Raw genomic sequence first — 70,017 nt, forward strand, 5'->3', positions numbered from 1 at the left:
TGTTTAACCTTGGTATTTCAACACTTATGTATAATATAGAATTAAACTCAATTACATTCGCTTAATTCAGATTTAATAAAGGATGTTTTATGAATTTTAATTAATAATAATCTATCTTCGATTGGCACGAATTATCTACCTACCTACTTCTAACTAATGATGTAGTATAACTCGCATTCCCTATGCATAGACTATGAAAATATTCATTAATGAAAAACATTTGAACACTGTTGCATGATCTCTATTCTTATTGTCCGAGAAGCCCTTAGTCGCCAATCTCATATACTAAGAATAGGTTGAATATAATTAATGAACAATTAAATCTAAGACAAGGTACTAATCATTCAAAAATCGTGTACTTCATTAAAAACCAATTGATCTAAGTCAATTACCCACAATTATGCAATCAAAATACATAAAAAGTTAAATTCCCAAATTATAGAACAATCAAACCATAGTATTCGGATTCAGATTACATCAATGCCCTAAGAGGAGATTTAGCTACTCATGACGACATAAGATATCATCTGTATTATTGTGGTCTTCATCATCATGGACTGCACTTCTCTTTTGAGGATTTTCACCTTCAATGCTTCAGAACAACTAAAAGCCGCTATATAATGAAAACTAAAACTAGAGAACAAAATAGATTTTTTGTGGCCTCATGCATCCTTTTATATAAGCAACTGACTTCTAACAAGGATTGGATCTGAGACGAATTAGGACTTAATTATAATTAATCCTACAACTTTAAAGTCTGACTTAACAGCAAAGGCTCGAGCTTTTTGGCATCTGCTCGAGCCTTCTGACTTGTGCTTGAGCAGGAACTCCATACTTAGCCAATATTCTTCAAGTAATTTTCGAAACGTCTTTTTCACCAACACATAGAATATTTTGGGATAATTTCTTCACGATGCTCAATCACCTTGAGTTGGTGCTCGAGCCTTGGGACTTCTACTCGAGCGTTTTGAATTATGCTCGAGCCTTTTGGTCTCTGCTGGAGGTCTGGCAACATGGATCTTCTGAAGCATTTTTTCATATTCCGATGGAGTTCGTGCTCGATCCCTTTTGCAAAGGCTCGAGCACCTTGAACCTCTGCTCGAACCTTTTGGACTTTGTTGCTTTTCTTGCTTCAGTTGACTTTGTGCTCAAGTTTTGGCACTTGAACTTCTTCAAAATCACCATTTTGACTCCAAACTTGATTCAGATGATCGGTGACAACTCTATAAGCTTCGATATCAGTCTTTTCATCATAAAATCTAGGTTTTGTCCATTTATTTGGGAAAGTACCTACAAAAGCAAAGTAAACTCAAATCAGTCTAAAACTAGATAGAAGTACTACTTAAGGTCTTAACATACGCACGTTTAGGGGCTTAAATATGCAATATTCAGTGCTCTTCACTTCCTTTTGAATTTTGGTGTTGTCGTTATAGGGGAAAAGCTCGTGGACTCCATTGCTGACATAACCTTCCATTTTATTTTGGATTTAAAACATCTTTATTTTTGGATTTTCTAGGTTGCTGTCTTAGAGTGAGGTGGAGGGTGTAGTATAACTTTAAACTAGTGTTTTTTTTTTTTTTTAGTATTTTATATGTTGTGATTGTATAGTTTGAGTTGTGAGAGTTTTCATCATATTTTGTTATAATTAATATATACTTTAATGTTCTAAATCACGAATAGAAGTAACTTTATAAATGGTATACTCATCGATGTATCTTTGTGGTTATGAGATGAAATGTGTTTTTGGAATACTTGACATTTATACCTCCATCTATATATCTTATTTCATGAGATTAGTATATGGTTTATATTTAATCTTATGAAAGTGTTGTTTAATCTTGGGGTATGAATTCATATATGTGAATAGATGACTGTTTAAGTTGTAGTAGGTTGTAAATAATAAAATGTTAATATGAATAAGTTTTATTAGTCTTTATATCATGTATGTTCATTGATGCCATTTGTACCTATTTCCATGCCATTTTAGTACTGGGGACTATAGGGGTATTACGTGTGATGCCCTCAAATTTCCACGTGTAGGTTGGACATGCTCACACCCGAAAATTCGGGGATATAAAAAAACAATTGGTAATTAACAAGCACATAATACAAGATAAAATAATAAAATAAATAATAACGTCGAAATAAAACTAACTGATGAATAATAAATCTCTGATACCAGTAGTTAATAAGTCTCCAAAATACAACTTGGGAACCCATCTCATGGACCACTGATGAAATGCCATAACTGAAATATAAATGTCTCAAGACTACTAAATAACCTACAAAAGATAATATCCTACGTCAATGACTCCGGAAGAATGAAGATGAATGCTCTCTGATCAGCACGAATCACCTCTAAGACTGAAACTGATAAACACCTAAAAAATAAGTATGGGTTAGACACATGAACAAGTTATTTTCGCTGCATCCTTAATAGAGAACCGATAAACGATATATCCCTAATCAAACTCATGTTATAGCTACATAGTCGATACATATATATACACAATAAGATGTTCACTGCAATACGGGACAGTCTCAACCAGATAGTGGATATCTCATGAAAAATCGCACACTGGGTGGTTAAGAGTCCCCCTCTTCAGCTACTCATCTTTTCGGCAATATACACCTCAGTCCTAACCACTGATCCCGAGGCCACGAATCAACTCGTATCAGGGCATATACAAAAATATATATAACATCATCAATAAGTAAAGCCATATCTAACAATGACACAAGTAGCGTGTCTTGACTTATTAGCCAGTCCACCTATAAATCGAATCATCAAAGGCATGTCTAACAATGGCATAAAATATCATGGTGCCTAATTTATTAACTATTAAGGGACGAAACCAGTATATGAACGGGAGGCACGTGCCCCCCCCCTCCTGGATTTTTTCTTTCCCTTATTATATATATATAGATATATGTTGTAAAAATGCCCCCCTGAAATTTCTCCTTCATTTATATACTATATATGTTTCCTTAAATGTTTTTTTTTAAATTGTTTCATTATATTATATATATATGTAATTTATTAATTTATCTCATCCCAAAAATATCAATCTTTATATACATCCATCTATGTCTCTTTATGTATATATACTCCATAAATACTAATTTATATGTATTTAGTGTATAATGTGCCCTCTGTCCCTGTAGCTATCTCAATGATTCTGTCATATATAAGCCATATCTAACAATGAGTCTAGCTTATTAGTTATCTCAATGATCACATCACATACATCCATTAATCTCATCTACAAGGTATAATTTAGATATATAATGAATAATACAACCATAAATAATGTTTATAGATCACAAAGATATCAACACATATAATTAAACCATAAATTAGATTATGAAATTAATTGCACAATTAATGTATTAGCACAAAATAATTTGGAACTTATTACTTAATTTAACCATTTATTAATACTAATTACGTGTAACAATATATAGCGCGTATTTTTCACTAAAGTGGTAAAAATTGACCAACCACTACCGTATTGTACAAAAAAAAGTTACAACAAATATCTAAATAACACATTACATGTTATATAACTATCTAGAATTATTCACCCAACACCTAACCAACACAACATTATCCAAATTGGTTATAACAATTGGGATAATATATATAACTAACACGTTATTTAATGCATGATGTAGTTTAACCAATACATAACCAATGCAACGTTTTCCAAAAGGCGAATATCCACTTAAAGTGGTAAAACAATTTGGACACAATTAAATATGGATTTAGGGTTCCTTGTTTTACAGGATTCCGGAGTTGTATGTTTGGAGATTTAAACATTTATCGATTTTATGGATGGTTGAAGATTATTATCATGTATTATAATTTCTTTTTGCTTTTAATTTTTTTTTTTTTATTTATCATTTTGTACTCCGTGCTTGCGTATTATCTATTGCCTCTGATATCACTCGATTTTTTTGTATAAGTCTGATCAACTTATGTGTGAAAATTGGGGGTATCATAATTAAGGTGAGTAAGAATCTTTGCGTTGTTGAACAATATTGTGTGTGTGTCTATATATATATATATATGATAAATTACACTGACCTCCCCTGATGTTTGAACAAATTACAATTATGAAGAATATTTCAGCGTTTATTACTTTAGTCTCCCTTAAACTCGTTCACGGGTGGCCAAAAAGTGTGAAAGTCAGTAATGCCCTTATATTATAATATAGGACGAATTACATTGACCTCCTCGAAATTTACCATAATTACACGAATCTCCCCTACCATTTTTGAAATTACTTGAGCATCCCCTAAAAACTAAACCTTGTAACACACACCACCCTTGCAACAAATATTTTTTTTTCTTTCTTTTCTATAATTTCAACTTCATAAGTCACCTCATTACAGACAACACCCATTATTTATGATTAATTATAACATTGTGTTGTAAGGTGGCAATATGGTGTTGGAGCAGGTATACTTGAATTTTAAGAGGTGATTTACATAGGTATATGGATGTATGTATAGATTAGGAGTGAGATAGAATTCAAAATGTTTGAAAGCAAATTGAATTTTCGTCATGGACTAGTGGTGATTGTTAAAAAGGGAGGCCCATGTCACAAGATTTGTTTTTAGGGGGTTAAAGTAGTTTTTAAAATTTAAGGAAGGTTCGGTAATTATGACAAACTTTAAGAAAAATTAATATAATTTTTATTTTATAGAAGAAAAGGAAAAAATTATTTTTTTATAAAATCTGGTATCGAAAACAAAACAATATAAGTGTCTTTGAGCACAATATGAGGGAGTGGTAAAAGGAATAAATGCCAAATGGTCTTTCCAGAACCCAAGGGAAGTCTGTGTAATTTGCCCATATGTATATATATACTAGTGTAATCCACGTGCGATGCACGTGATAAAATAAACATTTTATATTATAAATGAATTTTAGATAATTTTTTTTAAAAATAATAAAAAAATTAATTTGGATAATTCACAATATGTATATGTATCTGTATATTAACTCTATGAATCACAAGTAAATATTAACTTCATAAATCTAGAGAAAATATGTTAAGTAATAAATAAAAAACTAGAAGAAAAAAAAAGAGTTGGAAAGAAAGAAAGAAACAAACACCTCAAAATATACCATTTATATTCTTGGTTGCTCTTAGCTCAAGATTAAGCATATATTCATTTGATTGGATTGGATGTAGATGATTTCCAAATCAAAAGAAGACATTTTGAGATAGAAGTACACACTTTCTCAATTATAATTTATAGCAAGAAATGACATTTAACAAAAATATATTTAAATGATGAGAAAATATATGTATGCAATCATATGTGGAAAAGAGCTGGTATAACAAGTTCATTATACTTTAGAACTAGAATAAAGAGATAGGAATTAAAAGTTTGATCTCAAAATTCCCACAAAATAGAAAAAATCTACAATGAAACAAACAAAAAACAAATAAAAATATTGAATTTGAAAACAAGAAATTTAGAATTATAATTACCTGATAAACTAAAGATGTTAAAAGGAAAGAAGCGATCGTGATAGAAAGAAAGTTGATTAGAACAAAGATTGAAGAATAAATTACAAGTCTTGAGTTTCAAGTTAAAACATATAAACTCCATTTTTATGGTTTTCCTTTGCATGTTTAATATACTCATTTCAATGATATTCAAATGGCTATTTATAACTTTATTAAGTGCGTATTCCAAAAGCTTAAACTCAACTAATGAAATTATAACATATTTATAATTCATTAAAATTTTATTTTTGTATTTAAAAATAAAATAAAATAGTATATATATATATATATGCACACACACGATATGGTAATAGATTAATAGGAACCAATATCTCATCGTTTCTCCATAAAAAAAAAAAAGGGTTAATTACAATGACACCCCCTGAGATTTGCCTTAATTACAGCCATATACAAGTTAACCTCTTTTTGAACAATGAGACCCCTTCAGATTTCATAAACTTAACAAAGACACTCCTGCCAGGTCTGACACAAGTTAAAATGACGTTATTACCCTTTAGCTTTTGAATTACCCTAATTTTTTAATTAAAATAAGAAAATGTATCAAAAGGCCATTTTAGGACAAAAATACCCTCATCTTCCCTATCTCTCTCCACCCACAATCCAAAATCAATATCCAATCAGTCCCTTTACAACTTTCATTGAATTTGAATTTATCTTCATTGATTCAAGACTCATCATTTCAGATACTAAATTCACCGGAACTGTCCTTGCCGAGCTCGGTGACTTACATTCACTCACTCTAAACAATTCATCCATATCAAACGATTAGTTAATAAAGTCTAAACTCTATCATTTCAATGAGAAACCCATATACTTCTGCAACTCTCTCTCTCTCGGGCTCCAGCAACTGTGACGATGCTCTGGCAACATTGAGTAGCAGTGGTGTTGGCATGATGGTGAAGCGATTTTGACGTCGACCAGATCTTGTTTGGCGACTAGCAGCGACGTGTGGTGATGCAATTCCAACGTAGACAAGGCGACGAGATCCTGGCGACACAGAACAGACATGGTGGTGAGAATCCTATGATGGCGACGATCAAGGAAGATTCTCCCATTCTCTTTTTTTGCATTTTCTTGCTTTAGATCCTTATGCTAAATGCTCTCCACACATAAATTATACCTCTATGATCACATATTTATCTCAATAAACCCACTTCAGCTTTCACCTCTCTAGAACCCCAACCATTACCTCCATTATAAACACAAGATTCGCATAACAAGTAACAATTGAATCCAAAATTGCCGAAACGGGCTTATCGCTTTCAATCATTCACTCAATAACTTAATTTGTATGCGTAAATAAATACAAATTGTAGAGTAAAATCGCAAGAATTAAGGGATACCCATTTAGAGACGAGACCAATCGAAGAAACCCATGAGGCATTTGGGGTCACACACCTAGTTTTGGTGAAGAACGTATCAAACCAAACTTGGGTTTAACTTGCTAGGCAGGTTTGTTAATTCTACGAAGAATTCCTAATTGTCGTACTTGAGAATTCCCCTACTGCGACTTCCTTCTCATTGGAGTTCTATGAGCTAGCTGTGGAATGATTTCGCAAAAACATGCCTTGATCTTGAGAAAATGCATCCAACGAGATGACAGGAGAGGTTCATCGAGAGCTCGAGGAGACCACCAATGCGGGCAATTGGGATGATCGTTTTCATCAGATCAACGACCATGATCTCTTCAACACCAAAGCCATGATCACCTTGGCCAAGACGTCAAGATCATCGCTGCCAATTTGATCGTCGACGATGGTCGGTGGTGCTGGTCGTCGTCGTAAGTCGGTCGGATTTCGAGAGGGTTTGTCATGATCTAAGGGTAAGGGTATAAAGAGATTCTGTCGGTTGAAAATAAGGCTAGGGTTACATAAGAGAGGTGAGATCTGCAAGGGTTAAGAGAGTGATGACAAAGGAGTTGAAAGGTTAGAGAGAGAAACGATAGAGAGAGTTGTGGTGGTTGGGTTTTCTAAGATGGGCATTTTAGTCATTTTACGATTCTAATATTTTCTCATCATATATTAATTAAATATTGAAGGGCAATGTAGACATTTCATTACCAAAATTTGATATAAAACTAAGAAGGGGTGTCATTGTTCAAAAAAACACTAAGTTATATATGGCTGTAATTAAGGCAAATCTCGGGGGGTGTCATTGTAATTAACCCAAAAAAAAAAAAAAAAAAAAGGGTAAAGTACATTGACACCCCCTGAGGTTTGAGGAAAGGACAAGCAGAGGAAAGTTAGCCTGTTTTTGGACAATGACACCCCTTCAAGTTTGAAAAATGGACAAAGAGACCCTGAAGATGGTGAATTGACCTTATTACCCTTTCAAATAAAATTAACATTTTAATTGACTTAAATACCCTTTGATTGAACCCAAACCCAAACCCAAACCCAAACCCAAACCCGAACCCGCCTTATACAGTTCACCAGAGGAGAGAGAAGGGAGATCAGATGGATGGTGGTTGTGGCTGCGGTTGTAGTGGTGGGTGTAGAGAGAGGGGGAAGAGAGGGGCGGCCTTAGTTGAAGAGATGAGGTGAAAAGGAGAGAGAGGAAGAAGACAGGAGAGAGATTGTGGTGATGGCTGCGACAGTGGGGGTGGCGGCGGCGATGACTGCGACAGTGGCGGCGAAACCCAGAAGCATCGGCGAAAGAAATTGCCGGCGAAACCCAGAAGCATCTGTATGTGTATATACACACACTGCATATACTGCCACTGCCATCAACATCACCCCTCCGCCGTCGCCAACATCACACCTCAAACTCCGCCACCGCCGCCACATCATCACACCTCAGCCGTCGGGGTTCACCCTTCACGCTCATCATCATCACACCTTCACGCGCTCCTTCTTCAGCGATGTTTTTTCGAAGCTCACCATCTGTCGCTGGGGTTTACCACCTCCTTCATGAAACCCTTGTAAGTTACAGACGAGGTTGTGGTGCTCACCATCAGCCGCCGGTGCTAACCACCTCAATTTCTCGGCCTTAGAAACCGACCGAAGCCACATTTGCTAACCCTTGCTCCAGCTTCACCTCCTACCAACAACGGCCACATCTACAAGCTTTCTCTCACATACAGAGCTCACAGCAACCCTTATCGGTGGCGAAACCACCGATTTCATCCTCAACTGTCCATATCATCCAGATCTAAAGATGACGGAACCAATTGTAGAGTCGAGCCAAACGCCCCTCATTCAGCAATCACTCCATACTCAAAGCTTCGCTCTACACTCAAACATCAACTCTCTGCCGCCGTCAAGAATCAAAGACGCCGGCGTAGGGAATATGTCTCTGTCAATCCTTGATCTGTCCGCTTCACGCCAGAAACTTGCGGCGGCGGCTGAGGAGTTATTTGAGGGGTTCTTGGAGGATGAAGGTGTCGGTGAAAGGAGTAACCAACATGTGAATGAAGGAGATGGTGAACCACTCGTCGACCGGTGGTTGGAAGGTGTGGAAGTGGTGTCATGGCCGGGTCTGGGTTTGATAGGTTTACAATATACATATAGATATATAAATATACATATAGATATATAATATATATATATATATATATATATATATATATATATATGTATTGGTGTAATAAATGTATAAGGGTAAAAGAGTCATTTAAATTTTTTGATATTTTATAATTTAAATTAATAAAATATTAAAGGGCAATCTTGACTTTTTACAAAATTTAAGGAGCGGTTTGGATCAAGTTTTTGACCGGGGGGTGTGATTGTCCAAAAATAGACTAACTTGTATCTATTTGTCTTTGTGTACTTTACCCAAAAAAAAAAAAAAAAAAAAAAAAAAAAAAAAAATTCTAATCGCTTCATAGTACAGCCGTTCTAGAGATTACCAAAAACCCTCACTCTCTCGTCCCTCACGGCCTGCCACCGAAGCCGGCTTCGTCAACCTCACCGACCACCCACTGGTTTTACGGCCTACGGTCAGTTCTCTCTCTTTTTCTTTTTTTCTTCAAAGTTAAAGATCCATTGCTGTTCGTGGTATACCCAAAGTACAACTTAGTGAACTTGCTGCGTGTGGTATACATAACGTAAAACTTAGTGAACTTACTCTGTGGGTGGACAGTGGCTGTCTATATATTATATGTCTAATGTGCGCATAGATTTACACCATTTTATTACTTGAAAAATGGGTAAATCTTTATTTTACATTACAGATGGTGATATTTGTGTTTGATTATGATTTAAGGGTTCAATTCGAACAGAATATACATCCGATCTTATGAAATTTCTGTATCTTTTACACAGATCTAATGATTCTGATCTCATAAAATTACTTTAACAGAACACATATAATTTTTTATTTTTACAGTAGTTCATTTATCATTTAAGCTCACAGAACGCATACTTGATCATTCATTTTGATTATATGTTAGTGTCTCAGTAAATTGATGATCATTCATTTTGATTATATGTTAGTGTATCAGTAAATTGAAAATTAAATGGGGCGGGGCAGTGAAACTTAAATGGGACGGTGAGGGGGGTTTTGCTAAACAGTTTTTGGTGGGGAGACTTAAACCGGAGGGGGAAGGTACTCATGCCCCCTTTGCCATCCCTATGTACGTTGTAATTAATCAAGAAGAAGAAAGGTAGTAGTAAGAGCACTCTCTCTATTAGTTTCACTTGGTAATAACCAACTAATTACCCATCAAATATCGAAATTTCAGTGAGGTCACTTAGCTTTCCATAGTAAATATAGCTAGGGGTGCAAATTGGGTGGGCCCAATTCGGACAAACTCGAGCCTAGTTCCAAAGTTTTTGGGCGGGCTGTTTAACTTGCAATTTGGTTCGAGCTTGGTTTGAAAAGTAACAACCCCATTTCATTTTGATTGGAGCTCGAGTTACTGTGTGGATCAATTCGAAGCCTAACCTGAGGCGGTCCTGAACTATATTTAAACCCGACTTATCAACCCCAACAATGAATCAGATATATACTGTAAAGCTGACCTCCCCGCCTTGAAGGGGACGATTTCTCCCCCAAATTTTTTTGTTGGAAAAAATAACCTCATTAGAGCATGTCAGCTCATAAAAGGTGGCTATTTATGTTATTTCAAAACTTACATCCCCAGCTTCTATTTCACGTGCCTCTCCCCCAAGAGCGATCGACCTTGTGCACCAGGTGGGTTTCTTTGCTCCCACTACACCACAACCACCAGATCGAACCTAGTCCCCCACACCCATATCGGTGTCCCCTTTGGTCTCTGATATCTCTTCGTTGGGCAGTATTCTTTATTTTTTTCCCAAAATTATATGATTGTTGTGCTGAAATTTTATGAGCACCACTGCCACTAGATCGAAACTAGTCCGCCACACCCATATCGGCGTTCCTTTGGTCTCTGATATCTCTTCGTTGGCCTATATTTGTTTCAATTTTTTTTCCGAAATTGTATGATTATTGTGCAGAAGTTTTATGCCCTTGACTATATTGGAACAATTTGCATTTCATCTCTGTTGGAAATATTTGTGCTTTTGGATTCAGATATTCTCTACCTAGTTTGATTTGGCATAGATCTGATTCTAGCAAATACATAGCGTCGGCTTATGTAGCCTTAACAGGCGCGAGTAGTAGGGATTAAGTTTGTCTTGTTTCGTATGTTTTGTTTTGTTTTTTTTTTTTTTTTTTTTTTTTCCTTCGCAAACTAGGTGGAGTGGGGATTTGAACTCGGGCATACCTGCTCGAGGAGCTGGGTGCTCTATCAACTAGGCCAGTAATGCCCTCTTGTTTCGTATGCGAGCTTTTATGTTTTTTATACACAAGTGCATAAACCATTTTGTGTATCCGATGAATGTTGGGATTCCATTCTCAAGTAGTTATTTTGCACTATAAACTAAATTGAAGTACGGTATATAATTATTTGATTGCCTCTCCATTGTGATTTAGTTGTTTATTTGAAAAACTTTCAATCAATTATGTTTTTTTTTCCTTCTGAAGGTTATTCTTATATTGGAGCGCCTTTTAAGGAGGTCAGAATTCAGAGCAGATACTGTAATTGGGGCAAGGATGTCTGAGGTGTCTACTTAAACTTGAATACATTCACATTCCCTTTTCATGCACTTGGATCCTCACCTATAATATCCTTTGCTGTGCTGATGGTTTTTCAACGTATTACATCTGCTTTTCAACTGTGATTTTTCAACTTATTACATCTGTTTCTCAACGCAATAAAAATAAGTAGATGTAAATATGTTGAAAACAGGTGTAATTGTGTTGAAAAACCCTATGGCACCACTACAGCAAGGGAGATTACAGCAGAAGATCGGGGCTCCCTTTTTCGTACTTATATTACTGTTCGTGCATTTATTTTAATGATATGCGCTATTATCTTATTGTGGTCATCTTCACGTGTTGATGTTAGTGTTGTTCAAATAATGACAGGTTGGATATGCTCATCTAAAGGAAGAAATTGGTGATGATTTCATAGCAACATTGGCAGAGATTGTTTGTTATGATGACAAACCTCTATTTCTCTCTTTTATGAAGGAGCTATTTCAAAGAAGTTAGAAAGAAGGAATCATCTGATTATCAAGCTAAATATTGCCCACCAAAAATTTTGCATGGAATTTGTCAGTTTGGCGTAATAGATTGTGCCATCGCTTTTCTCGGAGGGGAGACCGGTTTCATCGCTGATCTCAATATTCCCTTTAACGATGGATTATATCCATTGCATTTAGCAGCTAATGGTTTATCATATGAAATGATTGCGACATTGCTTAGCCATGGAGCTCAGACTGATGTCAGAACCATAGTGAAAGTGAAAGTATCAAAGAGGCAACGGAAGAATTAGGTGATTGGTTGATTTCCACTTCAACTGACTCATGCTTCAAAGGAATTTTCCAGAAAAACCCCATTAAACTAGTCTGATTTTGTTATGTTTTGTTTTACACAGAAGAGAGTTTAACATTGAGGTCTTATTCAAAGGATCTCTGGATGCCACCTCCCTCACTGTCTAACAGTTTTTCCGAGGAAAAGGTAAGAGACATAGATAGTAGTTTGTCCTTGCTGATGTTTTTCTCATTAGGAATGGTAAATTCTTGCTTCACATATTTTGAAGTATAAATTTTAATCTTTTGGTGTGCTGTTAAGAATTATATTCATGAATACTTGAGCAACTCATATCTCTCCCATCCGCTTATCATTCCTCCCGACCTAGCAAACACTCATTTTTGGTGTTTCTCATATCCGAGGTTGATGCTACTATATTATCAGCTTTTTTATGTGGCATTTGAGGATCACCTATGTGTGGTTGGTTATATGATGCATTGATTCTACCTACATAGGTTCTTAGCACTGGAGGTTTGGAAAACGCGGGTGATGATCTCGTGGCTTATCTTTTTCTTGCCCATTCCCAAAAACTATGGTTGGGTTGATTGGAAAAATTCCAAATGTTTTTGCTGCCTCTCTCTACTCTTCTTCTTCCCTCTATTCATCTTATATTGAATTATTCTCTTTCTTCCCGTATGTTTAATTGGGTTTTGGAAGTGTCTTATGTGGCCATTTGCATAGTCCTGACTATTCCAGGCTCTCATTACAATATTATTGAAATCTACTCTTTACTTTCATACTTTTACGTACTTTTCTGCATCCTCTATCATATCCCTTTTTTTTAGTCTATCAAAGCATGAAGCTTTCAAGGCTAGAGGTGCATTTTACATAATCTCAGATTTGGTCTTGTGTCTATTAAGAGCCGTTCCACGATATTCTCCACAATTTTTTATTTATACCCCAAAAAATTGTTCTTAATAATCTGAATCTAGGTAACCTTAGGGTTGCATTACTTCATTAGTGCGGAAAAGTTTTTGTATCTACAATCTAGCAATTGATCACTTCCCAAACCAAACTAATTCTGACCCCTTTCATCTATAAACCATATACATGTTCCTCTACCTTTCAGGGCGATGGTTCTATATGATTTTGTTGATAAAAGAACACCAGAAAATTATTTGTATGTAGCATATTACTAAGTCTACTGAGTCAGCCAACATCATGAGTTCAATATTGATAGGTCTTTTAATGCGTCATCCCACCACTGGAAATCAAACGAAATGCTTGGGTTTTCAGAGGCAAGATCTCCTCGCTGAACCATGTTTTGGACCAAATCTGTTCCTCCATCATAGAGAGGCTCATGGGTGGGTTTTTGAAAGATTCACCCCAATCTTGTCGTGTTTTGCTCATCTGGGGTATCTCCCCCTCCTCCTGCCATCCTCCAAGGAAGCCTCTTGACTTGAGATCGGCTTGAGAATTGTTACTGGGCTTTGGTTTATTTTGGCTTTTTTTGTATCGTATTCCCATTTATAAGTGGTGGTTTCTAATTGGGCCTGGTCTCTCACTTAGAGATCTTATCCGGTGGACTTGTCCACTTTTTTCATTTTATTGTTTTATACAATTTGCTTGAAATTCTGGAAAAAGATATATGTATAACTTCTACAATTAGCAAATTTCTTTGGCTATATATGAGCACCAAAAGTCACGTGTTTTGTTTTCCTTCCAACCTCATTTAATCCAAAGGTTCTATGTGTGATAGCCTGTTGACAACAATTGAATGTCAAACATTAAATTAGTAAGACTCACTTTTAGAGAAATTTTTGTAACCTTGTCTACTTGTAATTCTTGTTTCATTAAATGTATTTTTTTTCTTTTTCGTTTTTGGGATAAAGAAGTAGCAAGTCGGGGATGTTGAGGATGTCTTTCTTCCATTTTTTTATTATTTCAACAATATTACCAATTAAATCCTTACGACAGTGGAATGCCAAACTATCAATGAGTTGGACTCACTTTTAGAGAAATATTGGTACCCTTGTATGTGTACTTGTAATTTTTGTTTCATTAATTTTTTTTTTCTTGGATAAAGAAGTAACAAAGTGGGAATGTTGATCAACATTAAAAGTGTGCCTAGTATCCAAAAAAGCCCCAGGCTTGTCAAGGCTCAGTTAAGAGTGCTTCGACCTACTAAAGGCCAAGCCCAAGCCCCCAGACTCTCTCATTTTACGTCCTTTATTTAATGACCATTAAATTAAAATGTTTTGTATAATATCACGATCATATTTAATGGATCATATTGTTTGACTTTATGATATATTTGACAAATTCATAGATTTATGGTTGACTTATTACATTAATTGCATTCATTTTGATTCTAAATAAACATGATTGTATATGTTTAATGTCTACTTGATCATAGCTTTTTATTGTTTTACGTTTGTAATCACATCTAATTTACTAAATTTATACGCCTAAGAAATGATTTATGCAACATCAGTTTACCAGATCCTCTTAGCTTGATAGGTCAAAAATCCCATTTTTATAGAATTATTATTTTGATATGATTTTTGCACATCATTGAAATGTTGGAAAGATTTCTTTATTTTGATATTGACTAGTATGTGTTGCATAGTTCAATAATTTTTATTAAATTAATCTTTAATATGCTTCTTTATCATACATGCGCCTTTTATCAGTCTCTTGCCTTGTATTGTGCCTTGTGCTTGGGCTCCAGGAGACCTTTGGCGCTTTAGTGTATACCTTGAGCCTTAACAAGTATGCTTTTTGTGTATTTTTGAACAGAGTTCGGTCATATATAAAACTTTTAGAACATTCATCGAATATGGGCCCCTTGTTTTTACGCCTTCGTCACGGTCATACGTTACATTCCCGCTCATGGATAAAAAGACACATCGTGTTGCTATAAGTGTTAACTTTTCGAGAACCCCTAGACCCCCAGCAATGATAATATCTGCGGCATATCTTCTATCAAGAAATCAGTTTGCCTCCTTGGCATTAGCAATCAAGAAGAGGTTAACTTGCATATGATTGGCAAATAAGGTACTGATTGCTTTTCCTGCATTTTGAATTTGTCTATTCATTTCAAATTTATTCCTTGAGTTTCATTTGTTGATCAATATTGTATGATCGACAACTCAACTTTGGCATATCCTCTTGCCCTATCTTCAGCTTTTACAAATAATTACCTCTACAATATGTTTTGATTTTGATTTGATTAGTGTGCATGTGGAATTTTTGGTGATTGAATTATTACCTGCTTGGATTGGATCTTTATGGATAATGAAAATTATATTGTCTTACTGTAGTCAATGGACTCATGATTGCACTGGGGTTGACTTGGCCACTGTTTGAATTGTAAATGGAAGCTGTTATAAGAGCACTAAAGGCCGTGCATTTTCTTAAGAAGCAAAGCTGGGAGGCTTATGCAAGTGACAAATAAAATACAGAAGATCTTCTACTCATGATGCCTTGTTTTATAGTTGTTATTTTATTATTTATTTGAGTTCTAATCTCTCAACTTTGGCTGAGAGGAAAGCCTTCGTAAGTTAGTCTTGTAACTCTATGTTTTCAATTTTTAAATTTGTTTGATGTTCATACTAACTGAATAAAATATTTAAACAATTTTAAATGCATGTTCCAGTTTGTTAATTTCATGTACTTAACCATAGACTACAGTTGATTGTATTTGGGGTCTAGCATAAAGGTTACTTATATATAATCATGAATTAGTAATTTTCATTGGACTATTTGAGAAAAAAATAATAAATTATGACATTTTATGCCTAAGTAAGGATGAATGATTGAAATTTATGTATTTTTCGTCAATTAATTATTTATGATTTATGACCAAGATAATAAATAGGAGGAACAAATTCTGACATTTTATGCCTCGATACTAAAAAATAATAAATTATGACATTTTATGCCTTGATACTTATTTTCATATCTTATTATTAATTGTATTGTTACTTTAGCTTGAATCACTCAATTTTTGGTAGAATTTGTTAAGTATTAATTTTAGATTATGGGTGTCCTAATCAATTCCTTTTGGAAACAATCTTGTAAGGGAGATGATAATCGCACTTCACTTTTCTACGAGGTTTCTGTAATATCAAAGATCGCTAGGGCTTTGTTCGGTCCAATGGAAAATGAATGAAATGAAAACATTAGTTAGATGAGAAAAAAATAATAATAATAATAAATAAAAGAACGGATAATAATCATGTGTCCTATATAATGAATTTATTATCGTACTTGTAAAATGCAGGTGCAATGTTCGTCGAGTGTAATATAATTCAACCAAAATAAAATAAAATAAAATGAAAGAAAAATACAATATTGTAATTAAAAATATAAAATTTTCTTAATAATATTATTATATAAGATAATAAGATTATATAATTATATATTTGATTGGTACCCTAAATTGAATTAAAATAAAAATCTATTATTAATATTTTGACAAATTAAGGAGTGTCAATGTTTACAATAGTAAGGGAATAAGCTTAAAAATTGAATAAGTGTGATTTTATTATAGATTTAATTCACTTGGGTTTGCGTATGCCTATTAAGATTTAAATCATTTGGGTTTGGTATAAGCTTACAAATTAAGGAGATGCCTACAAAAAGTGAACAGGCATCTACCCAAACTCACGGGTAGCCCCTATTACCACAACAACAGTGTGCAGGCATCTCCTGTCACACCCAATCTCATAGGTATCCGCTGTTACAGAACTAACAGGTATCCCCCGTTACATGGTCACAGGTAATTCTCGTTACTGCACCAGACTCACAGGTATTCCCCGTTACGACATAACACGACTCACAGCTAACCCCCGTTACAACACGACACGACGCACTGACGACAACATGACAAGACGCACATATAATAATGCGACATGACTCCCAGATAACTATGAGACACGACTCAGACAATAATGCAACACGACTCACAGACAACCGTGCAACACGACTCACAGGTTTCCCCTGTTACAACACGACATGACTCACAGGTGTCCTCCGTTATAACACAACACGACTCACAAGTAGCCCCCGTTACAACACGACACGACTCACAGGTAGCCCTCATTACAAAACTCACAGGTATCCCCTGTACATAGTCACAGGTAACCCCCCGTTACATCACAGTCACAGGTCGCCCTCGTTACATCACAGTCACAGGTAACCCCCCGTTACATCATAATCAATCACAGTAATATCTCGTCTCCTCTGTGGACAATCCCTCTTCATGTGGCCCGGCTGACCACACGGAAAACAAACTCCGAAACTAGGTCTATCAAGGGGACACTCTGCCTTGCTGTGTCTTGGATGTCTACATTGATAACACATCACACTCGTCCTAGAGGACCTTGAAGAAACACCAACAATAGGAGTAACACCTGTCGTTTGCTGCTCCTGAGAAAATAATGAAGTACCTCTGTGCCTTTTCCTGTCCTGGCTCTTGGAAGAAGTACCCACATTCGTACCTCGTTCCTGAGAACCCACAATACCACTCATTTCTTGCCAATCTTTGGCTTCTGTTTCTGCCATCAGCTCGTAACCACTTCCGAATAATTCTTTAATCCCAAAAGTATCACCCCCGGCCTAATTAAACGATTTAGACCGTACATAAACTGCCATGTCTTCTCATTTTCGATCCCTAACACATCTGTAGCGAAACGTGAAAGAGAAGTGAACTTATTCTCATACTCTGTCACTACCATGTCACCTTGTTCAAGCCCGTCAAACTGCGTCCTCAATTCCCGTCTTTTAGTCTGCGGGAAATACTTATCAAAGAAAAGACTCTTGAATGCATCCCAACTCATACTGTCAATATCATGTGCGCTAGTCATGGTCTTCCACCATACTGCCGTGTTGCCAACAAACTTATACGTGGCTGGGGTGATCTTCAACTGATCATCGGACACGGCTATTGCCCTGAAATGCTTTTCAACTTCATTTAACCAATCGTCCGCTACCAACGGATCTGGACCTCCCTCAAATGCTACTCTCATGAGTTTGTCAAACTGAATCAAGTATCTAAGATTCTGCTTCGTCTCCGTCTCCTATGGCTGAATAGCCGATTGTGGTACCACTTGAGGAGATGTGGTATTCGCTAAATTCTGAAAGGTTGAGGCTACAGCCCCTGCTAATAAGATATCATCCATCGGTACTTGTGGATTATCATTCGTCTCTCTATCTCGACCCTGTCCTATTGAAACCCTGTCTGGTTAGGATGGCCCTTCACTTGCTCGCTGTCCAACTTCATCTGGATCCATCTCACTACGTCGTCCTCAAACATGGTTCTACAAAGACAACTAAACGATCAAAACAAGAATACATGAAGTAACTCAATCCACGAGCTATGGTGCTCACATTATCCGTTCGATAAGAACTAAAACGTTCAGAAACATAGGAATGACTAAGCTCTCCATATACGCGGGTTAGAACCCTTCGTAACCCAACACACAGCACCGCCACGAACATTCAAACCCATCAACAATGAAACGCATTAGTCATACGTACATCTACTAAGCAAGGACTCAATAAACAGTAGACAATTAAGCACTTAATAATTATAGTCATGAAATACACATACTAACATTTAAACATATATGTATATAGCAATTAAGCATGCTTTAAACAGATTTAACCATTTCATTAATCATACAAAAAATTTCACATAAGCATCTAGCAAATAGGCATGTTTTCACATTCATTAAACAATGACTTAAGAAAAATAAGCACATTATCATTTAGCATGTTTAAATTTAATCACCATTTTATAAGTCTCATAATCGATTCGCATGTAAACACGTAATAGCAAGTCGTGCTTTTTAACTAAATAAACTATAACTACATAAGCATGCAATACTGTCAATCTCAACTCTAACTCAACCTGGGTCAACCCTACCCGTCGTCTTTGGGTTTTCGAACCTAAAGCTCTGATACCAATTTTGTAACGACCCAAACCGGGGTCAACTAAGGGCAATTCCGTCATTTCCTATGCTCACAGGGGATACTCAGATCATTCAAGGGTCCAGAGTCATTCTAAAACACAGTTTAGAAGGAGAAGTCAAAGTACAGGTCAATGGATAAGGTCAGCCAGCTGATAGAGAGGTTAACCAAGTCAATGGAAGGATCAGCCGGGTCAATGGAAAGGTCAGCCGGCTGAGAATGCATGGTCGGCCCGACTGAGATAGTCAGTCGGCCGAAACGACTCCCAAAGCTGCTCACTCTCGAGACTTTGGTAAAGTGATCCTTCAGCCGACTAAAAGTAAGGTTCGGCCGGCTGAAATGATCTCCAAAATTGTTTACTCCCGGGACTTCTCTAAAATGAAGTGTCGGCCGGCTGGTGATGAAGTGTCGGCCGACTGATGATGGAGTTTCGGTCGACCGATGGTGAGGTTCGGTTGGCCGAAATAAGACTTCTCAACTACACAACTCAATGGAATGGTCTCGAGATGCCTGTCAGTCGGCTGACATGCCTTGCCAGTCGGCTAATGAGCCCTGGAATGTAGCTATGTGCAGCCTGAAGGTTTAAAAACTCTAGGCTCTTTGTGAGCCAAACCCAATGCCCACCCTATCCCAACCTCACAACAATAATGATACACATCATGAGTCATCATCATCAATGAAATTAATCAAATAACCCATAGTCATCTCACCCATCCCAATAAACCATCATGATTATTACATACTTCCATAGCCATACACAAAATACATCAAATTGTTGTCTAAAAATACGGATACATTGTCAAATTATAACAATAAAACGATTACATAGAATTGTTTAAGATTCACAAAATATACATCTTAATACAATGTGATATAAGTCCAACCCCATCCGTGTTCGTGGAAGCTCAACACCCACCAGCTCAATCCCGTGACCTGAAAAATTGTAGAGGAGTGAGCACAACGGCTCAATTGAGATTGCCTAAGTGGCACCTCCTCAAACAAAGTAAGTAATCCAATGCCTTACACACAATGAATAGGTAAAATGAGTGGGGTCATGCGAGGGATTTCACATACGGCACTTAAATTTTCAAGTAATTCATATCACCATCACATACAATGCAATACATAAAAATATCAATGCAACCGCATGTCACACCATACCCCCACTTATTCACACATCCCATCCATACCACCGTGTATCCACACCTTTCTTTTCCACTCCCACACATCTACACATCTCATCTACACCCTCACCTCTTTTATGCCTATCAATACCCTCATGTGATGCATATGGAACATCTTAGTTTCAATCATTCAATTTTCAACATTCCTTCATTATGCAATAAACAATTTCATGGCCACAACAAGTTAATTAAACAACTTTAGCGTGCTTCAACATACACTAAACAACCATACTAGGAATAACATATATAATCCACCACAGTCATTTTTTAGCATGTTATTATAAATTCATACCCAAAATAAACATTTAATTCGATCAAAACCATCAATTGGGTTAAACTCAAGCATAGACTAAAACACTAGAAATTGCATTATTCAATTAATAATCAAATTGACATGCCAAATGATGGGAAAAACATCAAACTAGCTATTAAATCCAAGGAAATCGACAATTAGACATACCTTAAGTTGATGCAGAGAACCCCAAAATCCCCAAATCCAAGCCCTAATTTTTGGAATTCCAAGGTGCACCAAAAACACTTTTGCTCCGATCAAATCGTAAATCTTAACGAGCTCTTCAATTTGCCACAAACGGAACCAAAAATTTCCTAATGGTTTGAGAAAAATCGAGATTTAAAGCTTGTAGGGAAAATAAATGAAAAGAGAATGAGGGAAAGAGATTCGTTGAGAGAGAGAGAGAGAGAGAGAGAGGAATGAGGAAAAGTGAGGCCAAAATTGGCCTCTTGCCCTCTTTTAATAAAAATTAGTGGGTCCCACCTTTTAAAATATCTTTTCCCTTTTTTAATTTCTACCACAAATATATATATGCACATAATAAATCACAACCACATAAAACACATTAAACAAAATAAATGAAATACAATTAGACCCAAACAAAACCCCCGGACGCGACAATTCCGGTAGCGGGTCCCACCTAGGACTCCCGGCATAAGAAACAGAAAAATGCCGAAATGGTAACCCATTCATTTCTAAGAGTCCTGAGCTCAATGGAATGCCCCCAACTAACTCTTAGACATAACTGGCACACCCCACGGTGTTCGGCACGCGAAACGAGAAAAGACGAAAATACCCTAGAAAAAAATCAGAAATTCCAGAAAAATGGAAAATGAGAAAAATCAGAAACGTCACATATGTTGGAAATGTGTAAAAACGCCCCCTTGAATTTTCTCCTTCCTTTATATACTATATATGTTTCCTTAAATGTTTTTTCTTAAATTGTTTTATTATATTATATATATGTAATTGATTAATTTATCTCATCCCAGAAATATCAATCTCTATATATATCCACCTATGTCTCTTTATGTATATATACTCCATAAATACTAATTTATATGTATTTAGTGTATAATGTGCCCCCCTGAAAAAAAAAAAATTATGCCTCTGTCCCTATAGCTAATTTAATGATTCTGTCATATATAAAGCCATATCTAACAATGAGTTTACCTTATTAGTTATCTCAATGATTACATCACATACATTCATTTATTTCATCCACAAGGCATAAATTAGAGATATAACGAATAATACAATCATAGATCATGTTTATAGATCACAAGGACATCAACATATATAATTAAACCATAAATTAGATTATGAAATTAATTGCACAATTAACGTGTTAGCACAAAATAATTTAGAACTTATTACGTAATTTAACCATTTATAGTAATTACGTGTAACAATATATAGCATGTATTTTCCACTAAAGTGGTAAAATTGACCAACCACTACCATATTGTCCAAAAAGTGGTTATAACAAATATTTAAATAACACGTTACACGTTATATAACTATTTAGAATTATTCACCCAACACCTAATCAACACAACATTATCCAAATTGGTTATAACAATTGGGATAAAATATATAACTAACACATTATTTAATGTACGATATAGTTTAACCAATACGTAACCAATGCAACGTTTTCCAAAAAGCGAATACCCACTTAAAGTGGTAAAACAATTTGGACACAATTAAATATGGATTTAGGGGTCCTTGTTTTACGGGATTTCCGAGTTGTATTTTTGGAGATTTAAACATTTATCGATTTTATGGATGGTTGAAGATTATTATCATTTATTATTATTTCTTTTTGCTTTTAATTTTTTTATTTTATTTATCATTTTGTACTATTTGCTTGCTTATTATCTATTGCCTATGATATCACCCGATTTTTGCGTGTATGATCAACTTATGTGTGAAAATTAGGGGTATCATAATTAAGGTGAGTGAGAGTCTTTGCGTTGTTGAACAATATTGCATGTGTGTCTATATATATATATGGTAAATTACACTGACCTCCCATGATGTTTGAACAAATTACAAATATAAAGAATATTTCAGCGTTTATTACTTTAATCTCCCTTAAACTGGTTCACGGGTGGCCCAAAAGTGTGAAAGTCAGTAATGCCCTTATATTATAATATAGGGCGAATTACATTGACCTCATCGAGATTTATCATAATTACATGGATCTCCCCTACCATTTTTGAAATTACTCGAGCATCCCCTAAAAACTAAACCTTGTAACACACACCACCTTGCAACAAACATATTTTTTTTTCTTTTCCATAATTTCAACTTCATAAGTCACCTCCTTATAGACAACACCCGTTATTTATGGTTAATTATAACATTGTGTTGTTGCAATATGGTGTTGGAGAAGGTATACTTGAATTTTAGGAGGTGATTTACATACATATATGGATGTATGTATAGATTAGGAGTGAGGTAGAATTCAAAATGTTTGGAAGCAAATCGAATTTTCGTCATGGACTAGTGGTAATTGTTAAAAAGGGAGACCTATGTCACAAGATTTGTTTTAGGGGGTTAGAGTAATTTTTAAAATTTAAGGAAGGTTCGGTAATTATGATAAACTTTAAGAAAAATTAATATAATTTTTATTTTATAGAAGAAAAGGAAAAAAATTATTATTTTATAAAATTTGGCATCGAAAACAAAACAATTGAATCACAAATATGAGGAATAACTAAATGCCAAATGGTCTTTCTTTACCCAGAACTCAAGGGAAGTCTGTAATTTACCCATACGTATATATACACACACGATATGGTAATAGACTAATAGAAATCAATATCTCATCGCTTCAGCGTACAGCCGTTCTAGAGATAACCAAAAACCCTCACTCTCGCATCCCTCACGGCCTGCCACCGAAGCCGGCTTCGTCAACCTCGCCGACCACCCGCCCACTGGTTTTACGGCCTACGGTCAGTTCTCTCTCTTTTTCTTTTTTTCTTCAAAGTTAAAGATCCATTGCTGTGTGTGGTATACCCAAAGTACAACTTAGTGAACTTGCTGCGTGTGGTATACATAAAGTAAAACTCAGTGAACTTACTCCGTGGGTGGACAGCGGCTGTCTATATATTATATGTCTAAAGTGCGTATAGATTTACACCAATTTATTACTTGAAAAATGAGTAAATCTTTATTTTACAGATATTTGTGTTTGATTATGATTTATGGGTTCAATTCGAACAGAATATACATCCGATCTTATGAAATTTCTTTATCTTTTACACAGATCTAATGATTCTGATCTCATAAAATTACTTTAACAGAACACATATCATTTATATATTTCCTTTATTTTTACAGTAGTTCATTTATCATTTAAGCTCACAGAACGCATACTTGATCATTCATTTTGATTATATGTTAGTGTATCAGTAAATTGAAACTTAAATGGGGCGGGGCAGTGAAACTTAAGTGGGACGGTGAGGGCGATTTTGCTAAACAGTTTTTGGTGGGGAGACTTAAACGGGAGGGGGAAGGTACTCCTGCCCCCTTTACCATCCCTATGTACGTTGTAATTAATCCAGAAGAAGAAAGGTTGTAATGATAATCATGAAGAAAGGTAGTAGTAAGAGCACTCTCTCTATTAGTTTCACTTGGTAATAACCAACTAATTATCCATCAAATATCGAAATTTCAGTGAGGTCACTTAGCTTTCCATAGTAAATATAGCTAGGGGTGCAAATTGTTGGGCCCAATTCGGACAAACTCGATCCTAGTTCCAAAGTTTTTGGGCGGGCTGTTTAACTTGCAATTTGGTCCGAGCTTGGTTTGAAAAGTAACAACCCCATTTCATTTTGATTGGAGCTCTAGTTACTGTGTGGATCAATTTGAAGCCTAACCTGAGGCGGTCTTGAACTATATTTAAACCCGACTTATCAACCCTAACAATGAATCGGATATATACTGTAGAGCTGAGCTCCCCTCCTTGATGGGGAGGATTTCTCCCCCAAATTTTTTTGTTGGAAAAAATAACCTCAGAGTATGTCAGCTCATAAAAGGTGGCTATTTATGTTATTTCAAAACTTACTTCCCCAGCTTCTATCTCACGTGCCTCTCCCCCAAGATTGATCGACCTTGTGCACCAGGTGGGTTTCTTCTCTCCCACTGCACCACCACCACCAGATCGAACCTAGTCCCCCACACCCATATCGGTGTCCCCTTTGGTCTCTGTTATCTCTTCGTGGGGTAGTATTCTTTATTTTTTTTTTCCAAAATTGTATGATTGTTGTGCTTAAATTTTATGAGCACCACTGCCACCAGATCGAAACTAGTCCGCCACACCAATATCGGCGTTCCTTTGGTCTCTGATATATCTTCGTTGGCCTGTATTTGTTTCAATATTTTTTCCGAAATTGTATGATTATTGTGCAGAAGTTTTATGCCCTTGACTATATTGGATCAATTTGCATTTCATCTCTATTGGAAATATTTGTGCTTTTGGATTCAGATATTCTCTACCTAGTTTGATTTGGTGTAGATCTGATTGTAGCAAATACATAGCATCGGCTTATGTACCTTAACAGGCGCGAGTGGTAGGGATTAAGTTTGTCTTGTTTCATATGTTTTGTTTTGTTTTTTTTTTTTTTTTTTTTTTTTTTCCCTTCGCAAACTAGGTGGAGTGGGGATTTGAACTCGGGCACACCTGCTTGAGGAGCTAGGTGCTCTATCAACTAGGCCAGTAATGGCCTCTTGTTTCGTATGCGAGCTTTTATGTTTTTTATACACAAGTGCATAAACCCTTTTGTGCATCCGACGAATGTTGGGATTCCATTCTCTAGTAGTTATTTTGCACTATAAACTGAATTGAAGTACAGTATATAATTATGTGATTGCCTCCCCATTGTGATTTAGTTGTTTATTTCGATTATGTTTTTTTTTTTTTTTTCCTTCTGAAGGTTATTCTTATATTGGAGTGCCTTTTAAGGAGGTCAGAATTCAGAGCAGATACTGTAATTGGGGCAAGGATGTCTGAGGTGTCTACTTAAACTTGAATACATTCACATTCCCTTTTCATGCACTCGGATCCTCACTTATAATCTCCTCTGTTGTAATTGGGGCATATGTAATATGTTGAAAACAGGTGTAATTGTGTTGAAAAACCCTATGGCACCACTACAGCAAGGGAGATTACAGCAGAGGATCGGGGCTCCCTTTTTCTTACTTATATTACTGTTCGTGCATTTATTTTAATGATATGCGCTATTATCTTTTTGTGGTCGTCTTCACGTGTTGATGTTAGTGTTGTTCAGATAATGACAGGTTGGATATGCTCATCTAAAGAAGAAATTGTTTGTGATGATGACAAACCTCTATTTCTCTCTTTTATGAATGAGCTATTTCAAAGAAAAGTACCAAAAACAGAAGAAGTTGGAAAGAAGGAATCATCTGATTATCAAGGTAAATATTGCCCACCAATAATTTTGTATCAAATTTGTCAGTTTGGCATAATAGATTGTGCCATCGCTTTTCTCGGAGGGGAGACTGGTTTCATCGCTGATCTCAATATTCCGTTTAACGATGGATTATATCCATTGCATTTAGCAGCTAATAGTTTATCATATGAAATGATTGCGACATTACTTTGCCATGGAGCTCGGACTGATGCAGAACCATAGAGGGTGAATTTAGGGGCGACTTGTTTCCTCTCAACGTATCACTTGAAACAGTAAGGTAGAAGACAGATTTTATAATATAAAATTATTCTTTCTTATATCTTTCATGGGGCCTATAATATGAACTAAGATCAAGGTTTAATACATCATTCTTAACTACCTAATTCTTTTCCCTTTTTCTTGATTGTATTTTTAATGTGGCTGATGCAGTTATCATCGATCCTTGATTGATCCCAAAAAAATCTATCTTCAAGTTGATCGTTGTTCTTTTGTCTGCCTCAAATGGTTTGTTTAGACAAAATTTATGTGTATTACAAATAATGTTTACTTTCTATACATTTGAATGGGTTGAGTGGTCTGATCTATTTTTTTTTTTTTCCTTTCTGTTTGTTGCTTATTATGGTTAAATGTGGCAGAAAGTACCATTAGAAATTAATAGCTTGCTGGCATGGAACACAAAGGAGGTTGATAAAGTATTTATTCATTATGCTATGGAGGGAGAACTTATTGAGATGGCTACTCTACTGTTGGTTGCTCGAGAAAAGTTAACCCTTTGAGCATGTCAATGCTCAAAAGCATCATTGAAGAGATTGTAGGACTAACTGAAGATGAATTCAAATTGATCGGAAGTCACAAGAATGATAAGTTGGTTGACGAGATTGTAGGACTAACTCAAGATGAAAGCAAGTTGCTCGGAATTAATAAGATTGGTAAGTTGGTTCGGTCGCTTAACGATATTAAGGCAGCGATGACGCGGGGAATATTGTTGCTCAAAGTGTTTGAGAAGGCTGGTGTTGCTCTTGAAAAATACAGGCAATTAGTACAAAGTGAAGTAAGTTGTTATGATCTGTGTTTTTTATGGTTTTTGTGCTTGTTTCTTGCGATTTATTGTAATTCTCATATTGTTTGCAACATGCATAGATTTAAACTTTTTTTCTTTTCTTCCGGAAATTGTGTAGAAATTTATTTGGTTATGATATTTATACCTATTAAAAATTACACTGACCCCCATGTGGTTTGCCTCTGTCACCCAGATAGAACTTGGCAATGTTTTTGAAAGTCACACCTCCCGTTAGCTTTTCCACATTAAAAATGTGTGAAATGTCTAAATTGCCCTAATTTTTTAATGCTCTTTTATTATAAAAAATAGAGAAACCAAAAGACTACTTTGCCCCTAAAACCAAAAGACCCATTTTTAATGCTTTTCTCACATTTTTAGCTTACCCCACCACCGACCATTTCCAACACCACCCACCATCGCCGCCCACCACCACCTGCCCCTTCTTTTTCTCGCTCCCCACTCACCACCGCAACCTTCACCCCACTACCACCATTAAAACAAGCTTCGCATCAATCACATACCAACCCGAACCCCAACTCAGTTGAGTCCAACTCGTTCGCCATTGAAGCCTTGCTCGACCTCGAAACCGAGGCAGACAAAAACACCCCTATACACCTCAATTACGTCTCTCTCTCCTCCACCACCACAATCAGCTGTCACCATCCCTCTCTACACATTTCAATTGGGACACTCTCTCCTCCACCCTTCCTCTCTCTCTCACTCTCTTTTTCAATAGTCCACCTCCACCACTCCAACCACCCACATCCATCACTCCCTTCGCCATACTCCACCACTCTAATCACCCAACTACCACACACCTCTAAATCCCTAGCCTTTACCACTATTGACAACTCAATTACTTAGAATCAGTGATGTTGTGGCCTGAGTTTGGTTCTAGGGTCGCAACTACGCCTTGTTTAGTACCCTCTTGTAGCCCGATATATAATGGGCGTTTAGGGTTTGGAGTGGGATATAGATAGACACTGAAAATCGTAGAAAATAGAGCGAGAGAAAGGGTTTGGGGGTTAAAACTTGTACCTACCAGATTTTTGCATAGTGAATGCTTTCACCGGAACTTCATTGTGGATGTAGGCTTTGGCGAGCCACGTCTGCCGTGTTTCGTGATTGTTGCTTGGTTGTGATTGGTTTATGGTTTTGATGGTGAAGATGGCGTCAATTTTTGGAGAATTTTCGTTTCTTTCGTGTTTTGGTTGTGATTGGTTTAAGGTTTTGATGGTGAAGATGGTGTCATTTTTTAGAGAACTTTTGTTTTTTTTTTTTTTTGTTTTTTGTTGTTTTTTTTTTTTTTCCCCCAATAAATGGAGGAAATTTTTATAAATATAAACATTATGGAGAGAACTTTTTGTTTCTTGATAAGGGAAGGCATAGGGAGGTTTTACAGAAGGTGTTTGGTGGAATGAAATTGCATGACTTGCCTTCATTGGTTCATTAGTTATTTGTTTTGTCAGTGAAGGGGTTATATGGGGCCATCTTGAATGGCGAAGACTTCAATTGGGGTGATTGAGGGTGGTCTGGACTTTGATGGTTCGACCATGGAGTAGTGGTTGCAGAGGATTGCAATGTATGTGTTTTAGAGAGAGAAGGAAGAGAAGAAAGAAGAGGTGGTGGCTGTGGGTGGTGGTGGTGGCAGCATTGTGGGTAGGTGGTTGAGATGAAGAGGTTATTTTGGACATTTAAAATTAGTTAGAATGGGTTAATTGGTAATTTAACTATTCAAAGTGTCACTTCACAAGTAAAAGGGCATTCAGGTCATTTTACCATGTGCCGGAGCGTTCACGGAGTGTCTTTGTCTAATGGAGCGAATCTGAGGAGGTGTCACTATGAAAGAATTGGGTGTCAAAGAGGCAAACCACGGGGGTGTTGTGAATGCTAGTTGTTTTTCCTTTTGAATGAAAGAGGTCATCTTTCAACTCGTATTACTACCAGTTTCCTCATGTTTTAAGTTTTGACCCAACACTTCACAAAGTTACTCCCTTAATGTTTTCTTATAGATTCCAAAAGAAAAGGTGGTCAACGACATTAAGGCGCTGCTTGAGAGAGCCGGGTTTGTTATAAACGACAAAGATGTTGATTTAAGTGACATTGACTGGTTTGGCAGCTAATTACTTTGTTCAGTTGATCGGTGAAAATTTTGTATCTTCTTATCTCTCTTTCTTTAGGTGATTTGATTTTGAATAAGCTCTAGTATTCTAATGCATGTTTATTTTTTCGTGACATTAAAATGCCATAGTGAAAGTGAAAGTATCAAAGAGGCAACGGAAGAATTAGGTGATTGGTTGATTTCCACTTCAAGTGACTCATGCTTCAAAGGAATTTTCCAGAAAAAATCCATTAGGCTTTGTTTGATTAGATGGAATCAACTAGAAAAGAAAGGAAAGAGAAAATTTTTAAATTTTTTTAGAGTTTGGATAGATGGAAAAAGAATCGTAATAGAAAATATAGTTTCCCACATTAGACTAGTTTCCCCCAAAACTTTTCTCACATAAAACACGAGGAAATAATATTTTCTCTTGAAAACTGCTTCTTTTTATTTAAAGTTCCTATTTTATCCAACAACTGAATCATGTAAAACAACTAACTTCTTTCTTTTCTAACTGAGTTTCTTTTCTACTGAGTTTCAAAGAGGCAAGTTTTCTAACAATTTCTATTTTAGTGGACTTCTAAAAGGCAAGTTCTCTCTAAACATGTTCTTTTGCAATACTATTTGGACGATTTTTTTTTTTGGGTTCCAAATATATACATTGTATTTGATATATATATATATATATATATATATATATATATATACCCCTCTATTATATATACATAGAATAATATATGTTTTGCTTTTTTGTGTTCTCTAGTTGAAAGCCCATGAGTCCATGAGCCCAAATTTTTTATTTTTTATTTTATTTTTAAGCCTCCTTATTCCTTTTAAATGAATAGTTAGTTTTACTTCTATGGTTCTACCTAAGAAGTCTTGAAGTATTGTTTTATTTTATACAATATAAATGAATATAAATAATTATATTATTAACTTTAATAATTCATCATTTTTTTTAAAACTTTGATAAAAATAGATATCATCAAACACAAATTTATTTATTTTTTTAGTATTTGAAATCATAAGGGTAATTTTGGTATGCACAATCACTTTCTTTTCATTTTCATGCTATCCAAACTAACAAACTAATATTTTCATACAATTTTCTTGAATAAATTTTCATGCTAACCAAATGCTTGATAGAAAATAACTTTTCTTTTCATTCACTTCACTTTTCTTTCATTTTTCATTTCTTTTCTTTTCTTGCTTAGTTCTATCTAACCAAACGGAGCCTTAAAGTAGTCTGATTTTGTTATGTTTTGTTTTACACAGAAGAGAGTTTAACATTGAGGTCTTATTCAAAGGATCTCTGCATGCCACCTCCCTCACTGTCTAACAGTTTTTCCAAGGAAAAGGTAAGAGACATAGACAGTAGTTTGTCCTTGCTGATGTTTTTCTCATTAGGGATGGTAAATTCTTGCTTCACATATTTTGAAGTATAAATTTTAATCTTTTTGTGTGCTGTTAAGAATTATATTCATGAATACTTGAGCAACTCATCTCTCTCCCATCCACTTATCATTCCTCCCGACCTAGCAAACACTCATTTTTGGTGTTTCTCATATCCGAGGTTGATGCTACTATATTATCAGCTTTTTTATGTGGCATTTGAGGATCACCTATGTGTGGTTGGTTATATGATGCATTGATTCTACCTACATAGGATCTTAGCACTGGAGGTTCGGAAAACGAGGGTGATGATCTCGTGGCTTATCTTTTTCTTACCCATTCCCAAAACTATTGTTGGGTTGATTGGAAAAATTCCAAATGTTTTTGCTGCCTCTCTCTACTCTTCATCTTCCCTCTATTCATCTTATATTGCATTACTCTCTTTCTTCCTGTATGTTCAGTAACTTCAGTTGGGTTTTGGAAGTGTCTTATGTGGCCATTTGCATAGTCCTGGCCATTTGCATAGTCCTGACTATTCCAGGCTCTCATTACAATATTATTGAAATCTACTCTTTACTTTCATACTTTTACGTACTTTTCTGCATCCTCTATTATATCCCTTTTTTTTAGTCTATCAAAGCATGAAGCTTTCAAGGCTAGAGGTGCATTTTACATAATCTCAGATTTGGTCTTGTGTCTATTAAGAGCCGTTCCACGATATTCTCCACAATTTTTTGTATACCCCAAAAAATTGTTCTTAATAATCTGAATCTAGGTAACCTTAGGGTTGCATTACTTCATTAGTGCGGAAAAGTTTTTGTATCTACAATCTAGCAATCGATCACTTCCCAAACCAAACTAATTCTGACCCCTTTCATCTATAAACCATATACATGTTTCTCTACCTTTCAGGGCGATGGTTCTATATGATTTTGTTGATAAAAGAACAACAGAAAATTATTTGTATGTAGCATATTACTAAGTCTACTGAGTCAGCCAACATCATGAGTTCTATATTGATAGGTCTTTTAATGCGTCATCGCACCACTGGAAATCAAACGAAATGCTTGGGTTTTTAGAGGCAAGATCTCCTCCCTGAACCATGTTTTGGACCAAATCTGTTCCTCCATCATACAGAGGCTCATGGGTGGGTTTTTGAAAGATTCACCCCAATCTTATCGTGTTTTGCTCAGCTGGGGTCTCTGCCCCTCCTCCTGCCATCCTCCAAGGAAGCCTCTTGACTTGAGATCGGCTTGAGAATTGTTACTGGGCTTGGGTTTGTTTTGGGCTTTTTTTGTATCCTATTCCCATTTATAAGTGATGGTTTCTAATTGGGCTTGGTCTCTCACTTAGAGATCTTATCCGGTGGACTTGTCCACTTTTTACATTTTATTGTTTTATACAATTTGCTTGAAATTCTGGAATATATATATATATAACTTCTACAATTAGCAAATTTCTTTGGCTATATATGAGCACCAAAAGTCGTGTGTTTTGTTTTCCTTCCAACCTCATTTAATCCAAAGGTTCTATGTGTGATAGCGGATAGCCTGTTGACAACAATTGAATGTCAAACATTAAATGAGTAAGACTCAATTTTAGAGAAATTTTTGTACCCTTGTGCATTGTAATTCTTGTTTCATTAAATGTATTTTTTTCTTTTTCTTTTTTGGGATAAAGAAGTAGCAAATCAGGGATGTTGAGGATGTCTTTCTTCCATTTTTCTTTATTTCAACAATTTTACCAATTAAATCCTTACAACAGTGGAGTGCCAAACATTCAATGAGTTAAGACTCACTTTTAGAGAAATATTGGTACCCTCGTATGTGTACTTGTAATTTTTGTTTCATTAAATTTTTTTTTTCTTGGCTAAAGAAGTAACAAAGCGGGAATGTTGATCAACATTAAAAGTGTGCCTAGTATCCGAAAAAGCGACAGGGTTGTCAAGGCTCGGTTAAGAGTGCTTCAACCTACTAAAGGCCAAGCCCAAGCCCCAGCCCAAGCCCAAGCCCAAGCCCAAGCCCCCAGACTCACGCATTTTACGTTCTTTATTTAATGACCATTAAATTAAAATGTTTTGTATAATATCACGATCATATTTAATGGATCATATTGTTTGACTTTATGATATATTTGACAAATTCATAGATTTATGGTTGACTTATTACGTTAATTGCATTCATTTTGATTCTAAATAAACATGATTATATATGTTTAATGTTTACTTGATCATAGCTTTTTTATTGTTTTACGTTTGTAATCACATCTAATTTACTAAATGTATACGCCTAAGAAATGATTTATGCAACATCAATTTACTGGATCCTCTTAGCTTGATAGGTCAAAAATCCCATTTTTAGAGAATTATTATTTTGATATGATTTAAGCACATCATTGAAATGTTGGAAAGATTTCTTTATTTTGATATTGACTAGTATGTGTTGCATAGTTTAATAATTTTTATTAAATTAATCTTTAATATGCATTATTATCATACATGCGCCTTTGATCAGTCTTGTGCCTTATATTGTGCCTTGCGCTTGTGCTCCAGGAGACCTTTGGCACTTTAGTGTATACCTTGAGCCTTAACAAGTATGCTTTTTCTGTATTTTTGAACAGAGTTCAGACACATGTAAAACTATTAGAACATTCATCCAATATGGGCCCCTTGTTTTTATGCCTTCATCACGGTCATACTTTACATTCCCACTCATGGATAAAAAAAAGACACATCCTATTCCTATAGGTGTTAAATATTCGAGAACTGGTAGACCCCCAGCAATGAGAGTATCTGCGGCATATCTTCTATCAAGAAATCAGTTTGCCTCCTTGGCATTAGCAATCAAGAAGAGTATAACTTGCATATGATTGGCAAATAAGGTACTGATGATTGCTTTTCCTGCCTTTTGAATTTTTGTCTATTCATTTCAAATTTATTCCTTGAGTTTCATTTGTTGATCGACAACTCAACTTTGGCATATCCTCTTGCCCTATCTTCAGCTTTTACAAATAATTACCTCTACAATATGTTTTGATTTTGATTTGATTAGTGTGCATATGGAATTTTTGGTGATTGAATTATTACCTGTTTGGATTGGATCTTTATGGATAATGAAAATTATACTGTCTTACTGTAGTCAATGGCCTCATGATTGCACTGGGGGTTGACTTGGCCACTGTTTGAATTGTAAATGGAAGCTGTTATAAGGGCACTAAAGGCCGTGCATTTTCTTAAGAAGCAAAGCTGGGAGGCTTATGCAAGTGACAAATAAAATACAGAAGATCCTTCTTCTACTCATGATGCCGTGTTTTATAGTTGTTATTTTATTATTTATTTGAGTTCTAATTTCTCAACTTTGGCTGAGAGGAAGCCTTAGTAAGTTAGTCTTGTAACTCTATGTTTTCAATTGTTAAATTTGTTTGATGTTCATACTAACTCAATAAAATATTTAAACAATTTTAAATGCATGTTCCAGTTTGTTAATTTCATGTACTTAACCGTAGACTAAAATTGATTGTATTTGGAGTCTAGCATAAAGGTTACTTGTATATAATCATGAATTAGTAATTTTCATTGGACTATTTGAGAAATAAAATAATAAATTATGACGTTTTATGCCTAAGGATGAATAATTAAAATTTATTTATTTTTCTTCAATTAATTATTTATGATTTATGACGCAGATAATAAATAGGAGGAACAAATTCTGACATTTTATGTACTAAAAAGTAATAAATTATGACATTTTATGCCTAACTGAGGATGAATAATTGAAATTTATGTTTTTTTCTTCAATTGATTATTTATGATTTATGACCACGATAATAAATAGGAGGAACAAATTCTGACATTTTATGCCTCGATTCTAAAAAATAACAAATTATGACATTTTATGCCTTTTCATATCTTTTTATTAATTGTATTGTTACTTTAGCTTGAATCACTCAATTTTTGGTAGAATTTGTTAAGTATTAATTTTAGAATTAGGATGTCCAATATTATCATACCCTTATAGAATGAATTTATTATCACACCAGTAAAGCGCACGTGCAATGTTAGTGGAGTGTAATATAATTCAAAAAAAAAAAAAAAAGTAAGGAAAATACAATATTGTAGTTAATAATATTTTAATTTTTTTTAATAAGATTATATAATTATATATTTGATTAGTACCCTAAATTGTATTAAAATAAAAATCTATTATTAATATTTATTTTGACAAATTAAGGAGTGTCAATGTTTACAATAGTAAGGGTATAAGCTTAAAAATGGAATTAGTGTGAGTTTATTATAGGTTTAAATCATTTGGGTTTGCGTATGCCTATTAAGAATCCTATTGTATTACCAACGGGCCTAGTAGTATTGGCCCTTGCTTTTCAGAGGAATGTCAAGAATTCTAGCCTCCAAAGAGGCATCTAGGGGTGCACACGGTCCGGTTTGGACCAGATTGATTGTATTTTGAGACTAAACTATTTATAACGGTTCCACTATTTTGAACCAAACCAAACCAAACTGCGAAAAACCGGTTCGGCTCGGTTCGGTTTGTCGGTTTCGGTAGATTTTCTTTTTATTTTATTTTAATTTAAAGGGGGCAAAGTTTTTTTTTTTTTTTTTCCTAAAAAATCAACCAACATTGATATAATACGCAAAAAAAAAAAAAAGAAAAAAAAAAAAAAAAGAAGAATTTTAAGAAGAAATAAAGGAAAGAAAATTGAGATATATTTGAAAAGAGAAATTTGACTTTTTTTTAAAGAAATTAAGAAATTTAAAGAATAAAAGAAAGAAATGGAGCACGTGAGAACTTTACTTGATTTAGGTTTAGGATATGATTTTATGTATATACATAAAAAATAACATAATAACGGTTCGGTTCGAGCTGGTCTGGTCCAGCACGACCCTAAACCAAGACCGGACCGAAAAATTACGGTTCCATAATTTTGGGCCCAGGACTGGACCAAACCGCTATACAATTAGCCCAAACGGCTATACAACTAGCCCAAACCGCCCAATTCAGTACGGCCCGGTCCGGTTTTCGGTTTATTGGATTTTTTGAACACCCCTAGTGGCATGCGTGTGTGAGTATCAATTATGAAAAAAAAAAAAAAAAACCTATTGTATTAAAGTAAGGAATCATTAATATGAAACTTAACTATTTATAATGAAATTTATTATACTCGATTTACAAATTTTTACCCTAAAAAAATACATTTTTTTATATATAATATATTAATAACAAATTAATAAATTAATCGAAAGGAAAATCAATTGAATCATACTTCAGGAAAAATCAGTACAATCATATATATATATGATGAAGGGTACTAAAGAAATATTAGAAGGGTAATTTTGGGAATAAAGGGTTTAAAATGGTTATGTACCATGCACATGACCAACTAATATCTATTTTTTATCAGAATTCTGACCCAAATTAAATTATGGGGGTGTAATTCGCACAAATTTAAAACTATAGGGATGTTTTTCAGACTTTTCCCCTTATATAATATAAAGCAGGGAAAAGTGCAAAAAATCCTTCTGTATTATTGGGGTTTTGCAACTAATTCCGTTGAACTACATAAAACCTCATTGAACTAACAAATTGTTGCATTTAACCCCTTTGAACTAACAATAGGGTGCTGGAAAAGCCAAAAGACAACATTACCCTCAATTATCCACAGCGACCTGTCTTTGGGCCTCATTTTTCTGCAGAGAGAGAGAGAGAGAGAGAGAATCAGAGCCGAAGCTGATGATACAACCAAAGCCAAACTATATATATATATATTCCAATTGGTGTTGGCTTTGTGATGGGGATGAGTGGTGATTGTGGAGGTTTTGGGTGGAGGAGCGGTGATGCTTTTGGTTGAACGTGGTGGTGGTTATGGGTTTGATGTGTCATTTGGTTACTGGAATAGGGTGATGTGCGGTGGTGGTTTTGGGTTTGCAGAGATGGGTGGCGGGATTGGGGTGGTAGTCGGTTTGTGTACTGGTTTTAATGGTGTGCCGTTGAGATGCCGATGGAGGTGGTAGTGATGGTGGTGGGTTTGATTTGGTTTAACGGTGTGTTTTGGCATGAGTTCAGGGGGGTTTCGTGGTGGTTATGTTGGTGGTCGTAGACGGTGGTGGTGGTGGTTAGAGGACAATTTGGTATTTTTATATATGGAAGGGCATTATTGGCCAAAAAACTCAGTTTGTTTGTCGCGTGATTCTCACGTGCTCATTACTGGACGGCTGGTCACCGGATGGGGTGATCTGTAACTTTTTTGCATAGTTTAGGGGAGTTTCTTGCATTTTTGGTAGTTCAAGGGGTTAGTTGTAGATTTTTCCATAGTACAGGGGTTTTTTGTGCACTTTTCCCTATAAAGTGGAATGCAATGCTTTTAATTTCATTCACAAAGTAATTTTAAAGATGGAATATTCATTCCCCTCCTTTCTTGGAATGGTCATTTCATCAAAATCATTCAATTTCCAAACTATCGAGGGTTCGAATCCCTCTCTCTCCCTTTACTCGTTGAATAGATTTGTTTATTTATTGGTTTTCCCCGGCCCGGTATCATAAATAAAGGGGGTTCGAATCCCTCTCTTTCCGTTGATGACTTGATATTTGCTTTATCTTTCAAATTTCCCCAACCCTTGGTTAAACGTGGAATCGATAAAATCCTAATAAATTTGAAAAATCAAGTAAGGAAAACGAAAAGCCTTTTTCTTTTATTCTTCACGTCCAGGATTACGTCCCGGATCATTAGATAGGAATCCAAAAATGAAAAGAGAAAGAGGATCACTTAAAAAAAGTACGGAGCAAAAATAATAGGGCGAATTGCAAAAAAAACCCTTTGACTATTACCCATTTGTAAGAAATTTCCCTTGTAAATGTTTTTGGCAAGAAATCCCCTCAACTATGAGGAGGGGTTGATTTAACTTACCTCCATTTAACAATTTTGTGAGGCAATTTTTTCTGACCAAGTTACCCTTACATATCCAAGTTCGTAGACAATGGCTGGAGAAGCACTCAAGCTGTCCTCTTTGCAGGGTTAAGGTCAGTGCTGATGACCTTACATACTTCGTGTACTCAACCATGGAGCTTTTTGTCCAGAGAGAGGAAGACCATCATGGTTCTTCGAGATTTAGCATTGGAAGCAGCTTTAGGAAATCTGAAAAGGGTAAGAAAGAAGAAGAATTTCCCATCCAAGTAGATTGTGACAGCGACGAAAATGAAAAAGCTCTACATAAGTTCAATCACAGGATCATTATGTTTGATGTGGTCCTCAAGAATAGATGGAGCAGTGTGAGTTCTTCTGACCTCATGCTCCTGAATTCGGAGATCCTTAATGCTATGTCAAGCAATAGATTCTCTTCCTTGGATGTAAATAATGATCAATCCGCGACACCAAGTGGGGTTGAAGACACAGAAATTTTGAAGATCAAGGAGGAGATGGAGAGGGAGAGAGTGTTTGAGAGCAGGGTCAATAAAATCAACCAAACTGATTCAGATCTTCCTAACACTTTGGAGTCCAAAATATATCAAAGCCAAACATCAAGATTTTTGAATCCCAACACACACAGATCGATGTCAGATATAACAGTTCATCCAAGATTCACAGAGTTGGGCATGAGAAATAGTAATAGAGACACTTCTCTTCCTGAAAATAATGTCAAGGAGGAAAGATTGAGGAGGCTTTGGTTGCCAATTGCAAGAAGAACAGTTCAATGGTTTGCCAATAGAGAGGAAAGGACACAACAGTCTCGCAACACAAGACACTCGATGTGTAATTTTGTTCTGTGCATCTCAAGCTTGTTTCAAACTCATCATATATTGATCACATTTCCATGATTTCACTTTAACTTTTGTAATAAATAGATTTAGTAGAAACACTATGCAAGTTTTACACATAAAATCCATAATGTTATATTGAAGTTCTTAAATTTCATAAATTTGTTATTGTGATCCAAGTCAACAAACCCTGTGTGTTACTATTTGATACTATTTTTTTTTTTTGGTTTCCTGTTTCATGACAGCGACGAAAATGAACACACAGGAATCTCCAGTATGCTGCTTGCAAAAAACTCCGAAGCACTCTCTCTCTCTAAGGGATATATTGTTTTTTAAGCTAGGTCATTGAACTGCGCTCCATTTGGTTGATTAATGGGTGGTAAATATATATTGCTCTCTTTTTTTCTTACAGTTATTAGAAAGTGTGGGAGATTTTTTTATTTTTTTGGTGAAGACCCAACTGAAGCTACTAACCCAAATGTAAGGGTAATTTGTTCAGAAAAAATTGTCTCACAAGATTGTTAAACGGAGGTAAGTTAAATCACCCCCTTCTCATAGTTGAGGGGAGTTTCTTGACAAAAACATTCACAATGGGGTTTCTTACAAATGGGTAATAGTCAAGGGTTTTTTTTTTATAATTCGCCCAAAATAACATTAAAAATGGCTTTACTTAGGAGATCCAACAAAAGTCAATTTTTTCTTGATATTTCTTCTTTAATTTCCAAATATACATCGAAAATATATATTTACGCATATTTATATATATATATAAATAGTTTAATTTTCCTTCTTAAGTCATGACCAAACGAATGAATGGGTTCTCATTTCATTCCCTAGTTCATTTCATTCCTACCTTATTTCATTTCTTCATACCAAACTAGCCCTTAAACTAAGACAAATTAATAATTTTAAAAGAAAACAATACATTAATTACATATCACCTTGAAAACTTATAATTCATTAATTCTAAATTTGGACATTGAATAATTTTTTTTTTCTTTTTTCATAAGAGCTATAGAAGTGATAAACCATGACCACCCATATTGACTTGACCATTGTGTAATAATGGACACTTGATCTGGGCAAGGGTCCGCAACTCGCCGGAGATGATGGGTTACTGAAGTTCTTCATCTTTTTCTTGACGGAATTCAAAGTTCTTCATCTTCACCGTCTGGTTTGGTCACTACCATTGGGTCGTTGATGCTCGGTCTTCTCACCGGAACAAATGGTCCATGCAACTCATTGTGCTTATATGTATAACAAATTTATATAGGTTTTGGAACAGGTAATGAGAGAGATTATTAGACCAGCTTCAAGGATTGAAAAATCAATCTCACCAAGTTGGTTTGTTAATATTCTTCCATTTTTATCTCTAAGCACTAAGATTTCAATTATGGGTTGAGCCCCATTAGAATAAAACGTTTACAGAATCCACAGAGAACTGACGGTAATATTTAGTAATAGTAATGAAATAAAAACAACGAAGTGTTTGTGGATGCAAGTGATACCCATTGGATAAAACATTCCTAAATTTTTGGAAACCCAATCACAAACAATAAAAAATTTACTTTTCAAGAAACTTTGGGGAGGCCACACACTTTTTGTCACTGCTTTTTTAAATATTACGTACTTGATAACATTTTCAGGATCCAACCCTTAATAAAATTTCTACAATTTGCCCAATTCTTGCAATCCTCATGGTCAAGAGCATCACATTCCAAATAATTATGGCGGCATTTTGTAGGGCCAGAATCTTTTTTGCAATCCCTCTTGCAGTATGATTTCCAGCACGTCAACTGACAGCAAATACCATGTTGCCCCTAAAACCTAGAAAAAATAGCAGAATAAAGTGTAATTGTCATTATGTAGAGTTTATAATATATAGAAAACACAAACTTACTAGGATTACTTTGATACTAATGAAATAGAGCCCATTTAAATTTCCCCCTATTATTTATTTTTGTTTTCAATGCCAGGTGAACAACAAAAGATCACGCCTAATAACTTTTTCTTTTCAGGAATTTAAAATACATTTTAAAAAGTAAAGTAAAAGTGCCTGACTTCAGATTTGTCTGAAGACGATTCCTCATCAGACGATTCGCCATTGGATGATTCGTTATCCGATGATTCTTCAGCTTCAATTCCTTTTTTCGGATAGATCTCATGTCGTGGAATCTTCAATTGATCACACATGACTTGTGTCTCAAAACTTCTTTTGCCTTTCGGAAAACTTTGTCCCAACTCCCAAGGTCAAACGTGAAGCTATATACGCAACTCTATTAGCTATAGCATTTCCTTGAGGATGTAGAAACTTTATGTGATAAACATCAAAATTTTTCAACATATCAATAATTTTTGTGCAAAACAATAGTTTTTATATCAATATAATTGAAAACAGAAATCTAAATTTAAAGAATAAACCCAAACTTTATACAAAAAGCGTAATTAAAAAGTTCTAAATACTCCACTGGTAAACGCTTCTCATCATTTAGCACCTTGACAATTGTTTTATGGTCAATCTCAAATATCATTTCCTTTACTTCTGATTTACTTCGGAGAATTTCATCAATCCCATGATGCACTCCAAGTAAGAATACTTCATCTCTAGACGTTGCATCAGGAAGTGGCTTATGGAAATTTCCAAAATCATTCCCTTACAATCTCGGAATACTTCTCCACAAGAAGCTTCTTTAGTCCCACCAAGATTTTCCTTAAAAAACCCAGAGACGTTTAACTTGTGCCAACCAACAGGTGGCTGACGCCAAATACATGCAAATATACCGTCTCTTGGTAAATTAATCGGACAACTCTCCAAAACATAAATTTGCTGCTTAAACATGTAATTATAAACCAGTTAATCATATTGTATAGGAATGCTTTGTACAAGGAATGAACACTTCTATTACTACAAAGAATGCTTTGTACAAGGCTAGCTCAAGTTCTTTATTTAGCTCTCAACTCACACTCTAGAACTTGGTTACAAATGACACTTGGCTCTCAACTCACACTCTAGGACTTGTTGGTTACATATGACACTAGTCATCTATTTATAGGCCTCCTCACCACTCTCTTTAACTTCATACATATTTTACGTATTTACAAACTCAACAAAATTCCCTACTCATCTAGAATCTTCTCTTCTCTACTTCTCTACATATTTACATGTTCTCCAATATTCTAAAATCTTCCGACTCTCTCTACAATACTGTATATTTCTCTACACTAAGCTGGAATACACTAGCACTCCACTTGCCTCATGCCACGTGGTAGTCATCATGTAAAGTCCTTACCGCTCGGGTGTCGCCTGTGTGGCATAGCCACGCTGTACAATTAGGCAGGGTGTATAGCTAAACACAATGCAAAAATTCAAACTGAATTAGATCTTCAAAACCATTTCAAACTCTCGACCATGTGTTTCATTACGGACTTTTTTCTTCATTTTTTAAAACTAGCAACGACAAGCATGGAACTGATGTTCTGGAATTATAGCAATAAATGATTGCAATTTGACCTTTCCTTATCCTCTCCATGAATGATATTAATATCATCATTCGGAACAAATTCATTTGCTCTTTTTCTTCTTTTATTTCTTTCTAATGTCCTCTTTTATTTCTTCTTTAACACTCACTGGGCATCTTATGCATGCACTCACATTCCGGTGGTTTTTCTGAGACTGTTTCGGATTGCAGCACATAAACTTCCTGCAATAGCCGATTGCTATCGCCTTCATAACAGGAGACCGATTTTGTATAGCACAATTCATAAGACCATCCCAAGATTGGAAGGTGGAGGACTCTGTTGAGCTCCAGGGGATGTTGTACAATCAGTAGATAGGTAGTGGGGAGGAGGATGAGTGGGCATGGGAGTGGCTTCTCATTGGAGATTTGACTTTTGAGGTTCGCCTTTTATAAGTGATTATTGAACGTGGAGGGATTGCCTTTTTCCTTGGAAGGCAATTTGGCACACCAAAACCCCTTTAAAGGTAGCTTTCTTTGGCTGAAGAACTTTATGGAGGATTCTGACAATAGATAACCTCCGGTGAAGGCGTAGGCTGCGTATCTGATCGTCAATTGGTGTTGTATGCGTAAGATGGATGAGAGTCGGTAAACCATCTACTCTTGCATTGCCTGGTGACTGGAATGGGGCTTTATTCTTGTCTGCTTTGGTGTTTCTTTGGTCATGCCAAATTCTACCTAAAGCATGCTTACAGCTTGGAGAGGATGTACAATGAGGAAGCAAACTCGAGATGCTTGGATGGTTGCTCCTCTTTGCTCGTGGTCGGGTATTTGGGAGAGAGGGTAATAGGGGATCTTTTGATGGGGAGGAGACTCCTATTTGGGCACTCAAATTCTCTATTCTTATTTTGTTAGTTGTTACTGTAAATGGTTGAAATTATAAATTTGCAGAGGATACGATGATTTTTAAGGATAGTTTGAGGAAATAGCATATTGTTTTGGCTGTGAGATTTGTATTTGGGATGCGTTCAAGCGCTATTCTATGATATGTTAGTTATCACCAAAAAAAAAAAAAAAAAAAAAATTGAAGAAGAATAAGAAGCAGCAGCATTAGCACTTCAATAATGGATAAGAAATGTAACTTCAACTAATATTTGCATTGCTTTCTGGTTCAATTTTTTCATAATTGTAAACTGCAACCTCAAATTCATGCTCTTATCATGACCATGACTTGAGTTCTGTTCTCAGTCCAGGTTTGGTCATAACTAATTAAGAATCGAAGTAGAAATGAATTTTGTGAAAAATGAATAAGTACTGTTATGTAACAACTATAGATTGAACATACCAAATCTCCGAATCTCCGAACAAATAATATCCATGTTTTACGTATTCATTTGAATCCCACTAGGATACCTAGATATAAGATTTACAAATTCCCCCCTCCATATTTTTCTTTTTCCTTTTATCTCTTTAAATATGGGGTATCAATCTATAGGATGCTCCTACCCAAATTCAAAATGGATTTTTTTTTTTTTTTTTCAAATAACAAATATTAAAAAAAAAAAAAAAAAATTGTGCACCATATTACGAGGATAATGCAAATGAACAGAGAAGTAGAGGTTAAAACAATGAAAATATACAACTGCATCAGGCTCTAAGCTCATAAGCTATAAATAGAGCTTTTGGATCACATAACTTGTAACAAAATTATATCATTCGAATGGAAAAGTTATGAAAAATGAGGGAACATGCATCATAAACACACTTACCTGGGCCCTCACCGTTGATTGCATCACCAGCTTCATTAGTAAAAAAGGTATTACTCACAACATCTCTAACTGCATCAGGCTCTAAGCTTATAAACCATTGCCGGCTGTCGCAAGTGTTCCTCATCATCATTTGCGGCTAACAATGCAAGAATTAGTCAGCCAAATATGATATGACAGATGAAGATGTAATTTCCATTTGAATTTGAACTCCTACAGAATATCCAAATTCAAGCCCAAACCAAATTTAAAGGTAAACCAAAAGTCTTCCACAACACTATGAAGAAAAAAAAATACAAAAAATTGTTATATATGCTATGCGAAGAACGCAGCAAAGGGCAATCTTATTCAAGTCAAATAATTACATTGATCAAGTGTTGATCATCATCTTTGCAGGGATATGCTGGTCCTTCTTTTAGGAATCGATTGAATGCTCTGTTTTTCTTACCTTCAGCGTGAGGAAGTTGTTTGGAGCACGAGTCCGAATCCGAATTGTTAGTTGGAATATATGATTCGGAATTGGAGTCGGAATAAGCGAAGGTGCAAAGGGAACGAACAGCCATTCGAGAGAGGAGCTTCGAGTAGCTTGTGATGAGATCTCTTGATGCCATTCTTACATCTAGGGTTTTGGGGAGAGAGAGAGAGAGAGAGAGAGAGAGGAGGGGTAGAGGTTTTTTTAAGGCTTAGTTTAGTTACAGAGAAGAGAAAATAAAAGATACTACGTAGCAATAATTTTTATTGTAATTGAAAAAACAAATACTAATTAAATTATTATGTACTATTTTAAATAAATAAGATATGAGTAGATTAATAATTTTAAAAAAAAATTATTGAGAGGAGTTTTAGAATTATAAAAATATTAGAACAGGATGAATAAGGAGCCTATTCTTTCTTTTTTTTATTTATTATTATTTGAACTCATTCAAAAGCAATTAACTTTTTTCCAACATGTCATTTCCTTTCATTCACGATCCCTTCAATTCCCCCTATTCAAACTGATAGGGAAAAATATAAACCTACCCTACCCTCGAGAAAATTGATTAGATTTCATTATCAAATATAATGAAATCTGACGTAGTTCAACAGGTAAGAATAATCCTATTATAACTTGAGGAGGTCAAAAGGATTAAATTATATCCCGACAAATCTGGCAACAAATCTCCTATGATTTCACACAAGTAGGAGATAAGATCAACCATCGACATCGGCGGAACAATTTTGATTCCAATCGACAGCCATAAATAGGGCACCAAGCTATTAAAGAAGGTACGACGTAAAAACTATTATTAATCCCTGCCATCTTTTTAAACCTCTGTGACTAATTTGATCGTCGGAGAGCTCTTGGCAGGCATCATACCGGTGCTGTCAAGGTTCATCGATCTTCTCCTCTCTTCCTTGCAGGAAAACGGTATCGTATCGGACTGCGCGAATTTCAGCCTCAACAGTTGGCGCCGTTTGTGGGAACGACGATTCCCTTGAATCAATTAATTACTCGTTGGGTATATAAGTTTGCAGTCCGGTATGGTTACCGAAGGAACACCGTCGCAGGGATCTGGTCAAAGGGTAGAGTCGGGTGAAAACCTGGACGTCCCAAACGACCAGGCACGGCTTGCAGCGTTGGAACTGCAGGTTCAAACTCTGAGTCAGGGTATGAACCAGTTGATCCAGCAAAATGCAATACTCTTGCAACACTTGTTCCACCAGTTCAACAAAACTTTCCAGGACAAGATCTCTCAAGTCCAAACGGAGGTAATGGGAATCTTGAAGAGAAGCATAATCATTCCCCCAAAAATGAGACTGAAGTCGAACAAAGCCAGGTGGGAACTCGACGTAGAGAGGTGGTTCACCCATCTCTCCCACGGAGTTCCCGACCTCCTGAAAGCATAGCCTTCTGTCTTAAGAAAAAGACAAAGAAAGTTACCCATATCGACTTGCAGATCAAGGATCTTAAGGGAAAAATGGAAGATGTAATGCAGGCTATGAAAGGGAAAGGTCATGCCGCCGTAGATGACCAGGTACAAAGGACCAACCTGCTTTTCAGCCCCGCCGTTATGAAATGTCCACTACCTAGCAAGTTCAGGATACCCTCGTTCGAAAGCTTCGATGGGACCAAAGATCCCTTCGATCACCTGGAAACTTTTCAAGCTCTTATGCATTTACATACTGTGCCAGATGAAATCATGTGCCAAGCTTTTCCCACTACACTTAAGGGATCAGCGAGAGTTTGGTTCAACAAGTTAAAGCCAGGAACCATCAACACATTTGAAGAATTGAGTAAGCAGTTTGTGAGCCACTTCATTGCAGGTCAGAGGCATAGGAGGCCGGCTACCTACCTGTTTACCGTGGAGCAACAAAAGGAAGAGTCGATTCGAGAATACATCACCCCGATTCAACGCAGAGATGTTGCAGGTAGAAGAGGTGGACGACAAGGTAGCTTTGACCGCTTTCATAAGAGGACTCCAAACCTCCAGATTCTTGTTCTCCTTATCAAAAGAACCTCCCACCAGCATGATAGAGTTGCTGGTCAGAGCGCAAAAACACATCAACGCTGAAGACACCATGAGTGCAAGGAAGAAAGGAGAGGACAAGAATAGGCCAGCCCCTCTCGCCAGGGATGAAAATAATACTAAATATAAGAAATCGTTCTTCAGCCAGAGTGACAGCACATATCATGAGAAGGACTCAGATGAGTATACCGACTAGAAATTGTCTCACGGCTGGAATTAGCCTTATCAAGTCATTCACAATAAAGACTGGAGGCATCTTAGTTAATCATTTTAAATGGAGGGTAGCTCCATCACATGTTTTTTTGTTTTTAATAAGCCTTTAGGCAATGATGGTCTTTAATAAAATTCTTTTTAGTTTATACGTGCAATATCCCCGTACTATAAGGAATAATAAATGAGTGTCCCGTAGTATAAGGACCCGAGCTGAGTGAATCCTGTAATCCGTATCCCCGTACTATAAGGGATAGTAAATGAGTGTCCGACCCGGGCTGAGTGAATCCCATAATCCGTATCCCCGTACTATAAGGGAATAGTAAATGAGTGTCCTGTATTATAAGGACCCGGGCTGAATGAATCCCGTCATCCATATCCCCGGACTATAAGGATAAGTATCTTGTATTATTAGGACCCGGGCTGAATGAATCCCGTAATCCATATCCCCATAATATAAAGGATAATAAATGAATATCCTGTACTACAAGGACCCGGGTTGGATGAATCCCGTAATTAATATCCCCTTACAATAAGGGATAGTAAATAAAAATTATTTATTAAAGAAGTGAGCTGAGTAAAACTCGTAAAGTTCAATTCCCGTATTAAAGGAGTGAAACTCATACAATTTATTCCCTTATCAAAGGAAGAGTACTGTTCCCTCAGGTGCAAAAAATAAAAATAAAAAATAAAAAAAAAATTTCCAGAGTTACTATTCACGTGAATAGTGCCCGCGGGTACTGTTCACAGGGGTATTTAAAAAAAAATTCCCTTAGTTACTATTCACATGAATAGTACCCGTGGGTACTGTTCACAGGAGTTGAAAAAAAAATCATGAGTTACTATTCACGCGAATAGTACTCGCGGGGACTGTTTACAAGGGTTGGAAAAAAAAAAAAAATTTATTATTATTATTATTTATTACATTCCCAAAGCTAGACGTGCAAGCTTGGGAATGGGGGGCAACTGTAATACGCCTAATTTTAAAAGGATAGTCTCGGTATTTATTTATTTATTTTTATTGTATTTTTTTTAATTGTTTAATTAATTATTTGACTAATTGTTTATGTGTTTAATTGAATTAAGTGTTACTTGATTAATTGGCTACTTATTTATGTGTTATTTGTATTTTGTCTAGGTGTTATTTGTATTATTTGTTTAATTAGATTGTGTGCTTAAATGATGTATTTGATTAATTGTAATTAATTGTAAATTAAATAATTAAATGTTTTATTTTATTTTATGGTTAGTAGTAATGGGCCAACCAATTGGGTCCCATGGACTACTTGGATAGGAGGTTGGATGTGTATGAATTATTACCCATGGATAATGTATGTATATATATAGATATATATTATATACATATATAAAAAGGAAAGTAGTTTATTAATTATTTTTATGGTAACTTGGGTAGTAATATTTAATCTGATATATATGTTTTATATTTAAATAATAAAAATATACATAAATTTGATGGTAACTTAAGTATTATTGGATAATCCATTAATAAATAAGGGAATGTGTATAATTTATTTATTTAATAAACATATACATAAATTATATACGTAACATATTTTACTTACCTTTTAATATATATATAAAAGAGAAAGTAATTTATTAATTACTTTTATGATAATTTGGGTAGTAATATTTAATCTGATGTATATGTTTATTTAAATAATAAAATATACATAGATTTGATACGTGTTATGTTTTAAGTTACTTTATAATATTCTGGTAACTTAAATATTATTGGATAATCCATTAATAAATAATGGAATGTGTATAATTTATTTATTTAATAAACATATACATAAATTATATACGTAACATATTTTGCTTACCTTTTTAATATTTTTATTTTCATTTTTTTTTTTAGTTGACTTGGATTGGGAAAAGGGTTAGGGTTATTTTATTTAGCCTATAAATATATAGCTATAGGTTGTAAAAGGGGGTTAGAAATATTCACGTGATATATACTGGAGAGATAGTGTTAGAGAGGTAAGGAGGAAAAGGAAGGAATGAGGAGAAAAACCCTGTAGAGAGAAGATCAAGGAAGAAGAAGTTTAACTTTCGATCCGAAAGTTTAAGGCAAGTTCTTCTTCTATCTCTTTCCCTTTGATTCGTGTTTCTGTACATACCTAGGAAATTCCAGGATTTATTAAACACATAAAATTAAATAATTATGCATGTTTAATTGGGTTAGAACATAGGTTTTATGAAATTGGTTCATATCTGTTCTTGTGTTATGAATTGATAAAATTCATGATTTTGATTTGATTTCTTATGTGAATTTTTACATGTTTAAATTATGTATTTTTCATATCTGTGGAATGATGGAACGTAGAAACATGCCTAGGATTCCTGAACATTAAATAGGGATTAGGTTTGGGTTTTAATGAATTTAAATAGACTCAATCATAATGATGCTTGCTATTTGAATGTTTTAAACAAACGAATGAATTTAATCTTTTAAAATGTTTTAGCAATTGAGATTAAATGTGTAGGATGAATTGGATATAGAGAATCCTTATTTAACGGTATAATAAAATATCATCATGTATAAGATTCAGTTTGTGTAGGACATATGATATAGAAAGTTTAAAGAAATAATAAGTCATTCCTATTATGTGATAACTTGATATCATATTTATCATAGTTATTTATGGAATGTTTGATGTATTTTCCTTAATTGTTACATCAATTGTTGGATTGTGTGGTTTAATGCACCGGTATGGGACGGTGGCATTCTAGGGATGAATTAACTTATCAGTTAAGTCCTACCTATTTTATATAAGGGAATGGATTAACTAAAATGTTAAATCCTACTTATATTTAAGTCAGGTCAGCTGAACAAGTTGAATGACTTATGGAGGATTAATTTATTATATAAGGGAATGGATTAACTAAAATGTTAAGTCCTACTTATATTCACATCAGATCAGCTGAACAAGTTGAATGACTTATGAAGGATTAATTTATACTGGATAGGATGGTTACTAGATTATATATATATAAGTATGGTGCCATGATATGAGCTTGAGTCTCAGGATCAATGGTTAGGGCGCGTATATCGCCAGGGATGTGTAGCTAGATATAGTGTAGTTGTGTACCCTGGTAGGTCTAGGTACTCATGCCCACTATATGTGCGTTTTGCATGTTGCTTACTATTCAGGTTGACACAACCCTATAGTCTAGTGAGGTTCCTTTAGTGTGTATATATATATATACGGACTACTAGTTACTGTTGGATTGACTAGGATGTATACGTGTATCGGATCTCTGCTTGGACTGTAGTAGAGTAGAACTTGTTTGTGGGCCTGACCCACCATTATTTTTCAGGTGTTCGTCACGAGTAGAGGTTGTTCGTGCTGAGCGGGGATCAGTCTACTTCATTCTTCCGATGCTACATAGGAGTTCCTTTATGATTTAGTTTCCTCTTTTAGATTACTGTCATTTGTTTAGTTTGGATTTTCTAGGGGTCCACACAGTATGGATTCCCGAGTTGTATTTTGGAGGATCAGTTGTATCAGAAGAGTTTATTAATTAATGGAAATATATTATGAGGTTTATTATTAGATTATCATTTTAGTTTCTTGTTAGCATTTTATTTATTCTTCTTTATTCTTTTGTACTCTGTGTTCGTTTATTATCAATTTGTTTTGATATCCTTGGGTATTCGGGCGTGGGCCTGGCCAACCCGCATTCGGAAATTCGGGGGTATCACAGCAACTGATAGGGAAAAATATAAACTTACCCTACCCTCGATAAGATTGATTAGATTTCATTATCAAAGATAATGAAATCTGACGTGGTTCAACAGGTAAGAATAATCCTATTATAACTTGAGGAGGTCAAAAGGATTAAATCATATCCCCGACAAATCTGGCAACAAATCTCCCATGATTTCACACAAGCGGGAGATAAGATCAACCATCGACATCGGCGGAACAATTTTGATTCCAATCGACAGCCATAAATAGGGCACCAAGCCATTAAAGAAGGTATGACGTAAAAACTATTATTAATCCCTGCCTTCTTTTTAAACCTCCGTAACTAATTTGATTGTCGGAGAGCTCTTGGCAGGCACCAAACCGGTGCCGTCAAGGTTCATCGATCTTCTCCTCTCTTCCTTGCAGGAAAACGGTATCGTATCGGACTGCTCGAATTTCAGCCTCAACAGTTGGCGCCGTCTGTGGGAATGACGATTCCCTTGAATCAATTAATTATTTGTTGGGTATATAAGTTTGCAGTTCGGTATGGTTACCGAAAGAACACTGTCACAGGGATCTGGTCAAAGGGTAGAGTCGGGTGAAAACCTGGATGTCACAAACGACCAGGCACGGCTTGCAGTGTTGGAACTGCAGGTTCAAACTCTGAGTCAGGGTATGAACCAGTTGATCCAGCAAAATGCAATACTCTTGCAACACCTTGTGCCACTAGTTCAACAAAACTTTCCAGGATAAGATCTCTCAAGTCCAAACGGAGGTAATGGGAATCTTGAAGAGAAGGATAATCATCCCCTCCAAAATGAGACTGAAGTCGAACAAAGCCAGGTGGGAACCAGACGTAGAGAGGTGGTTCACCCATCTCTCCCACGGAGTTCCCGACCTCCTGAAAGCATAGCCTTCTGTCTTAAGAAAAAGACAAAGAAAGTTACCCATATCGGCTTGCAGATCAAGGATCTCAAGGGAAAAATGGAAGATGTAATGCAGGCTATGAAAGGGAAAGGTCATGTCGCCGTAGATGACCAGGTACAAAGGACTAACCTGTTTTTCAGCCCCGCCGTTATGAAATATCCACTACCTAGCAAGTTTAGGATGCCCTCGTTCGAAAGCTTCGATGGGACCAAAGATCCCTTCGATCACCTGGAAACTTTTCAAGCTCTTATGCATTTACATACTGTGCCAGATGAAATCATGTGCCAAGCTTTTCCCACTACACTTAAGGGATCAACGAGAGTTTGGTTCAACAAGTTGAAGCCAGGAACCATTAACACCTTTGAAGAATTGAGTAAGCAGTTTGTGAGCCACTTCATTGTAGGTCAGAGGCATAAAAAGCCGGCTACCTACCTGTTTACCGTGGAGCAACAAAAGGAAGAGTCGATTCGGGAATACATCACCCGATTCAACGCGGAGATGTTGCAGGTAGAAGAGGTGGACGACAAGGTAGCTTTGTCCGCTTTCATAAGAGGACTCCAAACCTCTAGATTCTTGTTCTCCTTATCAAAAGAACCTCCCACCAGCATGATAGAGTTGCTGGTCAGAGCGCAAAAACACATCAACGCTGAAGACACCATGAGTGCAAGGAAGAAAGGAGAGGACAAGAAGAAGCCAGCCCCTCTCGCCAGGGATGAAAATAATACCAAATATAAGAAATCGTTCTTCAGTTAGAGCAACAACACATATCATGAGAAGGACTCAGATGAGTATACCGACTAGAAATTGTCTCACGGCTGGAATTAGCCTTATCAAGTCATTCACAATAAAGACTGGGGACATCTTAGTTAATCATTTTAAATGGAGGGTAGCTCCATCACATGTTTTTTTGTTTTTAAGAAACCTTGAGGCAATGATGGTCTTTAATAAAATTCCTTTTAGTTTATACGTGTAGTATCCCTGTACTATAAGGGATAATAAATGAGTGTCCCGTAGTACAAGACCCGGGCAGAGTGAATCCTGTAATCCGTATCCCCGTACTATAAGGGATAGTAAATGAGTGTCCGACCCGAGCTGAGTGAATCCCGTAATCCGTATCCCTGTACTATAAGGGAATAGTAAATGAGTGTCCTGTATTACAAGGACCCGGGCTGAATGAATCCCGTCATCCATATCCCCGGACTATAATGATAAGTATCTTGTATTATCAGGACCTGGGCTGAATGAATCCCGTAATCCATATCCCCGTAATATAAGGGATAATAAATGAATATCCTGTACTACAAGGACCCGGGTTGGATGAATCCCGAAATTAATATCCCCTTACAATAAGGGATAGTAAATAAAAATTATTTATTAAAGAAGTGAGCTAAGTAAAACTCGTAAAGTTCAATTCCCTTACTAAAGGGACGAGCTTTGTAAAACTCGTAAAGTTCAATTCCCGTATTAAAGGAGTGAAACTCATACAATTTATTCCCTTATCAAAGGAAGAGTACTGTTCCCTCGGGTGCAAAAAAAAATAATAATAAATAAATAAATAAAAAAAATAAAATTTCCTGAGTTACTATTCACGTGAATAGTGCCAGCGGGTACTGTTCATAGGGGTATTTAAAAAAAAAAAAAAAAAAAAAAAAAAAAAAAAAAAAAAAACTCCCTTAGTTACTATTCACAGGAGTTGAAAAAAAATCCTGAGTTACTATTCACGCGAATAGTACCCGCGGGTACTGTTCATAGGGGTTGAAAAAAAAAAATTTATTATTATTATTATTATTTATTACATTCCCAAAACTAGACGTGCAAGCTTGGGAATGGGAGGTAACTGATAGGGAAAAATATAAACCTACCCTACCCTCGATAAGATTGATTAGATTTCATTATCAAAGATAATGAAATCTGACGTGGTTCAACAGGTAAGAATAATCCTATTATAACTGGAGGAGGTCAAAAGGATTAAATCATATCCCCGACAAATCTTGCAACAAATCTCCTATGATTTCACACAAGTGGGAGATAAGATCAACCATCGACATCGGCGGAACAATTTTGATTCCAATCGACAGCCATAAATAGGGCACTAAGCCATTAAAGAAGGTACGACGTAAAAACTATTATTAATCCCTGCCTTCTTTTTAAACCTCCGTGACTAATTTGATCGTCGGAGAGCTCTTGGTAGGCACCACACTGGTGCCGTCAAGGTTCATCGATCTTCTCCTCTCTTCCTTGCAGGAAAACGGTATCGTATCGGACTGCGCGAATTTTAGCCTTAACAGTTGGCACCGTTTGTGGGAACGACGATTCCCTTGAATCAATTAATTACTCGTTGGGTATATAAGTTTGTAGTCCGGTATGGTTACCGAAGGAACACCGTCGCAGGGATCTGGTCAAAGGGTAGAGTCGGGTGAAAACCTGGATGTCCCAACTGACCAGGCACGGCTTGCAGTGTCGGAACTGCAGGTTCAAACTTTGAGTCAGGGTATGAACCAGTTGATCCAGCAAAATGCAATACTCTTGTAACACCTTGTTCCACCAGTTCAACAAAACTTTCCAGGACAAGATCTCTCAAGTCCAAACGGAGGTAATGGGAATCTTGAAGAGAAGGATAATCATCCCCCACAAAATGAGACTGACATCGAACAAAGCCAGGTGGGAACCCGACGTAGAGAGGTGGTTCACCCATCTCTCCCACGGAGTTCCCGACCTCCTGAAAGCATAGCCTTCTGTCTTAAGAAAAAGACAAAGAAAGTTACCCATATCGACTTGCAGATCAAGGATCTCAAGGGGAAAATGGAAGATGTAATGCAGGCTATGAAAGGGAAAGGTCATGCCGCTGTAGATGACCGGGTACAAAGGACCAACCTGCCTTTCAGCCCTGCCGTTATGAAATGTCCACTACCTAGCAAGTTCAGGATGCCCTCGTTCGAAAGCTTCGATGGGATCAAAGATCCCTTCGATCACCTGGAAACTTTTCAAGCTCTTATGCATTTACACACTGTGCCAGATGAAATCATGTGCCGAGCTTTTACCACTACACTTACGAGATCAGCGAGAGTTTGGTTTAACAAGTTGAAGCCAGGAACCATCAACACCTTTGAAGAATTGAGTAAGCAGTTTGTGAGCCACTTCATTGCAGGTCAGAGGCATAGGAGGCCGGCTACCTACCTGTTTGCCGTGGAACAACAAAAGGAAGTGTCGATTCGGGAATACATCACCCGATTCAACGCAGAGATGTTGCAGATAGAAGAGGTGGACGACAAGGTAGCTTTGACCGCTTTCATAAGAGGACTCCAAACCTCCAGATTCTTGTTCTCTTTATCAAAAGAACCTCCCACCAGCATGATAGAGTTGCTGGTCAGAGCGCAAAAACACATCAACGCTGAAGACACCATGAGTGCAAAGAAGAAAGGAGAAGACAAGAAGAGGCCAGCCCCTTTCGCAAGGGATGAAAATAATACCAAATATAAGAAATCCTTTTTCAGCCAGAGCAACAGCACATATCATGAGAAAGATTCAGATGAGTATACCGACTAGAAATTGTCTCACGGCTGGAATTAACCTTATCAAGTCATTCACAATAAAGATTGGGGGTATCTTAGTTAATCATTTTAAATGGAGGGTAGCTCCGTCACATGTTTTTTTGTTAATAAAATTCCTTTTAGTTTATACGTGCAGTATCCTCGTACTATAAGGGATAGTAAATGAGTGTCCTGTAGTACAAGGACCCGGGCTGAGTGAATCCTATAATCCGTATCCCCGTACTATAAGGGATAGTAAATGAGTGTCCGACCCGGGCTGAGTGAATCCCGTAATCCGTATCCCTGTACTATAAGGGAATAGTAAATGAGTGTCCTGTATTATAAGGACCCAGGCTGAATGAATCCCGTCATCCATATCCCCGGACTATAAGGATAAGTATCTTGTATTATCAGGACCCGGGCTGAATGAATCCCGTAATCCATATCCCCGTAATATAAGGGATAATAAATGAATATCCTGTACTACAAGGACCCGGGTTGGATGAATCCCGTAATTAATATCTCTTTACAATAAGGGATAGTAAATAAAAATCATTTATTAAAGAAGTGAGCTGAGTAAAACTCTTAAAGTTCAATTCCCTTACTAAATGGACGAGCTGAGAAAACTCGTAAAGTTTAATTCCCTTATTAAAGGAGTAAAACTCATACAATATATTCCCTTATCAAAGGAAGAGTATTGTTCCCTCGGGTGCGAAATAAATTAATAAAAAATTTTCTGAGTTACTATTCACGTGAATAGTGCCCGCGGGTACTGTTCACAGGGGTATTTAAAAAAAAAAAAAAAAAATCCCTTAGTTACTATTCATATGAATAGTACCCGCGGGTACTGTTCACAGGAGTTGAAAAAAAAATCATGAGTTACTATTCACGCGAATAGTACCCGAGGGGACTGTTCACAGGGGTTGGAAAAAAAAAAAATTATTATTATTATTATTTATTACATTCCCAAAGCTAGACGTGCAAACTTGGGAATGTGGGGCAACTGATAGGGAAAAATATAAACCTACCCTACCCTCGATAAGATTGATTAAATTTCATTATCAAAAATAATGAAATTTGACGTGGTTCAACAGGTAAGAATAATCCTTTTATAACTGGAGAAGGTCAAAAGGATTAAATCATATCCCGACAAATCTGGCAACAAATCTCCCATGATTTCACACAAGCGGGAGATAAGATCAACCATCGACATCGGCGGAACAATTTTGATTCCAATCGACAGCCATAAATAGGGCACCAAGCCATTAAAGAAGGTACGACGTAAAAACTATTATTAATCCCTGCCTTCTTTTTAAACCTCCGTGACTAATTTGATCGTTGGAGAGCTCTTGGCAGGCACCACACCGGTGCCGTCAAGGTTCATCGATCTTCTCCTCTCTTCCTTGCAGGAAAACGGTATCGTATCGGATTGCGCAAATTTCAGCCTTAACACAAACGAAACCTAATGATACATAAAGAGTCGGTGAAACCCAACGAATTGAAATAGAACTGAAACGTTTTGATTCCTCGCTAGCATAATTTCGGTTTCAGTTTTTATATTTGTGGAACTTTTGCGTTTTACTTCGGTCCTTGAAATAGAACAAATTATACTATATGTAATCTATATATATATATATATATATATATGGTTTTTTTAATTATATAATTACATTACATAATAATAATTACATAAATATATTGGCCATAACAGCTACAAATCATGACCCACCCATTAATATGACTTGACCATTGTATATATATATATATATGTATATGGTTTTTTTAATTATATAATTACAATACATAATAATAATTACATAAATATATTGGCCATAACAGCTACAAATCATGACCCACCCATTAATATGACTTGACCATTGTGTAATAATATATTATGGGATAGGGATTTATTGTTGAAAAAGGAAAAAATAATAGAAGTAATATAGCCTATATTCTATCTTATCTTTACCTTTAGTAGAAAATTTAATCGCCATTTTTATACCACAATATCGTAATTAAAATAGTGATACTTCATAATTACCATTCATAAAGTAAAAAAAAAATTAATTGCTCTTTTCTATTGAACTAATTGACTCATACTAAAATAATAAATAAAATAATCAAAATAAAGTAATTTTAATCATTGTTTCCACGCTAATCACCACTTGATACTTAAATAAAATGATAATTGATCCATATCAATGATCTTAGTACCAATCATCATTTAACATAAATGTGTCAAAAATATATAACATTTTATTTAATTTTTATTTATCAAATAGTAATTGGTCTGATCAACAATTCTAGACCGTGTGGTAATTTCCCAAAAAGTTAAGTATAATTTAATCACCAATTTGCAACTACATATTGGTTTGTCGTATTTGGTAATCATAGGGATGCATGGACATTTGGAGCCGCTGATCCCAACAATGAAACTGCAACCCTGCTTTAGGTAATTATAGTCCCACTGGATCCATTGTCAATTAAACTATTTTGTTGTCTAAGATATAAAATTTTATCCATCAAACAAATGAAATATGAACCATATGAAGATTGAAATGAATTGTGACAAAATTGATAAAGTGGTTATCTTCAGAACTAAATTTGACAAGACTTATATATGATTATTATTTCATGAAGTTCTATTCAACGAATAACTTATACAAAAGCTAAAAATATATGTAGGGAAAAAAATAAGAATTAATACCTTCAATCGAAAGACGGAGCTCTATTTATATGTATTTTTCTATTACGAACCATGAGTAATTTATCAATCATATCTAAAGGTCATTATGTATAATGTGACTCACTAGTGAACAAGAGATCACTTTCGATCTCTTGCTTATCAAAGAGCAAGAATTTCATGGACACCAAGCATGCTGGCCAAAAAAAAAAAATATATATATATATATATATAATAATAATAATCATATCCAACTATAGTGTATATGAATTTCTTACTATAATATATATTCCATTACTCGATTTAATACAATACATTGTGTTTATACCCAGTGACGGAGCCAGGATTTCAAGTGAGGGGGGCACACTGCCAAAAAAAAAAAAAAAATACAGTGTGTGTGTGTGTGTGTGTGTGTGTGTGTGTGTGTGTGTGTGTGTGTGTGTGTGTAACAACTATAAACTTCAAAAGACAAAAAAGAAGAAAAATATTAAAATATAAAAGGAAAGAAAAATGAGAAAACTTTAAAAGGAAATAGTTAAAAAGTTTTAATTGAGGAAAAAAAAATTGACTTTTTCTACTAAGGAAATTTAAGAATGTGGAGAGTAAAAGAGAAAATAAAGAAAAAATAAAAATATAATTTTAGAAACTACAAATTTGAGGGGGGCACTATATAAATTTTTTCATATATATGGAATTTTTTTTAAAAATTATCACATATATTATAGGTTGCTGGCCAATTCAGGGGGCACGTGCCCCCCCTAGGCCTTCATTGGCTCCGTCCCTGTTTATACCATAAATATCTTTCAGTTGGAAAGGTTATCGTGGCGATCCCAATGGAAAGGTGAGCGTTTCTTATTAGAAATGTGAGCGTTTTTAATTGGAAGAGTGATATACAAATAATATTCAATCATAAAGCAACATGTGAAAAATGTAGCCATTTAGTACAAGTAACTACACAGGGACATGTGTCAGCCAAAAAATGAAGCAATTACCTACAGTTGGAAGGACGTGTGACTTTCCAAGTTAATACATGGCAGAAGGAAATAGTTTTTTACAGTTAGAAAGTTGTTGCTAAATAAGACACTGTCAGCCAAAGAGGGAATCAGTTACTTGCAGTTGGAAAGACGTGTGACTTTCTAAGTGGACACATGGCAAGCAGAGAAGAAAACAATTACCTGCAAGTTAGAGGCCATTATAGGCAGTTCGGAGATCGTAGCCTATTCCATTTAGCAGTTTCAGAACGTGGCTAGAAGCCTTCAATTGGAATTGAACCACCAAAATCACTCATTCAAAGTTGTAATTCATGGGACATCATGTTCTTACATGTGTCAATATTGTGAGAAAACTAAGGAAGACATGAGACACGTGGCATAATCCGAACCTTCAAGGTGGAAGTTTTCAACTGCTGTTGGAAACCGTCGCCTTTCCATTTGGGCAGTTCCAGAATGTGGGTAAACGATTGCAAACATGCATACAACCACCAAGATCACTATTTATCAGTTGTAGATTACGGAAGAATATGATTTTACACTTGTCAACGTTGAGAGAAGGCTGAAAGATCACATTTCCAATTGTTGCAATAAGGCTCTATAAATAGAGTATTTAGGCTTAATATGCAAATCATGTTCAATACACACAACAATACAACATCTTTACTTATCATTTCATTTATCTTTACATTCCAATAATATACTTCAATTATGTCTAATTTAAGTCCAACACTTACTTTTCTTACTTTCCAGCAAGCAGTCCATAACTCTTTCAATTACAAGTCTCGCACTTTCAATACATTTTTTCTTTCCACTAGCTATAGAACATTCCTAAAGTCCTTTTTCAAGACAAAAAGAACCTTTGAAGATGGTTATTCCAATCCTTCATTCAATCGGCTGATCCCTACAACTTCCAACTGGAATATTGTTTGGAAAATCCACTTTGAAACGACAACAGTTTCTAATACGACCGTGACACCCACTCTCCTTTCCACACTTGGAAAGGACCACGATTTTTTATGAGCCAAACACATTGAAGTGATAAAGACATTAAATTTAGTAACAGCAAAAAAATAGGGGGAAAGAATTAAAATTGTACAGGAAAAGAAAGATGCATCCAAACATATAAAATCGTTTCATTCGAATTGATGATAAAATACAGGCAAATAATTAGCCTATCATTCAAGCTAGAAATGACACCTAATATGAAAATTGTTATGCAAATTTACATTGGGATGTTCCACATCATAAGTTTTCCGAAACGAGCCTTTTTACTTTCAAAATCAATAGAGAACTGACTGTAATTGCTTATAAGTAAATAAAGACAACATCATTGTTTATGAATACAAGTGATAAAAATTGCAGAAAACATTCCTAATGCAGTGTTGGTTTGGAGGGAGGGGATTAAGGAGGGATGGATGAGAGGGTGGATAAAATAATTTTTTCGTGTTTGGTTTGAGGGAAGGGAAAAAAGGGAGGAAGGCTTCATCCCTCATTTCTTTGTATTTTTCTATCCCCTAAAATTGGAAGGAAGGGGAGAGAGAAAGAAGTAACAATTAACAAAAATATGTATTTTTCATTTCTAACCTTCCTATAAACTTGGAATAAATATAGAATTTTTATAATTTTAAATAATGAGGGTATATTGGTAAAAAGAATATAAAAACCCTTTTTCCCTTCCTTCCAACTAAAATTAATAATAATGTGTCATCTCATCCATCCTTTTTACTATTCATTCCATGCAACCAAATAAAATTTGAGGGAGACATCTCCCCTTCCTTCCCTAGGAATGCCTCATCTATCCCTTCTCCCCCCCCCCCTATCAATTTTTCCATCCATCCAACCAAACGGAGCATAAAAGTTCTGAAAACCCAATCATAAACAATAAAAATGTACTTTTCCACGAACTTTGAGAAGATCACACTTTTTGTTAGGGCTACAACTCGGGCGGGCCCAATCCAAAATACCCCGAGCCCAGCCCGAATTTTTATGGGCTTGGGTAATGTTTTTCTAATTTTGGTTTGGGCCCGGGCTATATATTTTGAACCCGAATTCAATTCGGGCTAGGCTTGGGTTGATATGGATGAAGCCCGAAGCCTAACCCGAGTCTGAAAATATTATATATATTTATAATTATGCTTAAGTCACAAGAGTGTAGTAACCAAGTTGGTAATGTGCTTGAGATTTATGTTTAAGGTTTCAGGTTCAAGTCATGGGTGCAGCATTAATTGATTTATTTTTTACACACAAATTATTTTGAGGTGGGCTTAGTGTCGGCTCGAGCTGGGCTTGGGCTAAAGATTTTCTATATGGGCCTAGACTGAGATGAGTGCCATGCCTGTCCAACCTGCCCGAGTTGCAGCCCTACTTTTTGTCACTATATTTTTAAATATTACATACTTGAAAGTGATCATGATTGTTAGGATCCAACCCTTAAAAACGTTTATACTATTTGCCCTTAAGAGCGTCACATTCCAAATAATTAAGGCGGCATTTTGTAGGGCCAGAATCTTTTTTGCAATCCTTCTTGTAGTATGATTTCCAGTACGATGTATACACACAGCAAATACCATATTGCCCCTAAGAGCATCTCCAATAGACTCTCTAAAATTAGGCTCTCCGAATTTACCACATCAACATTTTTCAATAACCATATCAGCGTTTCCTATAGCCACGTCAGCGTTTTAGAGTCTCCAAATTTTAGCTATCGCATGTACTCCAATGGTGCATTTTCGCTCTCCAAAAATATTAATATTTTAATATTTAAAATAAAATTTATTTTTTTAACTTTTTCCTAATGGTTATAATTTTCATGTTATATAAACAACTATTTGTTCATCTCATCATCATTACATTCATCTCAACTTATTCTAGCAAAATATCAATTCATATATCTTTCAATCTCAAAATTCCAATGGCTTCCTCATCATGATTTTTCCTTTGTCAGACTCTAATTCTTCATCTTTTTCATCATCTTCTTCATCATCCTCTTCATCAGAAGTTTTTAAACTGCGTAAAAGGCGATACATTCATCGTGATCGAGAGAAAGGCGATCGTCAACTAATGAAAGACTAGTTTGACAAGAATTGCATATATCCACCGGAGTACTTTAACAAACGATTCAGGATACGACGAGAACTATTTTTTCATATTTTGAATGATGTTAAAGCTTATGACGACTACTTCATCCAAAAAAAAAAGGGATGCAACAGGTCGTTTGGGGTTGTCTTCTATACAAAATACGACAACTGCAATACATATACTCGCATATGGTTGTGCAACTGACCATTGTGAAGAGTATATTAAAATCAGCGAGAGCACTGCCATTGAAACCCTGATGACATTTTGTAAGGTTGTTATTGGTGTGTATGGGGAAGAGTACATGCACCCACCCAACGAAGCCGACATAACACCACTACTTTAAGAAGGGGAGGGGAGAGGATTCCCAAGTATGATTGGTTCTATCGACTGTATGCACTTGGAGTGGAAGAATTGTCCGGTGGCGTGGCATGGCACGCACAAATGATGCTCTCATATGCCTACGCTCATATTGGAGGCAGTTGCCTCAAAAGTTTGTGGATCTGGCATGCATTCTTTGGAATGCCGGGTTTACACAATGATATTAATGTGCTAGATCATTCTCCAGTGTTCAACAGTATCGTTACTTTCTAAATTCCTCCGGTTAATTTTGTTATGAACGGCCATTACCATACAATGGGGTATTACCTATCTGATGGTATATACCCTAAGTGAGAAACTTTGATGCAGACTATCCCACACCCAACTACAACAAAAGATAAACTTTTTGCTCAGAGACAAGAAGCCTGTAGGAAAGATATGGAACGAGCTTTTGGGGTCTTGCAAAGCAAATGGGCAATAACGTAAGGACCAGTGCGTTTTTAGGATAAAGGAGACTTGTGCCTTATAATGAAAACGTGTATCATCCTTCACAACATGATCATTGAAGATGAGCGTCATGTCAATGTTAGAAGATGGACTCCGCCACCAGAGGAGACAATCTCGATTCCCACTTTAATTCAAAATCCATCAGTCTTAGCGGCACACATGTATTCTCGCTAAGTCCAAATTCGCAACAAAGAGACAAATACGTGGTTGAGGAAAGATTTAATTGAAAATTTGTGGAACCGCTTTGGTGAAGAACATGTTTAATTTATGTTGCATTGTTTTATCTTTAAATTGTTCTGAAGTTTATGTAATGGAATATTTATTGTGTAATGTTTTATTTTGAAATAAAAAATTAAATTGTTTGTTGATTAAATTATTTAGCCAATATGTTTGAAATCTTGTAAACAATACAATATCTAATATCATTTAATTTATTAATTTATAGTGAAAACAAAGACACATTTTTTAATAAAAAATAAATAATATTTTAAAATAAATTTCAATTTGTTAGGGAAATCATATAAATAAAAAAATTGTACCTAAAACGGCTATAATGTTAATAGGAAGATTGAAAATTTTGAAAACGAAAAAAAATCACTTTTTTTCAATTTTTTAAAACTTTTTTTTGCCCAAAAAAACCTTTAAGGCACTGTTTGTGTTAGCCAATCAATGCCTTAACGGCTCATTGGTTCAATTATTTTGAAGAAAAAAAGAAAAAAAGAAAAAAAAAAAAAAGACCAAAGTAATCCAAAAATCTGAATTTTAGCTTTTATTTCAGCAAAGCATGCCCTTAGGAACAGTGTTTTGGGTTGGTACAGTGTTCCGGGTCTGAATTAAAAAAATAAAAGAAAACAAAAATGGGCCCACAAAAAGTGAGCCCCAATCGCCTTCCCAATCGCCCTTTTTGGCGACCTCCATGACGATCACAAATTTGGGGCCCACTTTTCCCATATTCCATTGGAGCATGCAATTTCCAAAAGTAGTGCCATTTTCGCCAAACAGAGCACTAATGGAGCTGCTCTAAAGCCTAGAAGAAATAGGAGCAGAAATAAATGTGATTGTAATTATTGGTTTAGAATGGGGTTAAATGCTCGACACTCTATCAGGTTTGCCTCTATTACTCACAAATTAAATTAGTGAAAAAAAAAGTCTAAACATCCTCTAAGATTTGGTTAATATTGCCCTGACACCCCTTTGTTAATTAATAGTTAGAAAAGTCGAAAATCAACTAATTAAAAAAATATAATACCAAAACTACTCTTTCCCAATGTAAGTAATTTTAATTTGGACACAAATATCAACCTAAATTAACTTAGATATATCATTTTAATTTAATATTGCCAAAAATCAACTAATTAAAAAAATATAATACCAAAACTACTCTTTCCCAAAATAAGTAATTTTAATTTGGACACAAATATCAACCTAAATTAACTTAGATATCATTTTAATTTAGGCATAAGCCATGAATCAAAGAAGTGCACTACCAATCTCACATAAAATCATCATAAAAAACAACATCTAGCATTTCTGATTTATTCTTTAAATCAATCTAATCAAATTATTACGAAATTGATTACTATTATGAATATATATATTTTTAAATCAATCCAATGAAATTATTATGAAATTGATTTTGAATCATGATACACAATTTAGCTTATTAATCTAACAATATAGATCGACGATTACTTAATATATTTTATATAATGAAAGCCTTACCGATTATGAGAATTGCCCTTCTGCTCTGGAAAAAAGTGGACAACCCTATAATAAGGATAAGGCTATGAGGTTCAAAATTCACTAACTAATAGGAAAAGAAAAACAAGAAATGTTCATAATACAATGTCATCTTTTTTCTCTATTTATTTCTTCTTTTCTTTTTTCCTCTGCTTTCCTTCATTTTATGAATTGAATTGATTGAAAATAATAAAACATTAGTCTGAAGTATATAATTAGCTTTAACAATCATATACCTCAATTAAACATCCAACTCAATAGAAAATGAAACAAAAAAAGTCAAGGTCCACGTCATTTATGGCCTAGTTGGTCTCAAACTCATTAATGGCGTTATACATCTCATATTCTGGTGCAGTTTTGGTATTACATTTTTTTAATTAGTTGACTTTTGACTTTTTTTAACGGTCAATTAATGAAAGGGGGTGTCAAAGCAAAGTTAACCAAACCTGAAAGGAGGTTTAGGCTTTTTATTATTATTATTAGTTTAATCTATGAGCAATAAAGACAAACCTGGGGTGTCAGAGCATTTAACCCTAACTTTTTTCTTTCAGAAATTTAAAATACATTTTTAAAAACAAAGTAGACTTCAAATTCCTTATCAAACTATTTGTCATCGATGATTCTTCAGCTTCATTTCATTTTTTTCGGATAGATCTCATATCATTGAATATTCAATTGATCACACATGACTTGTGTCTCAAAAGGTCGGTCGCCTACTGGAAAACTGTGTCCCTATATAGGCAACTCTATTAGATACAGAGTTTCCTTGAGCATGTTGAAAATATTTGAGATAAACATCAAATTTTGACAACATATCAACAATTTTTCTGCATAACAATAGTTTTTATATCAATATAATTGAAAACAGGAATCTAAATTTAAAGAATAAACTCAAATTTTATACAAAAAAGCTTACTCATATGTTCTAAACATTCCACTGGTATATGCTTCTCCTTGACAATTGTTTTATGGTCAATCTCCAATATTAGTTTCTTTGCTTTCGTTCTCCTATGGAGTATTTCATCAATCCCATGATGCACTCTAAGTAAGAATACTTTATCTCTAGATCTCGCTTCAAGAAGTGACTTATGAAAATAAAGTGATAGGAAGAGATATGGAATGAGAGAAGATAAAGAGAATAAATATAAAAATGACAAGTTTTTTTTATTTATTATTTTTTGGAAGATTATAATAAGAGTGAGCTGTTGTGCCTCAAAACGACGCTGTTTTGAGGCACATGACCTCCTTAACAGGACGGGATCCATGTCCCTCCTCGCAACAGTCAGCCAACCTCCCATGTTCACTCGAGCCCGCACGCTCCCACTTACTAGTGTTGTAGTAGCTCTCGCCGTCTCACTTGACTTGCCGACTCCGTCCAGGTTTGATCGTAAAGAATTAAGAATTGAAGTAAAAAAAGATTTTTATGAAAATAATAATAAGTAATATTATGCAACAAACTATAGATTGAACGTACCAAATCTCTGAACAAATATCATCTATGTATTATGTATTTATTTGAATCCCACTAGGATACCTAGAGATAAGATTTACAAATTTCCTCCCTCCTTCATATTTTTCTTTTTTAGTTTTATCTCTTTTAATATGGGGTATCAATCTATAGGATGCTCCTACCCAAATTCAAATTGGACTTTTTTCGAATGACAAATAATGAAAAAAAAAATAAAAAAATGTGCAACATATTATGAGGATGATGCAAAAGAATAGAGAAGTACTCTAAGCTCGTAAGCTATAAATAGAGCTTTTGGATCACATACTTGTACTAAAATTATATCATTAGAATGAAAATCAATGAAAAATGAGGGTACATGCATCATAAACACACTCACGTTACGTGGGCCCTCAAAATATACTATATGAAGAATGTAGCAAAGGGCAATATTATTCAAATTTGAAACTGAACTAGTGAGGAACAAGAACTGAAGCACCGAATTGGTTAGATTCGGATAGGTTCTATCCATCAATTCCTTAGTCAAATAATTACATTGATCAAGTGTTGATCATCATCTTTGCAGGGGCATGCTGGCCCTTCTTTCAGAAATCGATTGAATATTATGTTTTTCTTACTTGAAGAGGTCAAAGAACGATTCGAAACAAAGAAATGAAAGAACAAAAGTAGTATAAATTCACAAAGAATCTGTGGATAGAAACTAAAAAAGACATATCAAAGTAATTTTGATGATTTAATAATATTATTACTTGAATGCGGAGTTGTTAGTTACTTCGACTGGATGAATCTAAGCAATGGACTAATTAAGTCATAATCCATTGGTTGATTGTATCATTAACCATTTCTTTATTTTGGTACGAGGAACTTATCACATGAATCCATTGATTTTTGGGCGCGAATGTGGTTCCCATATAGTTTCCTGCAGTAATTTTTAAGTGGTTCATATTTGGCCACATCATTCTTCAGCTAACAGACACTGAGATTGTTTTTGGCCAATTACACCACCATTTATAAATAACATTTCACCACCATTTATATGCACGATCATAGGAGTCTAAAAAGTAACATCACCACTTAAATAGTAAAGGTTGTTGACAGCTAAATTAACAAAATAAATCATCTTCACCCTCAAAATAAGATATGCACATAATACAGACTAAGTAATGTCACATATAAACGCAACTCAATTCAACATATCATTTATGTTATTATTTGAAATTAACGTATTTTAAAAACACTTTAACATGTTAATTTAAAGAATTTAAACCAAAATTAAAGTCACTTGGATTAACTTTAGACAACAAACAAAACACTTGATGTTTCTAATAATAATGAAAAGAGCCACAACTTTATTTTTTTCCAAATATTAAAAAAAACATACACTTAAGTATAAATTATTTAACATGTTTTTGAAAAAAAATTGGCAAAATTTAATATTAATTGTCACACTCACCACCTTCACCATCAAAAAAAGGTATTTACATAGTGTTGAAAAACTAATAACTACACATAAATCTAACTCAATTCAACATGTTTTATATATACGTATATATATTAAGTACCTTGAGTTCAAAGCGTTCTTGTATATGTATATGTATATGTATATATATATATACACACACACTTATATATTACCTAAGTGGTGATGTTCCTTTTTACAAATGGTAATGTTATTTTTTAGTTTCCTATGATATTACTTATAAATGGTGGTGTAATTGTCAAATGCAGACTTAGTGTCTGTTTTATGAAGAAATACGTGGTCAAACCTGTTGGGAGAGATGACAATAAACAAACACAGCGAAATAATTCTTCTTCCTATGTGCAAGCAAATATAGTATATCTCTACTTTTATATGTGCTGAAAATAATAGAAAACAAATCAATCACACCAAGCCACAAGAACACAAGTAATTTTTTACGTGGAAAACTTCCCCAGTGTGAGGAAGAAAAACCACGGGACCTAGTCCAGTTAAAATCTCCACTATCAACCAAATAATGGGTACACAAAGTCTTCTCTAATCGCAATTAGAGGCTACAAAATATCTCATCAAGATAACAACAATCTTGGTAAAAAAATAAAGAGAATTGGAGAGAACAATACCAAAACCCGGTTACTATTCATGGGCACGAATCACTGTTCCCGAGCTCAAAATCCGATCTTCACCGTTCAAATTTTAACTCATTGAGTCGTGAACCTCTCCTCCAAATTTCAGCTCGATCGAACCACGGACGAAGCGGGATCGGACATTTGATGAAATCTGGGCAGAATAAAAAACCTGCATTTTTCTACCAAAACCCAGTTACTGTTCACGAGCACGGTACAAAGCTAGATTGGTTGTCAAAGGGTTCAGTCAGAGAAAAGGATTAAGCTTGATTATTTTGGAGTAAGCTTGATTAGAGAAGCCTTTGTGTACCCATTATTTGGTTGATAGTGGAGATTTTAACTGGATTAGGTGCCCGTGGTTTTTCTTCCTCACACTGGGGAAGTTTTCCACGTAAAAAATTGCTTGTGTTCTTGTGGCTTGGTGTGATTGATTTGTTCTCTATTATTTTCAGCACATATAAAAGTAGAGATATACTATATTTGCTTGCATATAGGGAGAAGAATTATTCCACTGTATTTGTTTATTGTCATCTCTCCCAATAAAGTGGTATCAGAGCTCTAGGTTGACAGATTGCCAGGTTGGCAGTTTGAGTTATGGAAGCAAATACGAGTAGAATGATTAATTTAAATGGTTCAAATTATTACATATGGAAAGGAAAAATGGAGGATCTTCTTTATGTAAAAGATTAGTACCTACCGGTGTTTAGTGCTGAAAAACCAGAAAACAAATCTGATGTGGAATGGACTTTGTTACATCGACAGGTGTGTGGGTATATCAGGCAGTGGGTAGATGATAATGTTTTGAACCATATTAGTGGAGAGACACATGCACGTTCTCTATGGAGTAAGCTTGAACAGCTATATGCTAGACAGACTGGAAATAATAAATTGTTTCTGATTAAGCAGATGATGGCTTTGAGATACCAGGACGGGACTCCTTTATCTGATCACCTGAATACATTCCAAGGAATTATTAATCAGCCGGCTGGAATGGGTATTAAGTTTGATGATGAGATACAAGGGTTATGGTTGCTTGGTTCATTACCGAACTCGTAGGAGACGCTCAGAACTTCATTGTCTAACTCCGCTTCAGAAGGTGTAATCACAATGGATATGGCCAAAAGTTGTTTGCTAAATGAAGAGATGAGAAGAAAAACACAGGGATCCTCTTTACAGTCAGAGATCTTAGTTACAGAAAAGAGGGGGAGAAGTAAAAGCAGAGGTCCGAAGAACAGAGATAACAACAGAAGCAAGTCTAACAAGTTTGCAAATGTTGAGTGTTATCAATGCGGGAAAAAGGGACACATCAAGAAATATTGCAGGCAATTGAAGAAAGAAAACAAGAATGAGAAAGGGAAGGGAACGAAGAATGGAGATGACAAAGATGGTAATGACAGAGTTGCTACCACCACTCCTGCAGACTTCCTCATTGTTTATGATGATAAGATGATAAATGTTGCATACGATGAGACTAGTTGGGTGATTGACAGTGTTGCCTCCATTCATGCTACATCTCGGAAGAATTTCTTTACATCTTATAAATCTGGCGATTTTGGAACAGTAAAGATGGGCAACAATGGCTTGGTTAAAGTCATTGGAATTGGGGATGTGTATCTGAAGATGAATAATGGCATGAAGTTAGTTCTCAGAGATGTGAAGCATGTTCTTAACATTCGTTTGAATTTGATTTCTGCAGGTAAACTTGATGATGAAGGGTATTGCAGCATTTTCAATAATGGCCAATGGAAGCTCACTAGGGGTGCTATGGTTGTGGCTCGAGGTATGAAGCACTCTGCACTGTATGTTTTGCAAACAAAGATCTCCAACGACATTGTTAATGCGATGGAGGATAATGATACAACAAAATTGTGGCACAAGAGACTGGCTCACATGAGTGAGAAATGATTAGCTCTACTAGGGAAGAAAAGTCTACTATGTGGACTGAAAAGTACACTTCTGAAAAGGTGTACTCATTGTTTGTCAGGGAAGCAGAGCAGAGTCTCCTTCAAGAATTCCTTTCATTCGAGAAAGTCAGAGATACTGGATTTGGTACATTCAGATGTGTGTGGCTTTATGAAGACGAGAACACTTGGTGGGTCTAGATACTTTATGACCTTCATATATAACTATTCAAGGAAGTTGTAGGTATATACCTTGAATTCAAAAGACCAAGTGTTGGCAGTGTTCAAGCAATTTCAAGCCCTAGTTAAGAGACAGACTGGGAAGAAACTGAGATGCAGTCGTACTGATAATGACGGAGAGTATTCTGGTCCTTTTGATGAGTATTGTAGACAACAGGGTATCCGGCATCAAAAGACAACTCCAAAAACTCCTCAGTTGAATGGCGTAGCAGAAAGGATAAACAGGACACTGGTTGAAAGAATGAGATGTTTGCTTTCACAAGCCTAATTGCCAAAAAAAAATTGGGGGGAGGCATTGAGCACAGTTGTTCATGTGTTGAATCTTACACCCTGTGTTCCTCTACAGTT

At 35.5% G+C, this 70,017-nt stretch overlaps 3 protein-coding genes and 1 long non-coding RNA gene across 6 annotated transcripts; 3 read left to right on the forward strand and 1 right to left on the reverse strand.

The window, feature by feature from the left end:
• The first annotated feature begins 9,312 nt into the window (after positions 1 to 9,312).
• Positions 9,313 to 34,249, forward strand: LOC132280227 (uncharacterized). The gene is made up of 8 exons (XR_009471518.1): positions 9,313 to 9,480; positions 11,490 to 11,567; positions 11,934 to 12,342; positions 12,445 to 12,527; positions 15,120 to 15,377; positions 30,649 to 30,731; positions 33,385 to 33,645; positions 33,903 to 34,249. It is a non-coding gene; the product is annotated as an uncharacterized LOC132280227 (long non-coding RNA).
• Positions 23,422 to 26,841, forward strand: LOC132280225 (uncharacterized). The gene is made up of 4 exons (XM_059782400.1): positions 23,422 to 23,731; positions 25,715 to 25,792; positions 26,069 to 26,489; positions 26,642 to 26,841. The coding sequence occupies exons 1-3, from the start codon at positions 23,498 to 23,500 to the stop codon at positions 26,432 to 26,434; spliced, it is 678 nt and encodes a 225-aa protein (XP_059638383.1). The 5' UTR covers positions 23,422 to 23,497; the 3' UTR covers positions 26,435 to 26,489; positions 26,642 to 26,841.
• LOC132280226 (uncharacterized) lies at positions 26,944 to 30,642 on the forward strand. The gene is made up of 3 exons (XM_059782401.1): positions 26,944 to 27,263; positions 29,285 to 29,382; positions 29,524 to 30,642. Exons 1-3 carry the CDS (start codon positions 26,991 to 26,993, stop codon positions 29,777 to 29,779), a joined length of 627 nt encoding a protein of 208 aa, XP_059638384.1. The 5' UTR covers positions 26,944 to 26,990; the 3' UTR covers positions 29,780 to 30,642.
• A 6,371-nt stretch (positions 34,250 to 40,620) lies between the features above and the next one.
• On the reverse strand, positions 40,621 to 44,389 carry LOC132279066 (uncharacterized). Of its 3 annotated transcripts, none has more exons than XM_059780998.1 (3): positions 44,118 to 44,389; positions 43,756 to 43,891; positions 40,621 to 40,793 (listed from the first exon to the last, which is right to left on the reverse strand). In XM_059780998.1, the coding sequence occupies exons 1-3, from the start codon at positions 44,361 to 44,363 to the stop codon at positions 40,735 to 40,737; spliced, it is 441 nt and encodes a 146-aa protein (XP_059636981.1). In that variant the 5' UTR covers positions 44,364 to 44,389; the 3' UTR covers positions 40,621 to 40,734. The 3 variants fall into 3 exon arrangements, with proteins under 3 accessions (XP_059636981.1, XP_059636982.1, XP_059636980.1); XM_059780999.1 differs by having other exon boundaries at positions 40,621 to 40,842; XM_059780997.1 differs by lacking the exon at positions 40,621 to 40,793 and having other exon boundaries at positions 43,432 to 43,891.
• Between the last annotated feature and the right edge of the window lie 25,628 nt (positions 44,390 to 70,017).

Source organism: Cornus florida, unplaced genomic scaffold (genome assembly GCF_030987335.1).
Source record: "Cornus florida cultivar Cherokee Brave unplaced genomic scaffold, ASM3098733v1 CherokeeBrave_3.0.0_Hap2_Chr10, whole genome shotgun sequence".
Lineage (NCBI taxonomy): Eukaryota > Viridiplantae > Streptophyta > Magnoliopsida > Cornales > Cornaceae > Cornus > Cornus florida.

Excerpts from the sequence above, each read along its gene's own strand:
- LOC132280225 (XM_059782400.1), top strand. The coding sequence starts at position 23,498 with ATGCCAAATGGTCTTTCTTTACCCAGAACTCAAGGGAAGTCTGTAATT. Across the intron at positions 23,732-25,714 it reads CACTGGTTTTACGGCCTACG|GTTATTCTTATATTGGAGTG; the intron begins GTCAGTTCTCTC and ends TTCCTTCTGAAG. Across the intron at positions 25,793-26,068 it reads TTGGGGCAAGGATGTCTGAG|ATAATGACAGGTTGGATATG; the intron begins GTGTCTACTTAA and ends AGTGTTGTTCAG.
- LOC132280226 (XM_059782401.1), top strand. The coding sequence starts at position 26,991 with ATGTCAATGCTCAAAAGCATCATTGAAGAGATTGTAGGACTAACTGAA. Across the intron at positions 27,264-29,284 it reads GGCAATTAGTACAAAGTGAA|ATTCCAAAAGAAAAGGTGGT; the intron begins GTAAGTTGTTAT and ends GTTTTCTTATAG. Across the intron at positions 29,383-29,523 it reads GATTTAAGTGACATTGACTG|TGAAAGTGAAAGTATCAAAG; the intron begins GTTTGGCAGCTA and ends AAAATGCCATAG.
- LOC132279066 (XM_059780997.1), bottom strand. The coding sequence starts at position 44,363 with ATGGCATCAAGAGATCTCATCACAAGCTACTCGAAGCTCCTCTCTCGA. Across the intron at positions 43,892-44,117 it reads ATGATCAACACTTGATCAAT|CCGCAAATGATGATGAGGAA; the intron begins GTAATTATTTGA and ends TTGCATTGTTAG.